The 52412-nt window shown below is 48.3% G+C and overlaps 1 protein-coding gene and 1 long non-coding RNA gene across 2 annotated transcripts; one reads left to right on the top strand and one right to left on the bottom strand.

Moving 5' to 3' along the window:
* The first annotated feature begins 5687 nt into the window (after window positions 1-5687).
* LOC115655136 lies at window positions 5688-12761 on the top strand. Its single transcript, XR_004001335.1, has 4 exons — window positions 5688-6090; window positions 10086-10364; window positions 10550-10571; window positions 11899-12761. It is a non-coding gene; the product is annotated as an uncharacterized LOC115655136 (long non-coding RNA).
* On the bottom strand, window positions 6393-23603 carry LOC115655135 (zinc finger protein 501-like). The gene is made up of 5 exons (XM_030570302.1): window positions 23081-23603; window positions 22423-22511; window positions 21496-21622; window positions 7944-8057; window positions 6393-7577 (listed from the first exon to the last, which is right to left on the bottom strand). The coding sequence occupies exons 2-5, from the start codon at window positions 22462-22464 to the stop codon at window positions 6460-6462; spliced, it is 1401 nt and encodes a 466-aa protein (XP_030426162.1). The 5' UTR covers window positions 22465-22511; window positions 23081-23603; the 3' UTR covers window positions 6393-6459.
* Window positions 23604-52412: the final 28809 nt, after the last annotated feature.

Genomic DNA, 52412 nt, shown 5'->3' with positions numbered 1-52412 from the left:
CCATTCCATCCGCCCCAGCCCTCGGCATCCCTGACTACGGACGCCTCAGATCTGGGCTGGGGGGCGCACTGTGGTGCCCGAAGAACTCAGGGCCTGTGGACCCCTCAGGAGCTGGACCTCCACATCAACATACGGGAGTTGAGAGCGGTCCGTCTTGCTTGTCAAGCGTTCGTCCATCACCTTCAAGGTCGTTGTGTCGCAGTGTTCACCGACAACACGACGACCATGTTCTACATCAACAAGCAGGGCAGCACCAGGTCCTCTCCCCTATGTCTCGAGGCGATGCGTCTCTGGGAGTTTTGTATAGCCCATGCCATTCACCTTTCCGCCTCCTATCTCCCGGGAGTACGAAACACTCTAGCGGATCGACTGAGCAGGTCCTTCCGCTCACACGAGTGGTCCCTCCGCCCAGACGTCGCCCTCTCACTCTTCCAGAGGTGGGGTCGTCCCCGGATGGACCTCTTCGCGTCCAGGGAGAACAGGAAATGTCGAACATTCTGCTACTTTCAGGGTCGGGAGCCCGGGTCTATAGCAGATGCCTTCCTGATCCCATGGGCGACCCACCTGTTTTACGCGTTCCCTCCCGTTCCGCTGATACACAGGGTCCTCCTCAAGGTGCGCAGAGACAGAGCTCGTGTGATTCTGATAGCTCCAGCGTGGGCCAGACAACATTGGTACCCCATGTTGCTGGACCTCTCAGTAGCCAACCCAGTTGCCCTGCCCCTTCTTCCGGACCTGATCACCCAGGACCACGACAGGCTCTGTCACCCAGACCTTCGGTCTCTGCACCTTACGGCATGGCTCCTGCGTGGTTGACAGGCTCCGAATTACGCTGCTCTACCCCGGTTCAGGAGGTTCTCCTGGGCAGTAGAAAGCCTTCCACCAGGGCTACTTACTCGGCTAAGTGGAAGCGTTTCTCCTGTTGGTGTTCGGAGAAAGGTCTTCTCCCTATGGACATTCCCATCACCACTATTCTGGACTACATCTGGTCCCTCAAGGCCCAGGGTCTGGCGTTGTCGTCCCTTCGGGTTCACCGAGCGGCTATCTCCACATTTCATCCTGGAGGGGACGGACGTTCCGTCTTCTCCCACCCTATGGTGGCGAGATTCCTGAAGGGACTGGAACGTCTCTATCCACAGATCCGCCCTCCTGCCCCTTCATGGGATCTCAACCTGGTCCTAACTTGGCTCATGGGTCCTCCATTTGAGCTGTTAGCTACTTGCTCCCTGCTCTATCTCTCATGGAAGACCGCCTTCCTAGTGGCCATCACCTCAGCTAGATGGGTGTTGGAACTACGGGCCCTCACAGTAGATCCCCAGATACGGTCTTCCATAAAGACAAGGTGCAGCTGAGACCACACCCTGCCTTTCTTCCCAAGGTGGTCTCAGCTTTCCACATTAACCAGGAGATCTTCCTCCCCGTCTTTTTCCCAAAGCCCCATTCGTCCCGCAGGGAGCAACAGCTCCACTCGCTAGATGTCCGTCGGGCGCTAGCATTTTATGTGGACAGGACCAAACCATTCCGCAAGTCCCCCCAGTTATTCGTGGCGGTAGCGGACCGGGTCAAGGGACTACTGATTTCCTCGCAGAGGATATCTTCCTGGGTTACCTCCTGTATCAGGACCTGTTATGACCTGGCCCACGTTCCGACGGGCCGTGTGACTGCTCACTCCACCAGAGCACAGGTGTCATCGCTGGCTTTCCTTGCCCGCGTGCCGATCCAAGACATTTGTAGGGCAGCGACCTGGTCATCGGTCCACACATTCGCTTCCCATTATGCCCTGGTTCAGCAGTCCAGAGATGACGCGGCCTTTGGCTCTGCAGTGCTCCAGGCCGCGACTTCTCACTCCGACCCCACCGCCTAGGTAAGGCTTGGGATTCACCTACCTGGAATGGATATGAGCAATCACTCAAAGAAGAAAAGACGGTTACTCACCTTGTAACTGGTGTTCTTCGAGATGTGTTGCTCATATCCATTCCACACCCGCCCTCCTTCCCCACTGTCAGAGTAGCCGGCAAGAAGGAACTGAGGAGCGGGTGGGCCGGCAGGGGTATATATCAAGTGCCATAGTAGCGCCACTCTAGGGGGCGACCTGCCGGCCCACTGGAGTTGCTAGGTTGAAAAAGTTTCCGGCAAACGTGCACGCGCGGCGCGCACACCTACCTGGAATGGATATGAGCAACACATCTCGAAGAACACCAGTTACAAGGTGAGTAACCGTCTTTTTTGCAGCATGAATGTCCTTGTTCCCAATGGAGCCAGACTGAGATGCACGGCGAGGAATGTCTTCAGAAGGCACCAACTGCTTCTCTCTTTTCCTCATGAAACTTTGGATTCAAATGGTAAAGGACAATTGTTTCCAGTGTAACCATGGCATCATTTGGGACCATAATAAATGTCACTGAACTATGGAGCGGGGTTCCAAAAACAGTTTTACCTGGGCTGTACATCACCATAGTGTCCTTATCTTGGGTGAGAACCAACCGCTTTGTTCCCGGTACTAATACTGTAGTTGTTGCCAAATTCTTGGCCTTAGTCAGGATAAATTTACACTTCACTGAAGTAAAATCCTTTACTAAACCAAATATGTTTTCAGTCATCATAGTGAGGAATATTCCCCAAAAATGCCCAGTTTGTTTCTTTAATGTGATGGCACAGATCTAAATGAGGGATTAGAAAAAGGCCTGGATCTGAATCCCTGTAAACCCCCAGTGGTGGGGTATCTTCAGAAACAGATATTCTGCTGCTGTCCCACATTCAGCACTGATTTCATTTTATACACATTTGCAGCATCTACAAAACATGAGTTCAGCAAAATGCCACTTTAGTTTCCTCCACATCTGCATAGATAGTCACAGTATTTCCCAAATCATAGGATTATCTAGGTGATACTGTCAGGTGTAAATGCCTATAGGGCCCGGACTACAGCTACTGCTGCTATTAGCCAAGATGGTCAGGGATGCAACCCCATGCTCTGGTTATCCCAAGACCTCTGACTGCCAGAGACTGTGACTAGATCACTTGATGATTGCCATGTTCTGTTCATTCCCTCTGAAGCACCAGGCATTGGCCACTCTCAGAAGACAGGATACTGGGCTAGATGGACTACTGATCTGACCCAATGTGGCCATTATTATGTTCATAGGGCCCCAGATACAAGGCCATTTTGCTTAGTGCCAAGTCGCTTACTGTGGAATTCTCTCCTTGTGTCATCTGAGACCATACTGACCAAAAGAATTTAACAACATTGTGATCACATGCAGTTAGTTGCGCTAATTGGGATGTGCTGTTGGTCACCATTTCAGAATGGAGATTTACTTGGTAGCATGCCCAAGAGCTTGGAGTATTCTCTCCAGTTGAATGAAGTGAATTTGAACTTCCTCCATGTCAACATGGAATGATGGGGAAAAAGCAAAAACAACATGAGAAACTACTATTTTAATAAATGGTCATTTGTCTCAAAGTCCCTAATAAATCTGAGCTACTTTCTGTCAAATAAAACTGATATCCAGTCATGTGACCAAACAGCCTTCAGAAAAGAAAGAAAAACCCACAACAGAGAAGAATCAGACACTTTCTGTTTCACATCAGGTGACATTCCAGAGCAGGTTGCATATGATGCAGAATCAGGACAAGAAGTTCTCCCACTGTGTTCTCCTCTGAGCCATTCAAAACCACTTCACTCAGTGCTCCCTCTATTATTGTCATGTTATTTACAAAAATTTTATCATCATCATAATAGGAAAACAGGCAACCTTCCCATCTGAAAACCAGCCCAACTCAGCAGGAAAAGGCTCAGAAGTGGCTTTGCCAATAGACAGAAATGGTGATTTAAACTCAGAATGACCCCAGTGTGTTTTGGATCAATTTGAATTCTCATTCCAGGTCTGTGACACTTTCATCTCCTGCCCTAATGAGTCTAATTTAAGATTAAAGGAATCAAACCACTTTGGGACACTTTGGGAGGTGGAGGGGCAGACTGTGAAGATAAACTCTACATGGTTCAGATAGAAGGTAACAATGCTAAGGAGGTGGGGGAGAAGGGAATCCCTCTAACTCCTCCCATCTCCTTGGAGTGTCACAGGGGCTGCCCTGATCCTGTTCTTTATTATATTTAAATACATTTTAAATGAGAAAAATGGTACAAAAATAACTGCTGTTTAGCACACTCCAGAGCAATGCGAAAACAACTGAGAATGAGACACGGGGGGAACTTGGTGACACTGTGCAGTTGGGGAACACTGATGCTCCAGGATTGTTTAGACTAGGAGAAGGGATGAAGCTTAGTTCAGGTCATGAGAAAATGTGCTAGCTGACCTGTGTACAGTGGCCGTGGTTCTGCCTTTACTGCAAGAATAGCTGTATTTTACATGAGAATAACGGGTAGATTTTACCTCACTGTAGCTCATAGACTTGAAGGCTAGCAAGAACTATCATAATCATCTAATATGACCTTGTGCACATTGCAGGCCACAGAACCTTGCTCACTCACTCCTATAATAGACCCCTAACCTTTGGCTGAGTTATTGAAGTCCTCAGATCATGATTTAAAGACTTCAACTTATACAGCAGTGGTCCCCAACCTTTTCCGGGTGGCAGGCATCAGATGATGAGCCACCGAGAAGCAGCAATGTCAAGAGACGCCGCCGCCAAAAATCAGTGGCATTTTGGCAGCGACGCCTCTTGGTGACGCTGCTTTTTGGCGGCATTTTGGCGGATGCTTGTCTGCCAGCCAGTACATGGGCGCACATAGATGCCCCAGCAGGCGCCATGGTGCCCGCAGGTACTGTGTTGGGGACCACTGTTATAGAGAATCCACCATCTATTCTAATTTATACCTGCAAATGACCATGCTGCAAAGGAAGGCGAAAAAAAACCCCAGGATCTCTGCCAAGCTGCCAATTCCTTTCCAACCCCAAATATGGCAATCATTTGGACCCTGAGCATGTTGACAAGACCCACCAGCCACTCAGTAAATAATTTTCTGTAGTTAACTCAAAGCCCTCTCCATCTAGTGTCCCACAGAATCATAGACTATTAGGGTTGGAAGGGACCTCAGGAGGTCATCTAGTCCAACCCCCTGCTCAAAGCAGGACCAATCCCCAGATTTTTACCACAGTTCCCTAAATGGCCCCCTCAAGGATTGAGCCCACAAGCCTGGGTTTAGCAGGCCAATGCTCAAACCACTGAGCTATCCCTTCCCCCCCTCTCTGGTCATTGGAGATATTTGCTACAAGCAGTTTCAGATGGGCAACCTGGCATTGTAGGCAGGCTCACCATCCCATCCCCTCAATAACTTTATCAAGCTCAATCTTGAAGCCAGTTAGGTTTTTTCCCCCACTGCTTCCCTGTTCCAGAACTTCACTCTTCTGATGGTTACAAACCTTCATCAAGTTTCAAGCCTAAACCTGTTGATGGCCAGTTAATATCCTTTTGTTCTTGTTTCAACGTTGGCACTTAAGTAACTCCTCTCCATCCCCAGTATTTATGCCTCTGATGTATTTATAGAGAGCAATATCTCCCTCAGCCTTCATTTAGTTAGGCTAAACAAGCCAAGCTCCTTGAGTCTTCTCTCATAAGATTGGTTTTCCATTTCTTGGATCATCCTAGTAGCCCTTCTCTACACTTGTTCCAGTTTGGATTCATCTTTCTTAAACATGAGAGACCAGAACTGCACACAGTATTCCAGATGAGGTCTCACCAGTGCCTTGTGTAATAGTACTAACACTTCCTTGTCTATACTGGAAATATCTTACCTGATGCATCTGAGGATTGCATTAGCCTTTTTCATGGCCACATCACATTGTCCGCTCATTGTCATCCTATGATCAACCAATACACCCAGGTCTTTCTCTTCCTCTGTTGCTCCCAACTGATTAGTCTCCAGTTTATGGTAAAAATTCTTGTATTGTCCCCAAGTGCCTGACGTTGCCCTTTGCACTATTTAATTTCTTGCCATTTCTTTCTCCAGTTTTCAAGGTCGTCCAGATATTTGTGTATTATATTTGGGTCATCCTCGGTATTGGCAATACCTCCCAGCTTTGTGTCATCTGCAAATTTTATTAGCACATTCCCAACTTGTGCATCAAGGTCAGTAATAGAAATGTGAATAAGATTGGTCCAAAAATATATATATATATTTGTCAGCCCTAGGCCACGTCCAGACTAGGTATTAAAATCGATTTTAGATACGCAACTTCAGCTACGAGAATAACGTAGCTGAAGTCGAACTTCTAAAATCGAGGTACTCACCAGTCTGGACGGCGCTGCATCGATGTCCGCGGCTCTCCGTGTCGATTCCGGAACTCCGTTCGGATTGATGGAGTTCCGGAATCGATGTAAGCGCGCTCGGGGATCGATACATCGCATCCAGACTAGACGCGATATATCGATCCCCGAGCTATCGATTTTAACCCGCCGATGCCACGGGTTAGTCTGGACGAGGGCCTAGAGAAGGGTTTAATGTTGTTTGTCTTCTTTGTGGATTCTTTGATGTGCAGTAAGGGCTGAGCTTTGACGGAAGTTTTTCCTGCACTCACAGCATTCATAAGGTCTCTCGCCCGTGTGAATTCTCTGATGTCTAATAAGGGCTGAGAGCTGACGGAAGTTTTTCCTGCATTCACAGCATTCATAGGGGCGCTCTCCTGTGTGGATTCTCTGATGTGTATTAAGGTGTGAGCGCCGAGAGAAGGTTTTCCTGCACTCACAGCATTCATAGGGTCTCTCTCCAGTGTGGATTCTCTTATGTGTAACAAGGTCTGAGTGGTAACTGAAGCTTTTCCCGCACTCACAGCATTCATATGGTCTTTCTCCTGTGTGGATTCTCTGGTGTGTAATAAGTGATGAGCTCTGACTGAAGCTTTTCCCACACACACAGCATTCATAGGGTCTCTCACCTGTGTGGATGCTCTGATGTGTAATAAGAGTTGAGCTCCGACTGAAGCTTTTCCCACACTTATGGCATTCATAGGGTCTTTCTCCTGTGTGGATTCTCTGATGTGTAACAAGGGCTGAGCTCTGAGTGAAGCTTTTCCCACACTCACAGCATTCATAGGGTCTCTCTCCTGTGTGGACCCTCTCATGTCTAATAAGGGTTGAGCTGTCAGTGAAGCTTTTGCCACATTCACAACATTCATAGGGCCTGTCTCCTGTGTGGATTCGCTGATGTATAATAAGGTGTGAGCTCAGAGTGAAGCTTTTCCCGCACTCACAGCATCCATAGGGCCTGGCTCCAGTGTGGATTCTCTCATGTTTAGTAAGGTGTGAGTGACTACTGAAACTTTTCCCACACTCAGTGCATGTGTTGTTTCTGTCTCCCAGGGAGATTCTCTTCTGGGCTCTGGTTTCCTTGTGGTCTTCGTAAACTTCCCGATAATTAATGGAGTTACCCATTTCCCACCCTGCCTGGGTTCCCTGCTGCCTCTCTGGTCTGTGCTGACTCTTACAGGCTTTTCCCTGCTCATGACTCCTGCACACAATCAACTGGGATCTTTGCATTAATAACACATGCAGTTCCACTTGCTCAGCCACTTCTGGCTGAGGATTCGGTTCCTTTTTCTCATTCACCATCCCCTCACCTGCCAGGACAGAGAGAGAAGCCTTAGAAACAGGGATGGAAAAGGGAAGCACAAACCAAAGTAAGTGCTGAGGAGAAAGGAAAAAAAATCAGGCTCTGTATTTCCCCAAACTCTGCCTCATAAGGGAGAAAGGAGGGAATCAAATCTGCCTCTGCATCTCATCCAAACAGCGGAAGGGAGGTTAGGGAGGGAGCTTCTGCCAGGAGTCAGTCAGGACAGCTAGGAAGCCATGAGTGGTATCTGTGCTGAGGATGCAGCATCTGATGGGGACAACTCTGAACTTGGAGAGCTCACAAGGTCTTTGTACGGAATCCCAACTGTTTCTTTTAGGCGCTGAGACTTTTTGACTTGGTTTCATGACCTCACCTGTGCAGGCACCTTTCGGGATCTCTCTTTCTTCAGAAGCATGGAGATTTGAGACCCATGGCTCATCCTTTTGTTCCAGCTGGGAGATCACATCGGGTTTGGAAACTGGAAACCCTGCTTGTGGGGGGAGAAAACCAAGGAGATCAGCTTAAGTCATGGAAAAAAAGTTCTGTTATTTTAACACCAGCCCATTTTAAAGCAATAAGATGTCAGGGTGAGTTCCACCAATTCTCAAAGGTGTAGGTGACTCTGTTTATGAGGTATTTAGCTAGCCCCATCTCTGCTGGAACACACACAGCCAGATATCATGGACAAGAGGGCTCCTAAAACACAGAGATAACTCCATGTCCCAGAAGGGCGAAGACTCTAGACACTCTGAAACTGCTTCTTGCTAACAGAGAGAGGCCCAAAAGCAATGAAAGGTCATAGGGAAACAGGGACCAGTAAGAATGGGCTGGCAGGGTTCAGTGTAGTATGGAATAGGATTGAGTGGGGGATGCCATCACATGCAGCAGCTCAGGGTATACGAAAAGTCTCTTGTGGAGAAGTCTGGGGAATTAGATGCTAAGCTCAGGATTCTCATTTATCTGGAAAAGGAGATTGTGAATAAAAGCATAAGACCACGTGACCTTGGGAAGGACTGACTAAACGATTCAAGAACCGTGAAAGGAAGAGTGAGTGTGGCTGATGCAGATGGGGAGGAGGGGAGTGAGATTCTCTGATTTCCTAGAAGTTTCACTGCCAACTTGTGACATCACCAAGAAAGTGCTCATTTGTGCCCGGGGAAGAGCTTGTCCTGCTTCTGCTTTCACTCCTGTGTCAGGAAATAGGCAGAGTATGCATGAGATACTGGCGAACATTTCACTGGCATTTTCTGATCTACTGAAGGCACCCGCCACAGGATGATGATGACACAGATATGGCAGCCTGGAACTGGCTGACACTGGCTCACTACTCTTGGTGATAGCCACTGGTGCTCGCTATGCAGACAGGTGCTTCGGAAGCAGGGCCACATGCACAGATTGGTGGGATCACATCATCATGCAGACCCGCAAGGACCAGCAGTGGGTTCAGCACTTTTGCATGAAGAAAACTACATTGCTGGAGCTTTGTGAGCAACTAGCCCCGACCCTCCAGCATCAGGTCACATGCATGAGGATGACCATGGGCCATCCAACCCTGGTGCTGTCCAATAAGTTTGTGGTACCATGGAGGGGATTCAGGACATGGTGCGGGTGGGAACAGGAGCCTGAACTCTCCTAGCCGTGACCTCAAGCAGCCTCTCTAACACATCTTTCTGCTGCTATCTTCCTCCTTCAGGGGACGTTTCCAATCCAGAGATTGCACTGCAAGTCTCTACTTGCATGCTGCATTTCTTCTCGTGCCTGCTTTTTGCCTTTCCATGTGCCATGAATCTTTTCCCTTTTGGTATTGTTCCTCCTTGTTGGCCCTGTCCAGGATGTCCATCATAAGCTCATCACAGACATGCTTTCTCCGTGACTGCTCCATGATACTTTGACATGGAGCCCTTGTTGCCAAAAAGGCTAACAGCATATTGAGCTGCATTAGTAGGAGCACTACCAGCAGATCGAGGGAAGTGATTATTCCCCTATATTCAGCATTGGTGAGGTCACATCTAGAGTATCGTGTCCAGTTTTGGGCCCCCCACCACAGAAAGGATGTGGACAAATTGGAGAGAAACCAGCGGAGGGCAATGAAAATGATTAGAGGGTTGGGGCACATGACTTACGATGAGCAGCTGAGGGAACTGGGCTAATTTAGCCTGCAGAAGAGCAGAGTGAGGGGGAATTTGATAGCAACCTTCAACTACCTGAAGGGAGGTTCCAAAGAGGATGGAGCTAGGTTGTTCTCAGTGGTGGCAGATGACAGAACAAGGAGTAATGGTCTCAAGTTGCAGTGGGGGAGGTTTAGGTTGGATATTAGGAAAAAACTATTTTGCTAGGAGGGTGATGAAGCTCTGGAATGGGTTACCTAGGGAAGTGATGGAATCTCCATCCTTAGAAATTTTTAAGGCCTAGTTTGACAAAGCCTTGGCTGGGATGATTTAGTTGGGGATTGGACTAGATGACCTCCTGAGGTCTCTTCCGACCCTAATCTTCTGAGTCTATGATTCTATCCTAGGCTTCTACTGGACTGGGATTCAGCTGCAAAGGTGGACAAGCATGAGAAGAGACATCAAACAGTTCATTATTGTCTCAGAAAAGGTTCAGTGCATCTCCAGAAAAAAGGACCTGTGGAATGTCAAGGCTGAAAAAATGATACTTTGTAAAATTCAGATTCAGTATATTCTCAGACCTTCCAGTTCTCTGCACCCGAGAAGACAAAGAAAACAGCTGTTGGAATCTGGGGGAGGGATCCTAACCTGAAGAGTTTGGTCAGTAACACTGCTGGAAGCATGTGGTGAGAAACTTTGCTCCAATCTAATACAGTTTGATAAGTTAAAACACTTTCTAGTGCCTATCTTTATTTTTCTTTTAAACATTTCCAACTTTTTAGCCTCATTACTTGTACTCGCCTAAAAGCTCTCTCTTTGTAGTTAATAAACTTCCTACTGTTTTATCTAATCCAGTGTGTTTAAATTACAGGCTCTGGATAACCCTATTTAAGGTAATAAACATTTATGTGTTGTGATACAGCATGGCCAGAGGGCAGCAGGAGAGGGTTAGAAGGGAGCCTTATTCCCTGTTAGGGAAAGAAAGTTTGCTATAGATTAACTAGAGCACCTGAAGCCAATTAGAGCACCTGCAGTCAGTCACATGATAAAAAACCCCGCTTCAATCAGACAATGTGGGTGTTGGAGCAGAGAGGATTGGTGTTAAGAGCAGAGAACACTTTGAAGAGAAGCACAGGACAATTTGGAGAAGTGCTGCGGTGGGCTAAGAAGTCCAAGACCCTAGGTAAAGGGGCACCTGGCTTGTGCAGAGGGAGGGCAGGAAGCCCCCACAAGCTGAAGGGTAGGAGAGGGAAGTAGCCCAGGGGAAGAAACCATCAGTTCAAGTGGTTTACCACTATCCCCAGGTCCCTCCCGCTCCACTCTCCTCCTCTAGGACACTAGTGGGGCAGTTAATATTCCAATCCAGGGGCAAGAAATGGTGCCCTGAACCCCCACCAAAGAAGAGAAAGCGTGAGACCCAACATAATAGTGCTGGCAATTTGCTACAGTATTTATTCCTTTAAAGCAGGGGTGGCCAACCTGTGGCTCCAGAGCCACATGCGGCTGTTCAGAAGTTAATATAAGCTCTTTCTATAGGCACCGACCAGGGCTGGAGCTACAGGTGCCAACTTTCCAATCTGCTGGGGGGTGCTCACTGCTCAACCCCTGGCTCTGCAGGAGGCCCTGCCCCCACTCCACCCCTTCCTGCCCCCTCCCCTGAGCCACCGTGCCCTTACTCCTCCCCCCTGCCCCAAGCCACCTGCGTGCCATGAAACACCTGATCGGCAGGACTGCCGGTGGGTGGGAGGCACTGGGCGCTGATGAGGGGCTGCTGATGTATTACTGTGGCCCTTTGGCAATGTACATTGGTAAATTCTGGCTCCTTCTCAGGCTCAGATTGGCCACCCCTGCTTTAAAGGAATAATGGACATAATATAATATAATCGGACTGCCCAGGAGAGGGCTGGGCTGTACAGGACATACATTTCTGGGGGAAATCCGGGACTGGGAGTGTGATGGGGTCACCCTGCAGTACAACCATGGCTGGTGAGAGCTGGGGTATGACTGGCAGGCTGCAGTTCCACAAATACATACGTGACAGCATGCTGGTGGCTGTTTGTGAGCAGTCCAGGTTGGAGGCTAAAGCAGCAAGGCATTGCAAGGCACCCCAGATTACAGGGCAGGGGTAACAAAAACCCCCACTGGTCAGGATTGTACCCCAGTATGTCACAAGGAAGTTGAGGGGGGAGTTGATGTGGTTTACTACCTAAGTTTTCTTAGTCCTTTCAGGCATTCCACATTCTGGAGGACATCAAAATCCTAGAGGTTCCTGAATGGCAAAAGGACATTCTGTTCCAAGGTACCGATGACAAGCAAGCCGTGTCTGCCACAGAGGTTTTCAAGCTTATGGTGACTTAGCAACACATCTATGAGTGGAGTTGGCTGGTGTTCTATAGCGGAAGGCCCGAGAAATATACCCTTCCCCGAAATGTGACTACTTATCTGGAGTTCCTCCTATGGGAAAAGTTTGCACCATCAGCACCTGGGATTGGGTCAAAATTCATGAGGGAATCAACAGAAGGTTGGGTTAGGTTAGCGTCCGCATGGATTACTGCCTTCCTATGACTTATGATAGACCCTGCTCTGAGTACATCTACCTCTGGACTACATGCAAACACACACAGTAATACGGATTCTCAAAGAACTGCACAGCTACCTCCACCCCTTTCCCCGGCGTATTTGTGGACTGTCTACAAACTCCCTGCCATATTTTGGAAAGGGAATACACTACGTTTCCCCCTTGCCCAGTACAGTTTACAGATGGCTCGTTATGCTGTGGCATGGCCAGTCTGTATAGTGTGACGTACTAAAAGGGAAGGCTATATAAGGATCTTACTTTTAACCCTCCTGCGCATCTTTGTAAGAACATGTAAGTATATAATAAAAAAATAATGTTAAATGCTTGTTAATCTGTTGTTTGATCTTTCCAGTCTTATTCTGAATTCCACATGGTGTTGGGGGAGTGAGAGATGCCAAGGCACTGGCATGCATTCTGCCATAAGTAGATATATGCCGATACCTGCTGTGATGTTATTGACATGAACTGTGACTGTATAGATCATTATTGCAACCAAGGTCCTATAGTGGTACCAAATCTTGTACAAAGGAGGTCAAATAAGGTGTCTATGAGAAGGTTATGATTTGCTGGTTATGATTATGGTAGCTTTTTTAATTTAAAATTATAAGTATTGGCTCTATACTGTCTGTATTTCAAACTTGTGCTATGCTTCTGGATGACAACCCAGACAATTTGGCATCAGCACTGCATAGCCTGCTTGATGACGCATTAAGGACCATCAGCTATACAACTGATCCATTAAGAGAAGGTAGATACACCTTATGACTCAGCAAGACATGCAGGGACATGCCTATGGACAGAACTCTAAGGTTTTTCCATTCCGTGTGCTGGGTGGCTTGTTTGGAACAAAGGAAGCACAAGCCACATGGCAAAAGGACCATAAAGGGCAGCTGCATCATCTCCATTTTGTCTTCAATCCTGCTTCTTACCTCTGGAGGAACTTTGCTACAAACTGAAGCTCTGAACAAAGGATTGAATGACCCATCCAAGCCATGGATGTACTCCAGATATTTGATTTGAACCTGCAGTTTATTCCATCACTGCTACAAGCCTGAACCAAAAACTTTGCCATTGCTGTATGCAATTGATTCCATTTAACCAATTTTAGCTCTCATCTATATTTCTTTCTTTTTATTAATAAACCTGTAGATTTTAGATTCTAAAGAATTGGCAACAGCATGATTTGTAGGTAAGATGTGACTTGCATATTGACCTGGGTCTGGGATTTGGTCCTTTAGGATCAGAATAACCTTTTTTTTCTTTCACTGGGGTATTGCTTTTCATAACCATTTGGCCCTTATAAGGAGCAGTGCTGATGGTGATACAAGGGAACTGGAGTATCTGAGGGAACTGCTTGTATCACTTCTGCTTAGCCAGTGGGGTAAAACCAAAATCCTCTGTTTGGCTGGTTTGGGCTGTAACTGTCCTGCTCTAAGCAATCTGTCCTGAATTGATACTCTCAGTTGTATCCCGTCAGAGGCTGCTTCGTTACACCTGCAGCTTGTAATAAAAATTGCATTTGGTCACAGTCCAGAAATCCCTCCCATTCATACATTAATAACAACTGACATGGAGCCAGAAACTTACCAAGCTCCAGGACTACTTTGGCCTCTTCTGTTTCTGCTGTGAGTTCCACAGCAGACTACTCCTCCAAGGGGTCATCAAACAGCTCCTCTGAGTATGGACCCAAGACATGCTGCAGCTAGCTGCTCAGAGACTGGTCGGAGCAGCCAGAGACACTTTGCTAGCCTGATCTGGTGGCTGCTGGCTCCCCTCAGGAGCTCTATGAAATTGAGTGTCAGAAGGTTGTCATCCCAGCTGACCAGACTATTGTGAATTTCTGGGATCTCAGTGCTCAGCAAGCACCCAGCACCTGATGAAAGTCATTGTAAATGAGATAAAGAGGATGGGGGGCTCCCAGAGATGCAGTTCTCTGGCTTTCCGGTGGCTTTTGAGCCACTTACTCTGCTCTCTGCACCGGTCACTGGTCCATATTGTCATAAACAAATAGTTAAGGGTTAATGTCTCTTTTACCTGTTAACAAACAGTAAACCTGGAACACCTGACCAGAGGACCAATCAGGAGACAAGATACTTTCAAATCTCGGTGGAGGGAAGTCTTTGTTTGTGTTTTTTGGGTTTTGCTTTGTTCTCTCGGGGTCCTGAAAGGGACTAGACGTGCAACCAGGTTTCTTGCCAATCTCCCTGCTACAGTCTCTTATATATTCAGAATAGTGAGTATTAAGTAGAAAAGGCGGTTATAGTCTTTTGATTGTTTTCTGTATTGCAAATGTGTATTTTGCTGGACGGATTTCGACTGGTATTTGTGCTGGGGAGAGACTTCTTTCTAGTGTTTATAAGCTGAAAGACCCTGTAATATTCCATCTTGATTTTACAGAGATTTCTTACTTTTTTTCTTTTATTAAAAGCTTTTCTTTTTAAAAGACCTGATTAATTATTTTTTTCCCCTTGTTATGGCTCAAAGTGAGTCTGTACTCCCCAGGGAATTGGTGAGAGAAGGGAAGGAGGAGTGGGGGAGGAAAGGTGAATTTCCTCTGTGTTTTAGATTCACGGAGCTTGAATCTGTCTATCTCTCCAGGATAGCCCAGAGACGGAAAGCCTGGGAGGGGGAGAAGAAACCTGATTTCTGTGTGTTGTGATTCAAGGAATTTGAATCACGGTGATCTCCTAGTGTACCCAGGGCGGGAAAGATCTGGGAGGAAGAAAGGAGGGGGAAGGGAAATGGTTTATTCCCCTTTGTTGTGAGACTCAAGGAATTTGGGTCGTGGGGTCCCCAGGGAAGGTTTTTGGGGGGACCAGAGTGCCCCAAGACACTACATTTTTGGGTGGTGGCAGCCTATCAGATCTAAGCTGGTAATTAAACTTAAAGGAATTCATGCTGGTACCCCATCTTTTGGACTCTAAGGTTCAGATTGGGGAATTATACCATGACACATGTAATCCCCAGTGCTGCCAGGCTGTTTGCTATTTCTTGGTGCACATTGTCGTTTTTGATGCTTTTACTGAAGTCCAGTGTCTTGCTCACTTCGCCCCAGAGATTCACCAGAATCTGACTGTAGTCCTGTGACCATGCAGCAGCACGCTGGGCAAAGTACTTGTCTTGTTGGTGGCCACAGCAAAAGCTGTTGTCGCTGGCCAGAGCCGTTTGCAGTTCAGCGGTCACACTAAAATGGCAGGGTTATAGGATGTGCAGTTGTACTTGAACCAGGGACGTGCTTCCATTTCCTGGGAGTTGATTGGCTAGTCTTGAGACAGAAAGGCCAAGGAACACTAGCCCATGGGATTGTGGGATAGCATTGCTGGATGCTCAGGATATGAGTTGGGGGACCTGGACTTGACTTGCTTCCACACTGCAGAATGATGGAGCTTCCGAGACTTGGGCTCAGAATCACTGCCCTGGCCAGGTCCAAGGGCCTGGGTCCTGAGAGCTTACTGGCCTGAGTCAGATAGATCTGTGTGCAGAAGGAATGGGGGTTGGGCTTGAGCCTGAGTCTGAATCTGAGCTTACACTGCAGTGTAGACACAGCCTCAGCCCTATTTCTCCACACCCCCTGTGACAGAGCTGGAGCTACTGTGTAGTACTGATGAATACTGAACCCTGGCCTGGCTATTGGGATACTGACTGTATTACTATGCTGGTTTAGTTTAATAGGGACACTGCAAGGAAAACAAGCAGGAAAGGACGAAGAGTGGCTCAACATGAGACACCCCTTATTAATTGCTTAAGGGTTGATAAGAGAAAATGCCTGAAATATTAGCTTGGAATATTCTACCTCCTGGCTCCAGCCAACTTATAGAACTGGATTAGCTGAGCAGGGCCATGGCCTGGAGCCAAGAAGATCAAAAGGACTGGAGCAGTTTAAAAAGGGACTCGCTCCCAAAAAGGGAACAGGTGATTAGGTGATAGAGTGAAAGAGGCAGAAACAGGGACCTCACTAGGGAATCAGCAGACATTAGACCTCCCTAGGTGACCATGAGGGGACGGTAAGCCTTTAGAATGGCAGGCATGATGAAGCCTATTTGCTATTTTAAAATCCTCTTCTCTCATACTTCTTTCCTCCTGCAAAATCAAACCACAGCAGTGTTTAAGGTGGCTGTTTTGTAACTCTGCACCACTGATCCTAGACTGCAGAACGTGTCACCACTCAGCCTGACCTGCTGGGTAAACATGGCTCATACACAGGGTATTGCAGCTTAGGGCCCAATCCAGGAGCAGGAGAACAGCAGAATTCTACTCCAGAAGGAAAGGCACAAGGCTTGACAGCTGAAGGGGGGCACTCAGAGAGACCAAGAAGGGGAGAGAGGTGCAGCTAGGCCTGTCACTCACTAGGATACTCACTCCCCTTCCTCTTACTGCTCTCAGCTCTTCCCCCACCCACCCCTAGTGTCACAACCAGGATGCAGGCAGTCTGAAAAGGACCTAGGGGTTACAGTGGACGAGATCCTGGATATGAGTCAACAGTGTGCCCTTGTTGCCAAGAAGGCTAATGGCATTTTGGGCTGTATAAGTAGGGGCATTGCCAGCAGATCGAGGGATGTGATCATTCCCCTCCATTTGACATTGGTGAGGCCTCATCTGGAATACTGTGTCCAGTTTTGGGCTCCACACTACAAGAAGGCTGTGATAAAATTGGAAAGAGTCCAGCGGAGGGCAGCAAAAATGATTAGGGGGCTGGAGCACATGACTTATGAGGAGAGGCTGAGGGAACTGGGATTGTTTAGTCTGCAGAAGAGAAGAGTGAGGGGGAATTTGATAGCTGCTTTCAACTACCTGAAAGGATTTTCCAAAGAGGATGGCTCTAGACTGTTCTCAGTGGTACCAGATGACAGAACAAGGAGTAGTGGTCTCAAGTTGCAGTGGGGGAGGTTCAGGTTGGATATTAGGAAAAACTTTTTCACTAGGAGCGTGGTGAATCACTGGAATGGGTTACCTAGGGAGGTGGTGGAATCTCCTTCCTTAGAGGTTTTTAAGGTCAGGCTTGACAAAGCCCTGGCTGCGATGATTTAGTTGGGGATTGGTCCTGCTTTGAGCAGAGGGTTGGACTACTCTATGATTCTATGACCTAGTGGTCAGACCAGGAATCGGGCATCAGATTGAGGGCTTGTCTACATCAGAAAGTTGCAGCGCTGGTGAGGGAGTTACAGCGCTGCAACTTTGAAGGTGTACACATCTGCAGGGCACCACCAGCGCTGCAACTCCCTGTTTGCAGCGCTGGCCGTACTCCCGTTTTGTCTCGGGTGTAGAGGATCCAGCGCTGGTGATCCAGCGCTGGTAATCCAATGTAGACAGTTACCAGCGCTTTTCTTGACCTCCGTGGAAGGAGGAAGCCTCTGGTAATCAAGCTGGTTTCCTTTCCCGGTTTGCTCTCTCGGTCCCGGAGCCAGCCAGCAAACCGCAGGGAAGGAGACCTGCTTGCTCGGGGTTCCGGGACCGAGAGAGCAAACCGGAAAAGGAGACCAGCTTCGCCGCGGTTTGCTCTCGCATTCCCGGAGCCACCCAGCAAACCGCAGGGAAGGAGACCTGCTTGCTCGGGGTTCCGGGACCGAGAGAGCAAACCGGGAACGCTGCGGTTTGCTCTCTCGGTCCCGGAGCCAGCCAGCAAACCGCAGGGAAGGAGACCTGCTTGCTCGGGGTTCCGGGACCGAGAGAGCAAACCGCGGCGAAGCTGGTTTCCTTTCCCGGTTTGCTCTCTCGGTCCCGGAACCCCGAGCAAGCAGGTCTCCTTCCCTGCGGTTTGCTGGGTGGCTCCGGGACCGAGAGAGCAAACCGCGGCGTTCCCGGTTTGCTCTCTCGGTCCCGGAACCCCGAGCAAGCAGGTCTCCTTCCCTGCGGTTTGCTGGCTGGCTCCGGGACCGAGAGAGCAAACCGCGGCGAAGCTGGTTTCCTTTCCCGGTTTGCTCTCTCGTCCCGGAACCCCCCCTTGAAGCCGCCCAACAGCGCTGCAGTGTGGCCACATCTAACACCACTTGCAGCGCTGGTTGCTGTAAGTGTGGCCACTCTGCAGCGCTGGCCCTATACAGCTGTACTAATACAGCTGTAACAACCAGCGCTGCAAAATTTTAGATGTAGACATGGCCTGGGTCAGATATCAGGAGGTCGGATGCTGAGACAGGCCAGAGGGCAAAACCAGGAGTCAAGTGCCAGGAGGCAGCAGGGTCAGTTACCAAGCGATCAGAGTCAGACAGCTGGAGCAGGTATCACAAGGGAAGCAGCCCTCAGCAGGGGAAACCCAGCTGCAGGGACAATTTCTTGTGTCTGTGCTTGGGTTAAGTAGAAGATGGGGACAAATCAGGACCCCTAGCGTTCCACCAATCAGCTGGAATCCTCTGTCAGGGTTTGGCTTCTAGTCTGACAACTGCTGGCAGGTCCCTGGGTGGCAGGTGGAACTTACTAACTGCTAAGAGCCCCATGGACCAGCATTCAAGATCTGTAGTTCTGGACACCTGGGGACAGGAGCACCTGCTTCTTGTGTTCTCTCCCTTCCTATCGCCCACAGCCCTGTTTGGTACCCGTTCCCCCAGTCTCCTGCTTCCCACCCACTTCCCATCCCAATATTCATTCTAAATGTTCCTTGTTCCTGCCAAAAAAGTGTCCCCTCCCTCCCACTGCTAGCACCCCCCTTTCCTGGAGCACCTGGCATCCACCCTCCCTTTACTCACACCCTCAACCCTCCCAGCTTCTTGAGCTCCTGATCCAACTTCCTCTCACTGCTCCTAGCCCTCCATGGCACCCAACTCCCTACAGCAGCTGCTTCAAGACATCCCCACTGGCCCCAACCCTCCCAACTCATAAGAGCGCTTTACCCCAAGCCTTCCTCTCTCCAGCCTGCCACCAGCTGGACCCTGAAGAAGGATTGTGAGGTAGCTTTCTGGAGGTGTATGGAGAGCTCCTCCCAGCAGGAGCAAAAGCATGAAGCAGATAGTTTGAACATTTAACAAGTGAGTGATGGAGGCTGGCATCCCTGGCGGATCACAGGTGGGAGCTGGCATCTCAGTGCTGAATCAGAAATTATACATCAGATGCAGACAAGCTGTGAAAGGATTTACCACTAAGATGAGCAGCTTAGGTTTGAGGGGACAGAAATGGGGAAACCAATGGAGGGATTCAGAGAGAGGGATGCCATGGATTTACAGAGCATTAGATGCCACAGCCTTTCTATGGTCTCTCTTGGGACTGCTCCCTTTAATGTGCTAGACCCTAAGCTTAGTTCCTGGATGTCAAGCTCCACATCTCCACTTCTCTGAGTGTGGGCCTAGTGGCAGCACCCCTTTTTCTCACCAGGGCTCTCCAGTGAGTCCAAGAGAGTCCCCTCTCTTTAGGGGGTGATGCAAACAGTAGGTAGCTGCAGCAACGCAAGAGAGGCTCTTCACAACAAGCCAGTGTTTATTAGGGAATAAAATATTGAAGGGCTCCCTCAGGTTAATCTGAGGCCCAGTTATGTGCAAGAAAATGTTATAAGAGCAAGCTGATTTTGGAAAAAGCTGCTTTAGAGGAGTCTCTGTCTCAAGAACACTTTGTCAAATAACCCCATCCTTGGGCCACTACCCCTGCTGAGCACTCCCCTGAACAGCAGCACATTTCAAGCCAATCCAAATAAGCATGTGGATTTTAGGGCAGTCAGAATGGTCAGCCTTTAAACAGAAAGCAATGCTGAACTTTAACTATAGCAGAGATGGTGCTCCTCTGTAAAGATTTCCCAAGTCAGCATTAATAGTTGTAGCATTTGGAATTTCAGATCACCATGAGCCAAACAGACAAGTCAAAGTGACTGAAATGCACAGGCAGGAAGACCAAGACTCTGTTCAGAGCCAGAGGGTTTTCAGTAATCTGCTCTAACAGAACTGGCTCAAGGGACATGCTGTGGCCATTGATGCTAAGGTACATCCTTGTGTTTGAGTCCTACGTCTAACAGCTTCCAGATAGTGTGTGTTGGCAGGAGTTCCTTGTGGAAGTTTTGCTCTGATACCAATATTTCTCAGTTGAGAGCAATATTTTCAAGTGCTCTATAATCCACAGGCAGGCTTTGACCTGGCCTGCACTTAAAAACTTCACCAGCATAGCTATGTCAGTGAGGGGTGTGAGAAATCACATCCCTATCCCACATAGCTCTGGCAGCAGGAGCTCTGGTGTAGACACAGTTATAGTGTCAACAAAGTCCATTTTAAAAAACATCATTTAACATTGCCCAGCACTGCCTCATTTCAAATGTGGCTAAACCTTTGAAAACAAGGAAACAGAGTTCAAGTACACGCCACCCTTGCAATGCATCCTTAACTCTGCCCTCACCCGCTAGCCCTGGAGCTGGCAATAGCCATTGGAAATAGCTCAGTAAAGGTGCAAAGGTTTACAAACTACCAGGGGACGTGAAGGATTCTCCATCTCTTGAAATCACAATAGGATGCCTTTCTAGAGGATGATTTAGTCAACACAAGGTATTCAGCTCAATAAACTGGTAAGTGGATGTAATTCTATGGCCGGTATTATGCTACAGGTTAGAGTAGATGACCTTTGTCCCTTTTGACCATAAAAATCTCAGTCTATAACAGATATGAGAAAAGACTGGTATTGTGTTCCACCAGCTGCAATACCAGCATTGATCTGCATGCACCTCAGCTATGTGCACTGCGCTAACTGTAACTGAATAGTGCAGGGATTAATTGGAACAGGTTGGGAGAGATGTAACTGTGATATGAAGAGAGGTGCAAATGAACCTTGAGGGACCAAGTCTGCCTCATTTCAGTGCTGAGTATTATTGACCCAACCTTCAAAGGTGCACAAAGTTTTCACCATGGGAATTGTCAGGAGTCTGGTGACATACATGCTAATGGTCTCCGTGAAGGCTCAGTGAAGGCAATGACTCAGAAGGAATCCCCATGGGAAGGGGAAAGGGGTGGTAATGTTTTGCTAGTCTGATATGCTTCTTGTGCAGTAGACTCTGTGTTTTAACTGTAGCCCGGGGATGGGAGCTTCTGTCTGCTACAATGGAAATGAACCCAAGTTTTCCCTTAGCAAAGAGAAGATGTTAGACTTTGTGCTACGCTGTCATGTGCTCTGTTCCCAAAGTGTTCTGTAGTGGGGAGGGCAGAGCGTTAGCATGTGTGTCACTGGCATGTCAGGCTGTTGCTGAAACAGGGCAGAGTAGAGGTTGCACTGTGGGAGTGACATGAACTTAACTCTTCATTTCCCCTGCTAATAGCTGAGGGGATAGGAATCCTTACCCAGCGAGGTCACATTCTCATAATTCTCCTGCATGATATCTCTGTAGAGGGCTCTCTGAGCAGGGTCCAGCAAAGCCCATTCCTCCCTGGTGAAATACACAGCCACCTCCTCGAAGGTCACCAGCCCCTGAAAGAGCAAGAGCCCCCCACTCAATACCTGCTGCCCCAGAGACAGCCCCCTAGTCATGGGGAAGCAGGGCTAGGAAAATGTAAGTTCTGGGGAGGCACAGTCCCCATAGTCACACCCCCTCCCTGCTCAGAGAAGCCAGCAGGCATCAGGGTGAGGAGAGAAAGACAGAGCCTCTCGTTCCTCCCAGCAAACAGAGGGGGCAGGGTCTTCACATTCATCAGACACCTATTAGCCAGAGGCTGACGCAGCCAGCCAGGTTGGCAGGGTCCAGGTTCAGCTCCAGGGTAAGAATCCCAAAACCCTCCCAATTGCCAGCAGCAGCATGTGAGGGGCAGGTCATTTCCCCTAAGCAGCAGTGGTGGGTACCCCTTCTTATCTCATCATAGCCTCTGGCTGGCAGGTTCTCGCTCCAGCACTGGGAGCCTGGTAAGTTTTCCCAGCCCTGTCCAGGGGGGTTGTTTCCTGTTCTTCAAATCGTGGATTTTCTATCCCAATGCCCATGGGTCTGTTCCTGGAATCTAGGCCTGGGTTAAATTAGTTCCAGCAGGTCTGTCACACTCTGTCCATGTTTCCTGCCCCCTCCCAGCTCCAGAGCAAACTGCCCAGACGCTCTCACCTCCTGTGTATTTACTAGGGCAACCAGATAGCAAGTGTGAAAAATCGGGACAGGGAGTGGGGGGTAATAGGCACCTATATAAAACAAAAGCTCAAATATCGGGATTGTCCCTATAAAATCCGGACATCTGGTCACCGTAGTATTTACTGCCCCTCTCCCGGAACTCCTCAACAATCCTTACCTGAACAGGCTCCACTGCAGCCATTCCCCTTCCCTGTCCCATTGGAGGCTGAGCCAAGCCGGCGTGAAACAGGGACAGTCCTCTGCAGCCTGTCAGGGCGAGAAGGGCAGCTTGGGAGATTTCTAAACAGACTTTGCTTAATTCCACATCACAAGTCCCACCAGCTCTTTCCCTGCAGACAGATGTTCCAGACTGTGACATGCTGGGAACAAGCTTTAACCCAGCACAGCCATAGCTCCTCCACTAGGACTTGAACCCACCACCGAGACATGTTTAAACCCTCCCAGTGACACCATCTCTGCTAGGAAAGAACAGAACCAAAGGAGGCACTTTGGGGGATTCCCCTGCCACAGCCCCAAGGGAACCAGGGACTGGCTTCTCCTCTCTCTGCACCTCACCTTGCCCACAGGACTGTGAATCTGCAATACACGTGTCAGGGCATGTGACAGATCTGGGCCACTCCCTCCCCACTTATTTCTCCCACTGCCCCTCTCATGCTCTCTCCTCTATCCCCTGCCCCCCTCCCTCTAACTGGGACAGCCTCATTCTTGGGGTTTTCCCTCGCCCATGGCTGGATCCGCTGCTGCAGGGGCTCCCTGCTCCCAGGAGGGGCTGTTTGTGTAGAATCAATGTTACCCCTGTCCCCGAGGTCACTTACCTGCAGTCTTCGGCTCAGGGCTGGGGTGGGCAGAGCCCGGATCTGGTTTCCACTGGAGAAAGCCCCCCTCGGGAGTTGCAATGCAGGTCTCCCCCAGCAAAGGAGAAGTAGCAGCTACTTAGCCCGGCTCTCTGACCCCAATGCAAACAGCAGCCAGCTCCGCTCTTTGTTCTCCTCGATTGCTGCCTCCTTCCTCCCAGCAGCACCCTCCGCTCCAGCCTGCTCTGCTGCTCCAGCCCCTTCCTGTGTCCTTCAACACCAGCCCGGGCTGCAGAGCTGCGGAGCCGGAGGCTTGTCCTGCTGGAACCCGCCCCGTTTCCGCGCGTCCCAGGAGGAGCTAGTCCAGCTCGCGGGAAGTGACTGGCTCTCCCGGCCAGAGGGGGAAGGGGATATAAAGGGAAAGCAGAGAGAGACTGAGAGGAGCAGACGGAGAAATAAAGGGGGAAGGAGGTTCCCAGCTCCTTTACTGCATCACTCTGGGCTGAGCGTCACAGACTCCCTCCCCGCCCCCCCGTTGCCCCAGGGATCTCACAGGGGCTCTGCTTCATGCCAGGCACCGGCCTCGCTGAGTAACTGCGCTGCTGCCGCCCCTCCCCACCCCTGCTTTGTCACCCCTCCATGGGGGCAGGTCTGCAATTAACGTCTGTGCTTCCAGAGACAGGACCTGTGTCACTTTACCTCGTGGGGAGGCACCAGGGAAACTCACACACTCAGGGACACTGTTCAGATAATAACTAAAGGCTAGAGCTGTTCAAGCAATTAAAAATGTTAATCAGGATTAATTGCTCTGTTAATAATTAAATATTTTTGGATGTTTTCTCTCATTTTCAAATACATTGTATTCTGTGTTGTAATTGAAATCAAAGTGTACAGTGCTCATTTTATATTTATTTTTATGACAAATACTTGCACTGTAAAAAACCCAAAAGAAATAGTATTTTTCAATTTACCTCATAGAAATACTGTAGTGCAATTTCTTTAGTGTGAAAACTGAATTTACAAATGTAGAGTTATGTACAAAAAAACCTGCACTCAAAAATAAAACTGTGTAAAACTTTAGAGCCTACAAGTTCATTCAGATCTACTTCTTGCTCAGCCAATCGCTCAGACAAACGAGTTTGTTTACATTTACAGGAGACAATGCTGCCTGCTTCTTGTTTACAATGTCACCTGAAAGTGAGAACAGGCATTTGCATGGCACTTTTGTAGCTGGTGTTGCAACATACTTAAGTGTCATGCATCAACCACCATTCCAGAGGACATGCAACCATGCTCATGATGGGTTCTGCTTGATAATGATCCAAAGCAGTATGGAATGACCCATGTTCATTTTCATCTTCTGAGTCAGATGCCACCAAGAAGATTGATTTTCTTTTTTGGTGGTTCCATTTCTGTAGTTTCCACATTGGATATTGCTCTTTTAAGACATCTGAAAGCATGCTCCATACCTTGTCCCTCTCAGATTTTGGAAGGCATTTCAGATTCCTTAAACCTTGGGTAGAGTGCTGTAGCTACTTTTAGAAATCTCACAATGGTACCTTCTTTGCGTTTTGTCAGATCTGCAGTGAAAGTGTTCTTAAAACGAACATATGCTGGGTCATCATCCAAGATTGCCATAACATGAAATATATGGCAGAATGCAGGTAAAACAGAGCAGAAGACATACAATTCTCCCCCAAGGAATTCAGTCACAAACTCAGTTAATGCATTATTTTTTTAACAAGCATCATCAGCATGGAAGCATGTCCTCTGTAATGGTGGCCAAAGCACGAAGGGGCATATGAATGTTTAGCAAACCTGGAACGTAAATACCTATCAATGCCATGGTGCCATGTGAACACCTGTTCTCATTTTCAGGTGATATTGTAAATAAGAAGTGGGCAGCACAATCTCCCGTAAATGTAAACAAACTTGTTTGTCTTAGTGATTGGCTGAACAAGAAGTAGGACTGAGTGGACTTGTAGGCGCTGAAGTTTTTACATTTTGTTTTTGTGTGCAGTAATGTAATAAAAAAAATCTACATTTGTAAATTGCACTTTCATGATAAACAGATTGCACTACAGTACTTGTATGAGGTGAATTGAAAAATATTTCTTTTATCATTTTTATAGTACAAATATTTGTAATAAAAATAATATACACAGAATACAATATATATAAAAATGTAGAAAAACATCAAAAATATTTAATAAATTTCAATTGGTATTCTATTGTTTAATAATGTGATTAAAACTGTGATTAATCACAATTAATTTTTTTAATCGTTATTAAAAATTTTTAGTTAATTGCATGAGTTAACTGTGATTAATTGACAGCCCTACTAAAGACACCATTAGTATTGTATTGTCATTATGTTATGCTGGCATGGCCTCTCTGCTGAGCAAGAGATGGCCTGGGCCTGGCAGGTCACTTCCCAGGGGAGAAGAAATCAATGCCCAGAGTCTGAGTAAATCCCAAGTGAGATTTGCTTTATTTACATGAATATGCCAGCCTTGGAACAGAGGCAAGCAGCACACAGGCAGCCCCCTCCTCCAGAAATCTCAGTGCACACCAATGCCTGGTTCCCCGTTACCTGCTCTGGGCCAATCATTGCCCTTGAATGCAGAGAATACAGCAGAACAAACTCTGCTGTCTGCCATATCTTCTCTCTGAGGACAGCTGCATTCCCAAACTCACAACAACCTTGTCCACCAAAGGGACTGAACATTTCCTCACAGGCCAAGCAAAGACCCTGTCTTCCTGTAGTGCTAGCTGGGCCACCTGCTCCCTCCCACACCATAACAATCATCCCTGGAGGGGAAGTGCCAGGAGCTCTTGGGGGAAAGGGGAGTTCAGTCTCCAGAGCCCGTTGAGCCGGGGCTGCCCTGCCAGACTATGGTGCATACAGTTAGTGAGGAGCAAACAGGCCATTTGGGGGATAGTTACTGTGATTCACTGGAGCTCTGTAGTCATGCTCATGTGAAAGTAGAATGAATTATATTGTGAAAATAGAAAGAATTAAAGAAATGCTGTCTGTATCTTTAAGAAAAATTGTTGGAATGCTGCAATCCAGGTGTCAGGAATACAGATATTAACATAGAACAATTGCACCATTTAAGGGCAATTGGTGAAGTATTAGCCTTAGATCGATAAGAGTTAGTAAGGAAGTAGGATATGCACGCTGTGCCCCAGGTGAATTTTACTGTTTTGCTTTCTTTGTCCCTTTGTCTAATTCCTGCTCTTTTATCTGTATAAATAAGATAGTTTGTGTCTTGCATGGTGCTCACATTATCTGGATGTTATTAGCAGAGCGCTGTGCTAATAAAACAGAGTGGTCTGACAAACTGTGAGTCCCGAGTCTAACTTTGACACTCAGATGCCCCCTTCAGGCCCCAGATGAGGGGTAGGTCCTACCCATGGTTCCTTTTTCTAAAGCCCCTCCATGTGCTAGGGTTCAGATCTGGGGTTTGTAAGCAGCCTGCCCCCTCCCTCCCCTGCTGAGTCTGCATCTCCAACGGACATGGGGACAGGGATTTCAAACTCAACAGGGAGTTAGGAAAGCGATTTTCCTCACTTTGGGGTCCTGACTTAAAGTAAAACCCCTGAGCACCTCCACCCCTGCTTTCCCTGATACTCCGGCAGGCTTTTTGTTGTCAGAGAACTAGGCATTACTATAGTGGGCCCCCTGTATATTGCCATCAATATACAGAAATTTTACTCCAGGGGGATTCACCAGGCTGTGTGGGGCTGAGATGAGGGGACAGAGGAGACCCCACAAACCAGCTGGAATCCAGCTCTCCCATTTAGTGCTATGAGTGCCCAGAGAACCCCCAGCTGGAGACTGAGGGCTTGGCTACACTTGAGAGGTACAGCGCTGGTGGTGGCTTTACAGCGCTGTAACCTACTTCCCATCCACACTGGCAAGGCACATACAGCGCTGTGTCTCCCTGGCTACAGCACTGCATGTACTCCACCTCAATGAAGACATTTTGAAATTAGTTTTGAAGTCACATGTTTCAAAAGAATAAACTTGTCCTATATATATATATATATATACATAACAAAAAATAAAACAAACAATTGCAAATTACAAAATCATGATAAAATGGGAAGTGTCACACCAGACAATTTGACATCATTGCTAAACCTACTAGCAACTATTAATATTTTCAATTATTTGCGGTCAAAATATAAATTAAATAGCACAATGAACATCTCTCTGCTCAATGTTAACAAAGATAGATGCTGAAGAGCTAGGAATAAGAATAACTTTTTAAAAACTAAACAATTCGAAGGAGCAAAGTTACATTTACAGTGGATGAGAAGAAAGGCAGAACAATTCAGGGAGTCAAAACAGAATACAAGACATTTGGGAACTGCAATGAGGCTTTATGCACACAAACATAATGGACTGTTTTAAAAACTAAAAGCCTATATGACAACTATATTTTAACTGGGGTAGTGGAGAATGTAACATATTTCATTTAATCAAGTCTCCTTTAGCAGCTCAGTACACCATTTCAGCTAGGGAAGAGCTGCTGTGTCCAGGTATTGGGAAGCACTGGGGATTTAAGGACACAGCCCTGGGAAGTGGGAGCTGTGATATACTGTCCTGAAGAGCGGGAGGAGGAGAAGAAAACCCCTCTGTCCCCTAGCGTCTATTTTTGCAAACATTGCAGTTGGTTCACTCTCTCTGGGGTAACTTTTAGCCCGCCTGTCCCTTCCTATTCCAGGTCTCCCTTCTGCCACAGTTTGGCAGAACATCTCATGCCCCTGCCTTCTTATCCCTGGCTCCTATACCCTGCCCCTTGGCCCCTCTCCTTCCCTTTCACCAGCTCTTTAACCCTCCAGTTTGGCCCCTGCACAGATTGTGCCCATCCTTCCCCTCTGATTTGCCCCCTCTAGCCCCATGAGCAGCAGCGAGCAGGTGGTCACCCCAAGGGAGGCAGAGCAAGGGCAGCAGCTACAGCAAATGTTACTGAGTTGGCAGAGGCATGTTCAGTCCCAGCAAAGTGTCTCATTGTGTTGGGGACCCCTATGGGTACATGCCCCCCCTCGCTGCCTGGGCTCAGGATCTCCGGTCTCCCCTCCAGGCTAACCATGTCAAGGTTCCTTCCCCCCTCTGAACTTTAGGGTACAGATGTGGGGACCTGCATGGACAACTCTAAGCTTAATTACTAGCCTAGATCTGGTATCGCTGCCACCATCCAGAATTTTCAGTGTCTGGATCACTCCCTTTCCACCCAAAACCTTCCCCTCCCTGGGTAGCCTTGAGAGACTCCTTCACCAGTTCCCTGGTGAGTCCAGATCCAATCCCTTGGATCTTAAAACAAGGAGAAATTAACCATCCCCCCTCCTTTCTCCCACCAATCCCTGGTGAGTCCAGATCCAGTCTCCTTGGATCTAAAAACAAGGAAAAATCAATCAGGTATTAAGAAAAAGGCTTTTAATTAAAGAAAAGAAAGGTAAAAGAAAACCCTCTGGGAGAGATTAGCATACCAGCTACTCTCCCAGACAACAGATTCAAAACACAGAGGATGTTCCCCTGGGCACAAATTTAGGTACAGAAAAAAATAGCCAAATACCCAATTTGATTCTACCTCTAAAGTAATTTGAAACCTGATGCCAGCCAACATTGAACACTTGGTCAACAGCTCTCTCTGCTGGCAGAGTGAGTGTGTTCATGTCAATATAGTCTGGTCCTGAAACCTTTTCCTCTCCCTAGCTAACTGTCAGGGGAGAGCACATTCAGACCTGCTTACACCTGTGTGTCACAAACAGGGCCATCCTTAGGATTTATGGAGCCCTATGCAGTATTATTAAACAGGTGCCCCTATTCCTGACGGAAGCCTGGGCTTGCAGCCAGAGGGGGATGGGGGCGATGAGGCAGCAAAGGTTACCAAGATCCCGGATCTGCCTCACGGTGGTGAAAAGTCACATTTCCCCACAGAAATCCCCGTAACCACTCCCTCATGCAGAATGCACAGCACTGGCACGTTCAACTCTGTGAATACAGCCTCTACCTAAGGACACTTCAGTGCACGCTGAGTGTGCGGGAACCAACCTGCCCTTACCTGCTGTCATGGGCAGTGGGTGAAGCTGCTGCTTGGGGAGGCTAGCTAGCTCCGCAGTCCACCTCTTCTGCCTGGGCCCCAACCCATACTCCACTCCTGCTCTGCCCCAGGCCCTGCCCTCTCCTCACTGTCTTCCTCCTCTCTTCCCTCCCACTCCCTGATCACCCCCTTCAGGTCAAATCCAAGAACCCAAATGAAGCAAATGACATTTGAAAAAAACACTCTTCTGCAATTTCTTTCTAAAGAAAATAGAGCATGTTTTCCACTGCATGCCAGATGGGGAAGCCTGGACATGCAATAGGTACCTAATTAAAATCACTAAATCTGGGAACAAAAAATATCAGTCACAGATTTTTTTTTTAATATGCCCTGAAGTTTGTCAGAGATTTATTTGCAAAAACTTTGTAGAAAGGGTGAGTCAGCTGTCTTGCTGAATACAACATTAACTATTATGAAATACATGATGCAGCTCTTCTCCGTTTTGCCTTTTCTTAATCAGTATTTGTAAGCTGGTTTTATATTTTAAATGTACTCTTAAGCCTTCATAAAGTAATCATTCCAGATTACTACATAGTTAACTCACTGAAACAAAGACATTATTTTAAATTAAACATTCACAGAGGTTTAGTGTGTTCATAACAATATTCATTGCTTTTAGAAAAAGGGAACACTAATTTACTTTATGTGATCTCCGTAACAATAGACATGTTTATGAAATTTCATCAACTTTAAAAATGTTTCCAAAGATTTTAGGCATAACAAAGGATTGTATAGCTTACTTGGTACTGATTTTGCTGGAGAGTTCTCTTAAAACTAGTTCATCAGCTAGTCAGAAGTAAAGAAAGGGAAACTCTTTGTCCAGCTATCTGGAAGGAAAGGGGTGTTTGTTGTCCCTTTAAGGGCTCTCTTCAAGGAGCTGAGGTGGGGGGAGTGGAAGGGAGAAAGGGATGGACAGAAAGGACAGGAAGACTTTGGAAGCAAGTTTTTTTTTTAACTATAGTAATCAAAATTTAAATGTGTATTTTAGATAAGGGTGGTCTTTTGAAGGGTTTATTTAAAAAAAAACTATATGTCTGAAGATCCAAGCATTTAAGGCTAAAGATGAATGTGCATCTACAAATCTATGCAAGGCTTTTTTTAGAGATGTGATTTTATAATCTTCACCAACTCACTAATGAAATATTTTAAAGCAAATTTTAAACTAAGGTTCTGTAGACTAACGTGTTCTGAGTAAATATTACAGTCATGCACAACTGTTTTTGTCAGTAAATTCAGAAACTGACAGTATATACCTGGGGGTTGGCAAATGCCTGTTAAATGGCTTCATTACCACTTGAATAGCTCTTTAACAGTTTCAGTGTTGTGCTAATAGCTCTGGCAGGCTGGAAGGCTTTTTCACTATTAAGGTACTAGATCCCCTCTGGAGTAAGAGTCACCAGGCTGCAGCAGCTAGCTGTGGGAACCTGCAGGAAGGGTCAGAACAGAGATAGGAAACTCTGGAAGCGTGGATACTAAGGGCTTGTCTACATCACAAAGTTGCAGCGCTGGTGAGGGGGTTACAGCGCTGCAACTTAGGAAGTGTACACATCTGCAGGGCATCACCAGCGCTGCAACACCCCGTTTGCAGCGCTGGCCGTACTCCCGTTTTGTCTCGGGTGTAGAGGATCCAGCGCTGGTGATCCAGGGCTGGTAATCAAGTGTAGACACTTACCAGCGCTTTTCTTGACCTCCGTGGAATAAGCAGGTATCCCAGCCTCTCTGGTAATCAAGCAGGTCTCCTTTCCCGCGGTTTGCTCCGGTGTTCTCCGAATCCCCCCCCCAAGCGGGTCTCCTTCCCCGCGGTTTGCAGGGGGGTTCGGGGAACGCGAGAGCAAACCGCGGGGAAGGAGACCTGCTTGCTCGGGGGTTCGGGGAACGCGAGAGCAAACCGCGGGGAAGCAGGTCTCCTTCCCTGGTTTGCTCTCGCATTCCCCGAACCCCCCTTGAAGCCGCCCAACAGCGCTGCAGTGTGGCCACATCTAACACCACTTGCAGCGCTGGTTGCTGTAAGTGTGGCCACTCTGCAGCGCTGGCCCTATACAGCTGTACTAATACAGCTGTAACAACCAGCGCTGCAAATCTGTAGATGTAGACATACCCTAAGATACCCTATGCAGCCGCATATTCTGTGTATGCCTAAGGATGGCCCTGGTCACAAACACCTTGTGAGGGGCCCACCTGGGGCAGGGCCAGTCCTGGACAGGAGATGCCCCTTCATGTGCCCAGCCCAGGAGCCCTCTGTATCTGCATACGAGCCATGGCTGGGCTTGGAGCCCAGCATAAAGGTTGCTCCAGCCCACAGGCAATGTGGTAGGACTTGGGGCAAAGGGGGAATGCAGGCCGGAGACAGGCAGCGTGGACAATCTCTTGCTGGGAGGGTCATGGTCCCGTCCAGGGTGCTGGAACAATTTGTATAGTGGGATGCTGATGATGGAAACCATGTTTTTGGTGTCCGTTATTACTACTTCCAGTTAGGTGGTGCAGTAGCTCCCCCAACATCCCTAATTCCAGCACCAATGGGCCCATCTGCCTGTTTGCCCCGTGCCGCAGTCCCCAAGCAACCCATGAGACAGAGAGAGACTGTCTAGGACTGCAGGGGTCTGGGGTGAAGGGACAGGAGAGTGTCACAGACTGCGAAGAGAGGAGCAGCCCCTGCTGCAGGGTCTGTTTGACTGAGCCAGGGAGTGACTGACTGGTCTTGGGAGCTCCAGGAGGGGACCAGAACCCAGCTCTGATGCAGAGCTTGGAGCCCAGGCTGAGCCCTGAGAACGAGGGGATGGTCGCAGCTGGGGGTGCGTGGGTTTGAGGGGTTCAATGCTGGGGCCCTGGGTGTGACAAATGGCTGGAGCTGGGGACTGAAGAGGCTGTCTGGAGCTGAACATTTTGATGTGTTGCTGGTGGGGACGGGTGTTCAGAACTAGGGGGTTGTGAGGTATTTGGTGTGTCTGTGTCCAGGTTCAGCTTCAGCACTTTAGGTGTGTTGGGGGTTGTAGCTGAGACAGCTAGAGGAATGTCTGAAGTTGTTTGTTTGGGATGTAGGTGAAGCCAGGAGCTGGGGTTTTGGGGTGCACTCTGTCACTTCACCAGGGGCCAGCGTTTTCTCTGGAAAACCTGGTCCCTCTCTCAGCTCTTCCTCAATGAGTTTGAACTAGGACAAACAAAAACAATGTAAGTAAGTCCCAGGGACTCTGCAGGACAGGATTGGCCCTGTTAGGTATGAATAAGAATGTAGCACAAAGCCAGTTATGCCAACCTGAACAAAGTTAGGCTAACAGAGGTTTCTGCTAATGCATAAGCGGAAAACACCCGGGAGTTGCCTGTCTCTCAAAGAGTTAGGCAACCATAAGATCAGAAAGGAACAACTCGTCTGAAGAACTGATAAGGAGCCAAGATCCCAGACTTCCAGACTCCCTGGGCAAAACTCCCTGCTTCTGTTCTATGTTTGTTCCTAACTGCTACATTCCTAATTGTTAGTGATTATTAAGGTATTATTAATCAAGTAGATCATTTAATCTTGTAAGACATGAGAATACATGCATGGTAGAAGTTTCTAGTTTTTAATTGTTAAGAAAAGGGGGGTTGAGTGCTTAATTGAATAGTCAGTGATACACAGTGACGCGACGAGACTGTCTATATATGCTTAGGTTATTTTGTGAGGGGTAAGCTGGTTCTCTTTGGAGACGAGCTTGCTCTCTATTGTCGTTGTGCACCCTTCAATAAAAAGCATTTGATTGAACCTTGCTGGTGTTGCCTGTCTCTCGCGGTCAGACCACGAACCTTGCCATTTGGGGTACCAGAGTCCCCAACAGCCCTGAAATCTGGCAGCTGGGAAGCTGTTTGTAGCAGTTGGTAACTTAGCCCCTCCAGCAGGCACCGCCAGAGCGCCTTGCCTATCTGCAAAAAGAGAGAGGCAGCCAAAGGCGAGGAGGAGCAGCAAAGCGAGGAGCTGCTGGTAGGTGCCCAGGGCCCCTGCCTCTCAGGTTTGCCTGGGATCACAGTGCCCTGAGTGACATGGTGAATGCAGTGCCCATCCTGCTAGCCTCAGCCAGGAAACCATCCTCACGGGAGCCCAGGGGGAGTGCAGGGTCAGACGTGTGGGGACCATTATAAATGTAGGGTGCAAAAGGCTGCTGGGCAGGCAAGTGTCAGCCTGTGTTTTCGCCCAGAGAGACCCGGCCCACGGCTGTTTGGATGTTACAATGGACAAATAGGCGGTGGTGCCAAGGGATGGTCATGCAGACACCTGACCAGTGCTTCAAAATTGTTGTTTGTTTCCCGATGTTGGGATGTAGTTGGTTGTTGTGACGAACTGGGAAAGTTCTTAATGTTTTCTCTGAATACTGCGTTGGTGCCTCAGTGCCCCATGGCAGTTCTTAAGTATCTGGCAGAGCAAAGGGCCAGTGCACCTAAATGCCTGACACTCTGTCTCCTAGCAACTGATGGCCTGGGCCCCTCCTCTGCAAAGGTGCCAGCTGAAGGTGTTGGAGACAAAGGGATCAGGTGACCTCCTGGCCCGGGAAAGGGGCTGAGGAGAGAGGAGGGGCTGGGAGGGGTTGTTAGTCTGGAGCTGGCTGGGGTCAAGGGTGGAGGGCAGACCTGGGGGTCTGGCTCACTGCCCCCCCAGAATGGACCCAGCCGAGGGGTCCGGTTCGCTGTATCTACAAGCTCTGTTTTAGACCCTGTTCCTGTCATCGAATAAACCTCTGTTTTACTGGCTGGCTGAGAGTCACGTCTGACTGCAAAGTGGGGGTGCAGAACCCGGTGGCTTCCCCAGGACCCCGCTGGGGTGGACTCGCTGTGGGAAGCGCACGGAGGGGCAGAGGATGCTGAATGCTCCAAGGAGAGACCCAGGAGGTGAAGCCGTGTGAGCTTCTTGCCCTGAACAAGTCTGCTCCAAGGGAGAGGAGGCTCCCCAAAGTCCTGACTGGCTTGGTGGGGAGCAGTTCCAGAGCATCGCCCGGGGACTCCATGACAACTGGTGGCAGCGGCGGGATGTACTGCACCCCGTGAATGGCGCTGCTTGCAGTAAGTGACTGGGGAGCAGTAAAACAAAGGAGGGATAATGAGGACCAGGCGTGCTGAAGGCTCAGAGATGGACGGTTTCAGGGGGCAGTTAACCTCTGGGAGTGTGTGACCAGCGAGAAGGACTGTTGGAGTAACGGGGTCCCCCTGAGGACTGCAGTGAGCAGTCTCAGGGGCGGAGGAGCTTGCCGCTGGACCCTGGGAGAGAGAAGGATCTTTGCAGTAGCAGGTTTCCCCTGGGGATTGCAGGAGCAGTCCCGGGGCGGAGGAGTCTGCAGCTCGACCCTGGCAAAGAGGTGGTGATCACAAGAAGGGCTGGCACACCAGGGGTTCTTCCTGGAAACCATGGGGGAGCCAAGAGCACACAGGCCTGTGAGTCCAGAGCCACTTGGGAACAGTGAAGTGATGGTCTATCACCATCTCCTTAAGAAGGACATTGTGATCCTGTGCACAAAAAGAGGGTTACGCGTGGGGAAATTCACCAAGGCACAGTTAATCATGCAGTTGGAGGAGAAGGACCGCTCTGAGGAGCAGATTCCTGGCACAGATGGGGCTACAAGAGGATCTGAGAGCAGCTGAAGCATCAGCCAGGCATCCTCGGGAGTCTGGTCCCCAATCAGACGAGGGTCTTCACGATTGGGTTCCCCATCAGGAGACTGGAGACGGATGGGATGGGAGCAGAGCCCGAGAGAGCGAGAGGACCCTGAGAGAAAGCAAGAGCCTGAAGAAAAGCTGCATGAGAAGCAGCAGCAGTGTTGACTGGTGATGGTGGAGCAGAGAGACATAGGGGGCTGCCCAGGGGTCAGTGGGGAAACACGCCTGTGGGGGCAAGACCCTGGGACAGAGAGAACTGTGGTGGTGCAGCCCCAGATGCTAAGGGACTGTGGAACCTGGGTGAAGTTCCCTGGGGTGAAGCCCCTCGCCCTGCCTATGGCCCAGATCCCTGTGCAGACCCAGGAGGGGTTGGGCTGGCTGGTAGTTGGGGTTCTCCAGGATATCGGCTGGGAGGCCCTGTTGGGGGGTGTCTGTCTCCCCATGGGACAGGATCCAGGCCCCGCTCCTGTAACAGCCGCGGGTTTGAATTCAAATCCAGGGAACCAATAGGCTAGTATGGAAATGGTCAGTGAAAATGCAAATAACCTGGCTGGCAGGGGGGAGGGGCTGCTGGGCTCAGGATACCTGCCTACCTATAACCAGCCCCCTGGGGCTGAGTGGGAGGGAGAGATGCTCCCTGCCCCCCTGCACACCGGAGAGGGGGCTCACGCTGGCTCTGATGCTGTGACCAGAGCAGAGAGCTCGCTGCCTGCCCCCACTGGGACAGCAAGGACAGCGCTGAGCACGGGGGGAGCTGAGACCCCAGCTGAGTGGGGGGACACCCGGGCAGGGCAGGTCAGCTGCCAAACAGGTTTGCCTGGTCCAGACGTGCTGCTGGGAAGTGATTACATAGCAGGGAGGGAGCTACCAGGGACAGGGCTCAGGGGGGCTGTGACCCCAGGCCCAGCCAGCGAGAGGGAGCAGGTCCCACTCCCTGCCCCAGCTGCTGAATCCCAGACCGAGCTGCAGAAGGATCCCTCCTTGGAGAAGCTGAGAGAACTTGCTGGCCACAGCGCTGCAAACCTCCTTGGGGAAGGCTGCAGGGACAGAGGCCTGCAGGAGAAGGGATTCCTGTACCGGGAATGGGCTCCCCAAGGGGAAGTACAACTAGGGGGAATCGGGAGGCAGCTGGTGGTGCCCCAGGAATCCACAGGGTTCTTCCCATTTGAGCTGCTGGATGGGAGGAGAGTGAGGGGACCCCTGGACCTGAAGGGGGAGGATTGGATGGAGAAGGGGGAAGACCCCCTGGGGGATCTCTTCCCTGAGGTGGGAGACAATCTCCCCATCAGGTGTTCCCCGTTCAGAGTCACTGGGAAAGCAGCCCAGAACCTGGAGAGAGAGGTCAGGGACATGCTGGCTTTAGATGGGATCCAGCCATTTTACAGCCCATGGGCCTCACCCGTGGGGCTGATCCCCAAGCGAGACAGGATGATCTGGTTTTATGGGGGCTATCAGAAGCTTAAAGCCATCACAGTGTCCGATGCCGACCCCATGCCTAGGCCTGGGGAGATTCTAGACAAGCTGAGAGGGATGGAGAACTTGGCCCTGGCGTACACTGATAACATGTGCATCTTTAGCCAGACCTGGGAGGAACACGTGTCCCAGGTGAAGAGGGGGCTGGGCTGCCTCAAGGAGGTGGGACTGACGGTAAAAGCTGGAAAGTGTAAGGTGGGGACGGCAGAGGTGTTGTGTCTGGGCCACAAAGTGGGAAGCAGCTGCCCAAGCCCAGAGCTGGCAAAGGCCAAGATGGGGGCTCTTAACCAAGGGAGCCCGAATCACAGACCAGAGGGCTGGGAAAAGACCCAATCCCAGCTTGAACCCCAGGGGTCCTGGGGTGGCAAAGGGTGTGGGCTGCATAAACCTTCCCACATGCGGTCTGCAAGTGCCATCAAGCACACCTGACCTAAGGGAGGGCGTGAGACTGGAATGTCCTGGTGTAACTCACACCAAGGAATGGGAGAGATGCTGGGGCATCCATGGGAACGTTGGTAGGTTCGAACTTCCCCAGGTCACTGGCTGGAGTGACCTCGCTCAGTTCGGTCTCGAAGGTGGGAGGGATGTGACGAACTGGGAAAGTTCTTAATGTTTTCTCTGAATACTGCGTTGGTGCCTCAGTGTCCCCATGGCATTCTTAAATATCTGGCAGAGCAAAGGGCCAGTGCACCTAAATGCCTGACACTCTGTCTCCTAGCAACTGATGGCCTGGGCCCCTCCTCTGCAAAGGTGCCAGCTGAAGGTGTTGGAGACAAAGGGATCAGGTGACCTCCTGGCCCGGGAAAGGGGCTGAGGAGAGAGGAGGGGCTGGGAGGGGTTGTTAGTCTGGAGCTGGCTGGGGTCAAAGGTGGAGGGCAGACCTGGGGGTCTGGCTCACTGCCCCCCCAGAATGGACCCAGCCGAGGGGTCCGGTTCGCTGTATCTACAAGCTCTGTTTTAGACCCTGTTCCTGTCATCGAATAAACCTCTGTTTTACTGGCTGGCTGAGAGTCACGTCTGACTGCAAAGTGGGGGTGCAGAACCCGGTGGTTTCCCCAGGACCCCGCTGGGGTGGACTCGCTGTGGGAAGTGCACGGAGGGGCAGAGGATGCTGAATGCTCCAAGGAGAGACCCAGGAGGTGAAGCAGTGTGAGCTTCTTGCCCTGAACAAGTCTGCTCCAAGGGAGAGGAGGCTCCCCAAAGTCCTGACTGGCTTGGTGGGGAGCAGTTCCAGAGCATTGCCCGGGGACTCCGTGACAGTTGTGCATGATTTTGTCTGCGCCTGGGAGGTCCGTTGCGGTTGTTTCCCACTATCATAAGGTCTGGACTGGGGCCAGTGATATTGTTGTGCACAGGGCCTCTGATAAGGTTGATACCGTTGTCTCCTAGGAGGAGATGGGTACATCCCCAGTGTGCGCAGAGGACCTTAGAGTCTTTCATGGTGTGAAGGACTTCATCAGTTTTTTTGGAAAAAAGTTTATCTTTATCAAAGGGAAGGTCTTCCACTTTGGTCTGCAGATCTTTGGGATACTAGAGACAGACAGCCAGGAAGACCTGTGCATCACCACCGCAGTGGCGGTAGTGTGGGCTGCTGTGTCCACCATGTCCAGGATGCTTGTAGTGCCGTCCAAGACATCAGTTGACCTTTGACAAGGACTGATTTAAAGTCTGCTCTTCTGTCCTCCAAGATATGGGAGGTAAAATCAAAGGGCTTGTTGTAGCTGTCGAAGTCATATCTTGCGAGGAGGGCAGAGTAATTTGCAATTCTGAATTGCAGAGTGGAGGAGGTATAAACCTTGCAGCCCAGGAGGTCAATCCATTTGAGGTCCTTGTCTTGCGGAGTGGGCTGGTATTGTGGCTGTTTTGTTCTGTGCATGGCTGCATCCACCACAAGAGAGTTGGATTGTGGGTGGGAAAATAAGAAATCTATGTCCTTAGCAGGTACATAATATTTACGTTCGGCCTTTTTGCATGTTGGTGGGATGGAGGCAGGGATCTGCTGTAGAGTGCAGCGGGTTCCAGGAGAGCTTCATTTATGAGTAGCACGATCTTTGAGGGTGCAGAGGATTGGAGGATTTTGAGGAGTCTGTGTTGTGTCTCCTGCACTTTCTCTAAAGGAATGTCCTGGCTGAGTGCCACCATCTTGAAAAGTTCCTGTAATTGCTTAAAATTGTCCATGTTCTGTGGAAGTGGTGGCATGAGAGCTTCATCTGAAGCTGATGGGAAGTTAGGAGCAGGTGATTCAGGGAAAGGTTTGTAGCCCACACCTTCAAGGGGGACTTCAGGAGCTCTAGATATAGATGGAGCTGGAGATAGAGGTGCAGAGCAGACTTGTGGCCTGGTGGAGGGTCTACAAGGAGGAGTGGCAGCAGGGGCCAAGCAAGAGTACCACTGAGGCCACTGCATAGGGTAGGAAAGCTGGGGCCCTGTCCATGGGAGGACAAAGTAGAGAAACCGAGGCTGGTTCTTGTGAGGTGCAGTGCCTTGAGATAGATATGGCTCCGGTCGGGGAGGAGAGTCAGGCGGGAAAAACTCTGCCTGCTGCTGCATGTCATTCTCACTGTCAGTGCGGGCGGCCAGGTTGGGTGGTTAGAGTAGCTGTTCAAAGAGTGAGTGCTCGGTTTGTAGGAGAGGAGAATCAGGCTCTGGGGCCACAGAGATGTCCACTTGATTAAAAACTGTTGCTGCTCCGTGGGTTGCAGTGCTGTAGGTTGTGGAGTGTGAGCCAATGTCTGCAGCGATTTTTGCTTAGCTGACGGCTATTTATAGGTGCCCTGTGGAGGTTCTGCGTCTGCTGCGGGGGGTCATCGTCAGGCTCAGTGCTGATGTTCTTGTTGGCACCGGGGTGGAATGCGCCGCTGCTACCGGGTCCATCCTCGGTGCCAGTGGGACTGGTGCCGAGGAGAGCTGCCCGCTGTGGGAAGTCGGGTCCCTGCTTCTGTGCCCCATATGAGCCATGGCTGAGGTGCTGGGGCAGTCAGAGGCACCGGATTTTCACGCTATCAGCACTGGGGGGAGAGGCTGAGGCTTCCTGCCTCTTTGCTCGAGAGGGGGACGCCGCACTCCTGGTTGGTTCTGACCTAGCAAGGGAGTGTGAGGGAGAGGGTTTACTTGTTCCCGTCTCCGTTGGTGGCTGCAGAAATTTCTCTATCAGCAGCATTTTCAGCTGCAAGTCTCTGCCACGGTGAGCCCTGGTTTTCAGGCTATTACAGTGGACACACTTAGCAGGGACGTGTGTGTCACCAAGACACTTCACGCACAGTGAGTGTCCATCAGACCACGGCATAGGTTTATTGCAGGAGCCACATTTCTTGAATCCTGGGGCCCACAGCATCATGGAGCTATGATTGCCTTGGGGGAGAGTCTCAATGGGAGATGAGCATGAGAGAAAAAAAGTTTTTTTTTGTTTTTTGTTTTAAACTAACAAACTATTCTAAAGGAAGGGAAAGAACTGGGATATTTCTATCTAGCTATTTCTATTTATTTCTACTTATTTCCTTCAGTTACCAGGGAAGATATGAGTACTGCCCGAGTTCTGTCTTCAGCCGAGGACAGTTGAGAAGGAATGGGAGGGCGGGGGGGGGGAAGTGCGGGACGCGTGCGCACAGACAGACCCTAATGATGCTGCAAGACAGCAGCTGTGCCCGATCAGGCACTGCTACTGAAGATCTCCGATCAACGGCGCCGGGACGCACCGTCACCTGGAGTAGAGCACCCACAGGGACCACACTCAAAGAAGAACTTTACATATAATAGTGCCACACATATTTTACTGGGACACTCATGGTGAGCAGATTATGAGTTTTTAAATGATACCTCAAGAGACATACTTCGTACAAAATGTTTCATGGTCTTGTAAAAGTGGTGAACGTGGGATACAGTCTCTCACAATTAGAGAGAAAATCCTTTAAAATATAGAAGTCAAATCCCAATGAAGAAAATAGAAAGGAGCACAAACTCTGGAAGGTTAAGTGTAAAAGTATAACAAGGCAGCCAAAAAAGAATTTGAGAAGCAACTTGCTAAAGATGCAAAAACTAACAGTACATTTTTAAAGCAGGAAGCCTGCCAAACAGGCAGTGGGGCCACTAGATAAACAAGGTGTTAAAGGAGCACTCAGTGAAGAGAGGACCATTGCAGAGAACCTAAATGAATTTTCTGCATTGCTCTTGACTGCACAGGATATGCATATCACATCAGAGCTTTTCTTTTTTCATATCCATCTCCACCTACTCCTTGTGCCACCATCCTTCAGGCTGAGCTGGGAGAGACCCCAGGAGCCTGGCTTACGGTAGAGTGTGCAGGACACCATTAGTCCTCCTCCCTCACCCAGAATCCCTTGGTTTCACCCCATTAGATCCCAGGTGGCTGGTGTCACAGATTCCTGGAAGCCCCAATTTGCCTCCAGAGACTCCCAGCGCTGCTAGAAAGGCAGCTCTGAGAGTCAAAGGGGGGTCTGATCCCACCCTCTGAGCCAGGGGGAACCTGGTGCTCAGAAGGAGGGGTAGCAGCTCTCAGATGAGTTGGGGGAGGTCAGTACTTAGAGGTGAGATTGGGCTGGGGGAGAAATACTCACATGGGTGGGGGGATGCTGTTACCGCCACCCCTTCTCTGCAGAGCCAGAGGCACCATCACAGCAACCCCTGTCCTGGCACATTCCCAAACACCAGCCCCACACACTGACACCATACAGGCTTTGTGGCCTTTGGGGCCCAGGGAGCATGGGACATCTGCTCAGGAGCCCAATATGGCCCCGCAGCTCACAGATGGGCCTGGCTGATGGGAGAGACATGGCAGGCACTGATGCTCTTGGGGTATATACCCATCCCCCCACCACAGTACCCAGTGGGCAAGGGACTTACATAGACATCCTGAGATGCCTCAGGGGTATTTCATCTTCCCTGGCAATTTCTTTCATTTCTCTTTTCAGAGCTGGATCCTGGAGCCATTCAGCAGAGGCAAGCTGTGAGGCAAAGAACATCCCCATACCAGAACTCAAACTGTCACTTTCCTGCCGAGGAATCAGATACCTTCTTCATTGGGCCACATGGCCAGACACTTTGTCATGGTTGATGATACTGAAAAAATACATCCTAGCAGCGGGTGTGAAGCCTCAGCTGACTTCTTAAGAAAAGAATAAGAAACAGGAGAATCCAGAGCCCACTTCAAGGAGAAACAGCCTTGAATATGCACACTTTGTATCAGGTGGGTGAATCCCTGGTGGTCATGAACCTGTTTAACTCCCTGCTCCAGTATGTTACTGACGCCTGAGACTTCAGCCCAGTTCAGGGAAAGGAGCTGACAGTTACAGGAATAATGAAAATATCGAGAGTGACATTAAATAAAATAATATCAAAGTGATCTGCTGCTTTTCTTCTTAAAGCAAGAACAGGGGAACATTCAATGAGAGCTAACTCATTTAGCCTATGAGGGATTTGACACATCCCAGGGAAGAATTTAACCCCAAGCCCAGGCAATACAGATCAGGTCCCTGTGCTGGTAAAATGAAGGCAAAGTGCTGCTTTACAAACAATTGAGCCAGGTTCAAACTGCAATTCTGCCCCTGAATTTTATCCCACTATGGGCTGCTGCTGCTGCTTGAATCTGTTAATACTGATACATAGGAAATGTCCCCAGAGAATGTGGCTGATCCTCCCATAGGGACTCAGAGCCACCTGAGAACTGGCTTCTCTTTCCAGGGGGATCTGGATGACAAAGACAGAGCTGATTTATTTTCCTGTCAATAATTAAGATGATGAAAAATTGCCAAGTGTAATAATATTCACCTATTATAAAATAGACCTTCATTTATTTTGAGAATTAATAATTTCAAACAAATAAAATGCAATCCATTCAGTCTTTTAAAAAGCAATCTATAGAGAGAAAGCGTGCTCAAGAACTGATCAGATCCATCCACCTTAACTCTGGAGTCATTGTCGCTCCCCTATCAATTTGGCAGGTATTTTCAGTGATTTTTGGGACGGGGTGGGGAATACAGTGTGGATCACTGATTCCTAGGCGCTTTTCTTTAAAACTGAATGAAGTCCAGGCAGAAATCCAGGAAGTGAGAGTTGAGCTAAGCTCTCTGAATTCATAGTCCAGGATGCACACCATGACACCACAGAACCAGCTCAGTGCTGTACAGTGTCAGTCTCATGATCTGCAGGTGTTGAATTCACACCAGTGAGGGTGGGCAACACATTTCTTTCCTTTTCATGCTTTACTCAGAGGCCAAAAAGTACTCAGGTACATGGCAAATTCAAAAGGGTTTCAAGGGATATAGCTGCCTCTGGAAAGGGGAGAATGAAACATGTCTTGGCTGAGGCCCCACAGGGGAAATTTTGGATAAAAAGTAAATCTGCATGGAATACTGAGCAATGAAGAGCTGGAAATAGTCAAGCAGCATAGCTACAGCATTGGTGGTTCAGTGCTGTTCCCCTGCCATTCAGAAAGCAATGCTTTGATTCCTGGCCAGTGCAGTGCTGAGCTTTAGTGGCTAGACGTTTCAGTGAAAACACACCCACTGTAGAAGAGGGTATGACTTGCAGCCCATAATGCTTTATAGAAATATGCTTATGAATGTATATATGACATAACTGGAATATGTTTTATGCTACATATGCCATGTAACATATCCATGTAAAGGTTATGATCTACTGAATATATTCATCCTATTTGTATGCATGTGTCACTGTTGTATTCAAAGTTATGAATATTGGCTGTATGTTTGATTTTAAATAACCTTAGTAAGGTATTTGGTCATCTTCTTTAAAAAGGAATTTGCAAGTTAAGTGCCCAGTCAAGAAACACTTAACGGACAATGGATCTTGGAAGGCTCCAATCCACATAAGAAGTCTATACGAGGACGTTCAAGGTAGCCTGTGTGAACCATGGCTGCTACCTGTAAGTTCTGAGTCATACATGGACATGTGACATGCCCATGTGACTCTCAAACTCCATCTTGTAGCAGGGGAATTCTACATAGGGCAAGGAAGGGGTATCCACTCACAAGAGAAAGTCTATTTAAACCCCTGGGAGATCCCTCCATTTGGTCTTCAGCTGGCTCAAGAGATAGCCTATCTATCCCCAAAGATACCTGAGAGAAACTGGAATGAAGGACAGTAACTACAGGGGGTGTGAGTGATTGCTGGACCCAGACTAGACTAGTCTGTAAAAGGAAATTTACTGGAACACCTCTCAGGGTGAGGTTTTATCTGCATTCAGTTTTCTTACATAGATTTATCTGTTTTATTTTATTTTGCTTGATAATTTACTTTGTTATATCTGCTATTACTTGGAACCACTTAAATCCTACTTTCTGTATTTAATAAAATAACTTTTTACTTATTAACCCAGAGTATGTATTAAAACCCGTAGCACAAACAGCTGTGCATATCTCTCTACCAGTGTTATAAAGGGCGAACAATTTATGAGTTTACCCCATATAAGCTTTATACAGGGTAAAATGGATTTATTTGGGGTTTTGGCCCCAATGGGAGCTGGGCATCTGAGTGTTAAAGACAGGAACACTTCTTAAGCTTCTTTCAATTAAGCCTACAGCTGTTAGGGCATGTGGTTCAGACCTGGGTCTGGGTTTGCAGCAAGCTAGTGGGTCTGGCTCAGACCAGGCAGGGCACTGAAGTCCCAAGCTGCCAGGGCAAGAAAGCAGGGGCAGAAGTAGTCTTGGCACATCAGTTGGCAGCCTCAAGGGGGTTTCTGTGATCCAACCTGTCACAGAGGGGTTTCTGTTTGTTCTGCCTTTTTTCTTCTTCAAATTTCTCTAATTGTTGCTGTAACAAAAATATTTGTGCAAGACCAAGAAAAATGAGCAAAACCTGAAAATCTGCAGGGAGGGAGGGGGTTGTCTCTCTGAGCTCCAGGGCAGATGGAGATTTTCACAGAAGAGGATTAAGTCTGGGAGGGGACTCAGTGACAAACACAAGTCTTTTGCTGAAACAAGTTTTTTTTTCCTTCCAGTTTCATTTTGACCAAGTGCCAGACTCCCCCTACTGCAGCCCCTGCCAGTGACATCCTGGCCTCCACATGTGACCTACTGCCTCCCCGCTGGCAAATCCTCTAGTGAATCTTAAAACAACTGCCCATGTGTGGCCGTTTTCCCAGCTGACACAAGAGGTTTTAACATGACCTGTCACAGAGTCTGTGGCTGGGCAGCTTGTGGGTGAATCATTCCCATTTTCTCTTCACACATATCTGGGACTTGGAAATATCTTGTCAGGGAACCTTCTGTGTGAAAACCTATCACCCACATTGCTGCTGGTGAATGGGGAGAAGAATGTGACACCTCATTACATATTTGAATACATGGGAATATTTTCCTCTGAGAAAAAATTCAAGAAAAAGGCACTTTCTCCCCTCTAACACCAATACAGACATTTTCAATGCTTTCAAAGCAGAGAGTTAACAGCTGATATTGAAAATAAAAAATACAGAAAACTCAATAATAATGAGGGATTTCAACTATCCCCATAGTGTCTGGATGCATGTCATCTCAACATGACCTATGGGGTTTGTTTATTCTGGAGAAGAGATTACTGAGAGAGGACATGATAACAGTTTTCAAGTACATAAAAGTTTGTTCAAGAAGGAGTGAGAAAAATTGTTCTCCTTAATCACTGAGGATAGAACAAGAAGCAGTGGTCTTAAATTGCAATAAAAGTGGTTTAAGATGGACATTAGGAAAATCTTCCTTAACTGTCAGGGTGGATAAGAACTGGAATAAATTGCCCTGGGAGGCTGTGGAATCTCCATCATTGGAGATTTTAAAGAACAGTTTAGACAAAACATGTGTTAGGGATGGTCTAGCTCAGGGGTAGGCAACCTATGACACAGGTGCTGAGGGTGATTTTCAGTGGCATTCACACTGCCTGGGTCCTGGCCACCGGTCCAGGGGGCTCTGCATTTTAAATTTAATTTTAAATAAAGCTTCAACATTTTGAAACCTTATTTACTTTACATACAACAATAGTTTAGTTATATATTATAGACTTCTAGAAAGAGACCTTCTAAAAAAGGTTAAACTGTATGACTGGCACGCGAAACCTCAAGTTAGAGTGAATAAATGAAGACTTGGCACACTGCTTCTGCAAGGTTGCTGACCCCTGATCTAGGTAATACTTAATCCTGCCATGAGTGCAGGAGACTGGACTAGATGACCTATGATTCTATGTCATCTCAGAATGGGATGCAGACATAAAATTTCTAGAAACCACTAATGACTGCTTTTTGGAGCTGCTAGTCCTGGAACCCACAAGGGAAGAGGTTATTCTTGATTTAGTCCTAAATGGAACACAGGATCTGGTCCAAGAGGTGAATATAGCTGAACTCCTCTGTAATAGCAAGCATGATGTAATTACATTTAACATCCTTGTTGGGGGGAAATACCAAAGAAGCCCACCACAGTAGCATTTAACTTCAAAAAGGGGAGGCTGTAGGAGAACTCGGAGGGAATCAGAACCATTTATCTGGAATGTTGCTTTCCCTGGCAGAGTGGGCTGCTGCTGCAAGGGGTATGTGGCGAGACTGCTGTGCAATCTCCCTCCCCTGCCTCAGAATTGGTTGCTCAAGCTGCTACCTGAATTTAAAGAGACAGCATGCCGACACACTCTCCCCCAACACACACATATTCTGTCTCTCACATAGATACTTTCTCCCCCTTCACTTCCACAACACACACACCGTCTTTCTTTCCACAACACACACTCCCTGTGACACACTCCTCCCTCTGCTCCACCCCCCACTTCAGTTGAAAAGCATCTGGCAATCTAGTAGGATGCCCATGAAATGAATGGGATTGAGAAACCTGCATCATGTGATGCTGTACCAGCCCCATGAAGCATTGCAAACCCTTCCCAAAGCACCTCGTGGCCAGTTGCACCTCTCTGTGTCAAAGCAAGAGCTGCTAATGTGGATGTGCTTCAGCAACTCAAGGAGCATAATGTGGGCACGCAACAGTGGTTTAATTAAAGAGGCATAACTTTTGACAACAAAACTCTGTACTGTAGACACAGCCTAAGAAACCAACATATAGAATCAGGACTCAAAATTCACATATCCTGCAGTCTGACACATTCATTCCCTCATTGGCTATCACCACTTGCACAGCATGGAAGTGCTTCATATCCAGCAAGGCAGCGCTTCTTATCCAGCAAGACAGCCAGATTGGGACTCATAGGGAAGGAAGTCCTCTGAAGGGATAAACTCTTTCTCACTTTGCCTCATGAAACACTTTATATAAATAATAAAGGACAATTGTTCCCAATCTCACCATGGCCCATCCTTTGGGGCTGTAATCTGTGCCATTCAACACAGTGACGTTGTAAACAGTTTTATCTGTGCCACACTAAACCACAGCTTCCTTCTCCTGGGTGAAAACAAACAACGAGGCAGCTGCTATTTCTCTTTAGGTTCTTGCCAAGTTCTTGGCCTAGGGCAGGATAAATTTAACTTCTCTGTACTAGAATTCCTTATCAAACTGCCCACAATTTCAGCAGTGCTAGTGAAGAATGGATTCCCCAGACATATACCTAATTTCTTTCTTTAATATGATGCCACATGTTAAAAATTAGGAACTATGTACAGGCCTGGATCAGAATCTCTGTAAGCTACCAGAGATGTGATTTCTCTGTAGCCCATGAGAGCTTATGCTCAAACAGTCTCTAAGGTGCCACAAGTACTTCTGTTCTTTTTGCGGATACAGACTAACATGGCTGCTACTCTAAAATAGCTAAATAAATAATAGTTATTTTTCTGCTTCAAGAAAGAAGTCATTTTATCCACATTTGCAGCATATACAAAGAATGAGTTCAGCAAACACACCATTTCTATTTACATCTGCATAGTCAGGGATATCCTTTTCCAAATAATAAGATTATTTAGGAAATTAGCTTCATGCATAACCTGCTGTGAGACCTGAATTATAACTGTTTTGGGAATCAAAGACCGACATTTTGCCTAGTTTCAAGTCACTTACTGCGTAATTCAGTCAGTCATTGGAGGGTCTGACAATATTGACCTACACAATTGAACACTGTGAACATAGGCAGTTACTTCAGTTAGTTGTACTGTTGGAGTCTGCTCTTGTTCATCATTTCAGATTGGAGATTAAAAAATATTAATGAGTCCTGCATAGCAGGTGCAATAGATGGGAGTATTCTCTTTGCTGAACTGCACTTCACCTTTTCTCCATGCCATCATGGAAGGACGGGGAGAAAGAAAAACAAAGTAAGAAATGACTATTTTAGCAAATGGTCATTTGTCAAAAATTTCCAATAAATCTGAGCTACAATCTGTCAAACAAAACTACTATCTACTTATGTGACCAAATGACCTTCAGGAAAGAGGAGGAAAAAAAATCTCAGAGAGGTATAAGACACTTCCAGTTTCATATAAAGTAAAATTCCAGAGCAGGTTACATGATTCTTCCATTGTCTTCTCCTCTGATTCCTTCACTGAGCACTGTCTCATTATTATTAAATCATGTAATTTACAAAAGTATTAACAATCATAATGGGGAAAAAGCAGCCAACCTTCCCATCTGCACACAATTCCAGCTAATCAGGAAAAAGTCCAGAAGTGGCCTAGCTAATACAAGGGGTAGTAGGGAGAGAGAGCGTGAGAGCGAGTGACCATGGGCCTTGAGCACTGGGCCTTGTGCAAGATCTGAGGCCTCAATCAAAGGTTGTGAACCAGAGGAGGCCTGACCTTGGCAACATAAAAGCATATTTGACATTTATGTAAATATATTCCAGCTAGTACAGATACATCCCAATCAAATACAAGATAAGATGGTTTGACAAAATAATGAATGGGGATGTTTTGTCCACGATATCAGAAACAAGACGAGGTAACAAAGCAATGTAATGAAACTTGCAAGATGATACATAAATTGTTTATAAATGTCGGGGTATCTCGTCTTAACCCTTTGTCCAGCCACACGGGCAGCAGAAAGTCCTGCCTCTGACTGAGCTAGTCTCTTTTAACGGGCATATATGTCTTAGCATATCTGTAGGATCTATGGGGCGCTAGGACCATGCTTCATTAACAATAAACCCTGCTGAGCGCCTTCACCACTGAACTGAGTCTCTGCTCTTTCTGGGTAGTTCTATCAATGTCTGCTGGGTCAGCTACCTGCACAGAGCTGGGACATCACACGGAGAGAAAAAACATACACACACACACACACGGAAACTGGGATTTAAACTAAAAATGATCACATTCTGTTTGGGGTCCATTCAAATTTCCCTTCCAGATGTGTGACACATTCATCTGCAGCACTATTGAGTCTGATTTCAAAGCACAATTCTGAATCACAGAGTTGAGCATATGGCATCACGTGACACTTTGGCAGGTGGAGAATTAGAATGTGGAGAAGATAAATATTACACGGCTCAGACAGAAGCTGACACTACTCAGGTGTTGGGGAAGGAGAGAATCCCTCCAACTCACACCATCACCTTCCAGTCTAACAGAAGCTGAAACAACATTCTTTTGCCTGTCCCTGCTCTTGGTTATATTTAAACATATTTTAAATGAGAAAAAATAGTACAAAAAAGGAATGCTGCTCTGCACAACCCAGGGTAACATGAGAACAACTGGGAATGAGACAATCTGTCCCCAAAGAGGGAACTCGGTGACTAACCATCACTTTGCAGTGGGAGGAAAAGTATAAAAGTGATACTCCAGGTTTCTTTAAACTAGGAAAAATGGTGGTGGTCAGGTTTCTTTATGCAGAAATGTGTTTGAAAACGTCAACCACTGTATGTGGGCAAAAGCAGGTAACTCACCTGGGGGACCTGACAGACCATGGTGAAGCAAATGGTGCAAAAAACCTTAGAGTTCACCATGTGGGAATTAACCAAAGTATTAAAGAAGACATATTTTGTCAGCCCTAGGCAAGTTTTTTATTGTGTTTGTCACTCTTGTGGATCCTCAGATGCTCAACACAGTGTGAGCACACATAAAAACTCTTCCCACACCCTGAGCATTTATAGGGTTTCTCTCCTGAGTGGAATCTCTGAAGACAAATAAGCCTTGGTCAGTCAGTGAAGATTTTCCTACACTCCCAGCATGCATAGGGTCTGTTTCCTTTGACGTGTAATAAGGCCCGAGTGATAAGTGAAGGTTTTCCCACACACTGAACATGTATAGGCTCTTTTTCCCAAGTGAATTCTCTCATGTCTGAGAAGGTGTGAGTTGTCATTGAAGTTTTTCCCCCACTCTGAGCATTCATATGGTCTCTCCCCTGTGTGGATTCTATGATGTCTAATAAGTGCTGAACTCTGAGTGAAGCTTTTCCCACACTCACAGCATTCATAAGGTCTCTCTCCTATATGGACCCTCTCATGTCTAATAAGGGGGGACATATCATTGAAGCTTTTCCCACACTCAGAACAGGTATAGGGTCTCTCTCCTGTGTGGATTCTCTCATGCCTAATAAGCTTTGAGGGGCTACTGAAGCTTTTCCCACACTCAGTGCACGTGTTGTTTTTCTCTCCTGTGGGGATTCTTTGCTGGGCTCTGGTTTCCTTAAGGTGCTTGTGAGTTCCTGGACTATTTGTAGATTTACCCAATTTCTCCCCTGGCTGGTTTCCCTGCTGCCTTTTTGACCTGTGCTGATTCTCACAAACTTTTCCCTGCTCACGACTCCTGGACACAGTTCCTTTAGATCCTTGTGATAATGCTCTGTGCAGTTCCACTTGCTTAGCATCTGCCTGTTGAGAATTCTGCTCCTGATTCTCACTCATCATCCAGTCACCTGCTGGGAGAGAGAGAGAGAGAAACATCAAAAACAGGGATGGAAAAGGGGACAGGAAATCAAAATAAGTGCTGTGAAGGCAGAAAAATATCAGGAACTGCATTCCCCTACACTCTTACCCAGTATAAGGCTATTGCCAGTCATTGTCTAGCCCCTGCGTCCTGGGGCAGACTGTAGTATAAGCCACTCATCACAGGGAAGATTGGGTTTGGACCTGCTGCCTTTGCCTCTCCCTGGGTTGCCCTCTGCAACCCCCAGTACCTGTTGGTCTTCTGCTAGGCTGCAGCCTGGGGCTTTCCAGGCTGGAGCTTCCCAGATCCTCTGCCCTTCCCCAGCCCTACTCTACTCAGGTACTCTGCTCAGGTCCCTGCAGCCAAGTCCCTCCCTCTCAGAAGCTAGAGGGAGTCTGCTGAGCTCCTGGCTCCCAACTTCTTCTATAGGGCCAGATGAGGCCTGGATGGGACGTGGTCCAGCTGCAGCTGCTTCCCCAATCAGCCTCGTAGGTGCTTTCTCCTGCAACAGCCCTCTCCCAGGGCTGCCTTAAATCCCTCAGGGCAGGAGCCGGTGACCACCCTGCTACAACCACCATCCTCTAACAACCCTTAACATCTTTGAAGACTTATCAGATCCTCTCTCAATCTTCTTTTCTAAAAACTAAACATGCCCATTTCTTTCAACCTTTCCTCACAACTCACGTTTGAGGATAATGAGGTAGCTTTATGGATGTTTCTTCTCCAGCACCATTCTGAATGGATATGAGTTGGGGTGAGGAGGATCGTCCTAGAGCATTCTGAAGGGTGATTAAAGAGGTGTGAGGGGAAACAGGGGACGATAAGAGAAGACAAGGTTTCAAGAAGAGGAGCCTGGGCAGTGATGTCAAATGCAGATGACAGGTCAAGGAGGATGAGGCTGGAGTGGTGGTTCTGAGCTTTGCCTAGGGAGAGCTGTGACCCTAAAAGCATCACAGTGCTATCTGGCACACTGTTGGTGTGATATTTACCCAAAGGGTGTCATGTAATGTATCCCTGGGGGGAAAAAAATAATATTTGTTTCTGTAACTGGTGTTCTTCAAGATGTGTTGCTCATGTCCATTCAGCTTAGGTGTTTCTGCTCGCCACACGCACTAGTGCTGGAAGTTTTTCCCTCAGTGGTATCCGTAGGGGCTTGGCTCTGGCAACTCCTTCTTGCCTTCCTTCCCCACTGTTGGAGTTTCTGGCAGGTTGTGGAATGGACATGAGCAACACATCTCAAAGAACACCAGTTATGGAAAGGTAACTGTCTTTTCGTCTTTGAGTGCTTGTTCACATCCATTCAACTTAGGTGACTCCCGGCAGTGCCCCTGGAGGCGGGTAAGGAGTTCACGGATGTGTAGATTGCAACACAGCTCTGTCGAACCCAGTGTCATCCCTGGCCTCCTGCATGATGGCATAGTGGGCAGTGAACGTGTGCACCAAGGACCATGTTGCGACTTCACAGATGTCCTGGATCGGGAAGTGTGCCAGGAAGGCTGCTGAAGATGCCTGTGCTCTGGTCCAGTGGGCTCTGATGACTGGTGGCAGAGGGACTCCCGCTAACTAGTAGCAGGTCTGAACGCAAGAGGTGATCCAGTTAGAAATCCTCTGCGTGGACACCAGGAGGCCTTTCATCCTAACAGCAGTAGAGATGAAAAGCTGAGTTGACTTACGGAAAGGCTTTGTCTGATCTAGGTGGAAAGCCAGGGCCCTTCTTCCATCCAAAGCGTGAAGGCGCTTCTCTCCACTAGTCTCATGGGGCTTAGGGCAGAAGACCAGAAGTCCTGGCTCATGCGGAAACTAGACACCACCTTGGGAAGGAAGGTCAGGTGGTGCCGGAGTTTAACCTTGTTCTTACAGAAGACCGTGCATGGCAGTTCTGAGGTCAGGGCTCGCAGCTCAGAGACTCGCCTCACTGAAGTCACCACCAGGAAAGCTCCCTTCCATGATAGGTGAGACAGGAAGCACGAGGTTAAAGGCTCAAAGGGCAGACCTGTGAGCCTGGACAGAACCAAGTTGAGATCCCACTGAGGGGCCGGAGACCAAACCTGAGGAAAAAGTCTCTCAAGACCTCTGAGGAACCTGACCGTCATATCATGGGAGAACACCATCTGCCACTTGAGCGGTGGATGAAAGGCAGAAATGGCTGCCACACGTAACTTGATAGAGGAGTGCGCCAGACCCTGGTTCCTCTATCCTCTGTATCAGAACTAATGGGATTTTTTTGTCATTTTCCAACAGGCCGAGGCGATGGCAAGTGGCTAAGAGCATCGCAACATGACTTTGGACCTGGAGCTGCCCTTGACCAGCCAATCGTCGAGGTATGAGTAGATCTGGACACCCTGAAGTCTGAGGTAAGCTGCCACTA

Source organism: Gopherus evgoodei, chromosome 7 (genome assembly GCF_007399415.2).
Source record: "Gopherus evgoodei ecotype Sinaloan lineage chromosome 7, rGopEvg1_v1.p, whole genome shotgun sequence".
In the NCBI taxonomy this organism is placed as follows: domain Eukaryota; kingdom Metazoa; phylum Chordata; order Testudines; family Testudinidae; genus Gopherus; species Gopherus evgoodei.
This window is presented reverse-complemented; position numbering and strand designations above follow the sequence as displayed.

Excerpts from the sequence above, each read along its gene's own strand:
- LOC115655135 (XM_030570302.1), bottom strand. The coding sequence starts at position 22,464 with ATGGGACAGGGAAGGGGAATGGCTGCAGTGGAGCCTGTTCAG. Across the intron at positions 21,623-22,422 it reads CTGCAGTGGAGCCTGTTCAG|GGGCTGGTGACCTTCGAGGA; the intron begins GTAAGGATTGTT and ends TTGCTCTTTCAG. Across the intron at positions 8,058-21,495 it reads TGAGAATGTGACCTCGCTGG|GGTTTCCAGTTTCCAAACCC; the intron begins GTAAGGATTCCT and ends CCCCACAAGCAG.